Consider the following 72,089-nt stretch of genomic DNA (forward strand, 5'->3'; position numbering starts at 1 on the left):
CTGATAAACACTTTAGGACTGTAAAATCAGAATTTGACATTTTGCAACTCATCCAAAATAACGAATTTCGCTTGTTTTTCGCTTGGATCAGGGTCCTGCGGGGCCCTGTTTTGATGATATGGCTAAACCGAGCCTCAAATGAATTCCAAATCACACCAAATTCGGTATGAAACATCTCTCTATTCTTATAAACAGCCTAGAATGATAAAACTCACGAAATGAGATGGTTTAGATACTAAAATTTAAAGAAAATCCTAAAAAAGGCAAATTTCGTCTGCGGACCCGAACCAAATGTAACACTTAATGCAGTAATACAAGAATTCCACCATAGAAACATCTGAGATTTTGCAGACTGCTAAATGACATGAAAATAAGCAATTTTGTCTTTTACAGCCCCGGGATTTGAACTACGGTGAGTGCGGTAACGAGAATTTGGTTTTGACAGAGGCAAAATCAACCCGATCCGATGTACAATTGCATAAACAAATAGCATCCTACCATAGAATTTTCTGATATTTAACTGAGAAACTAACGACAAACACAGGAACAACTTTCATTTTTATGATTTTGGCATTTGATCAACATGAACAGAGATAAAAATATGACTTTTCAGGCCTAAATCAATAGAGCAGATAAATATCATAAAACAGGAGACTGACAAGCAAAATCTGAAACAGATATTAATACTGTTCTAAAAATCATAATATTTCAGATTCAAACAGAGGACATCCATAAAATGACATTCACTTTTTACAGATTCAGATTTGGAGAAATAGCCAAAGAGAACCCATCGACTTAAGTTGATCCAAAATCTTAGAGACCCAAATCAGGCTCTGACACGTGTCCCGAACTCTCGGATTTTTTTCAGACAACAAAAAAATCATAAAACTGCGAGAAAATCATATTAAATACTAGACATCATTCCGAGTTCAGGACATGTTTAGGATCGAAAATCGGACCTCATATAAGAGAGATCCTGATTTTACAAGTCGGAGATAACTTTTCAAAACATATCCCGGGTAATAAAACTCGACCTACTATTTTGAACGTTTACCACAGTAAACAAATTCAAATCATTCCGAATTTTTTTCATATTGTTAGGGACACCTAAGGGCGCGTACTGTGATTTTTTTGGCATTTGTAAAGAAAAGTAAATACATAAAATGACAAGTGGACTGACTGACAAAAACAGAGAATCACTGAAATAACACAGGATACATGAAACATCAAATAAATTCCTAAACGATGCTATTTTAATGAAATAAGACATAAATCTACCTTATTTTAATGCATGAACGTGATGAAATGCTAAAATTTGAATCAAGAAAGCATGAAAAACTCATTTGCTATATGTCATTTTACGAGAATAGCTCGATCCATCCTTCGGATGAGCTCTTTTCTCAAAACGACAATACGAATTGAATAAAAATATTACTATAATGAAATCAATAGGGATAGAAGTGCACCTTGTGTTTTCCCGCAGATTTGGAACTCCCAAAATGAGTGGGTATGAATGGCTTTTCTCGTCCTTTGATCTGAGCTTCGGAAGGTTCACGAAATTCGATCCACACGCTTAGATCGAGTTGGAATTGATGCAAGCAAGCTTGGTGCTTCAATGCACCCTCTCAACTGAGCCCAAGGGGGGCGTGAACTCAGAAAATCAAAATCGTGTACTAGAGGAAATCTAAGTTGAAATGCAAAATCAAAAGGGGCTCTCCTAGGCTGGGCGTGGGGCATTGTATTTATAGAAATTTTTGGAAAATTTTGAAATTCAAAGAGGCTTAATCTGAGACCTCCATGTGGCGCCATATCAGAGGGTGTTGTCTTGGAGTTTGAAATTCAAATTCTGCTTTATTTTGGAAGGAGAAGAGACTGCCATGTGGCACCATCTTAGAGCATTCACATTGACATGTGTCAGAAGGAAAGGCAGAGGATTCAGATGGTGCCACCTCAGAGAGAGTTTGAAATTTAAATTTTTGCTTTTTCTAGAGGAAAGGAGAGACTGACATGTGGCGCCACCTCAGGGTGGCTCCACATTGACATGTGTCAGGAGGCAGGAGCTGAAGAAGCAGAAGACGCCACCTCAGAGGGGAGTTGTTCCTACTTTTTCTGATGCAGGGAGGTCTGGCCATGTGGCAGTTCAGGATGGCTCTGCTTCTGACAAGTGACAGTTGGCTGAAGGAGTCTTCTCAAATGACGCCACCTCAGAGGGAGATTTGAAATTCAAATGGGGTTGGCTCTAGAGGAATGGAGGGTGGACATGTGGCGCCTCCTCTGGGAGATCCTGCAGTGACATGTGGCGGTTGGGGAGAGAGGAAGAACCATGTGGCGCCACCTCAAAAACAAAATAAAGGTGAGTTTATGCAGGAAAATCAGCATTTGCGTCACCTAGGCCTTGTCTGAAATTTTTTGAATGGTTGCTTTTTCTAAAGAAGGCCAAGAGTGACACGTGTTCTCTACTTTTTCTGAAGGAAGCTAGGAGTGACATGTGTCACTTACTTTTTCTGAGAAAAGTAAGGAGAGACATGTGTCATCCTGCTTTTTCTGAAGGAAGGAGAGAGTGACATGTGTCCTCTGCAGGAGACATAATTCAAATGGCACCACCTTAGGGGAGACAAGCTCTACTTTTTTTGGACAGGGCAGCACATGACACATGGCATCTCAGGGTGACCTTGGAATGACACATGGCACAGGGTGAAGATGATAGACATGTGGCGCCATTTTAAAGAGGCCCCACACTGACACTTGGCAAAGAAATGGAAAGATAGAGAAAATGACATGTGGCGCCACCTCTAGATGAACCCCATGCTAACACATGGCAGGTAAATGGGAGGAGAGAGAGAAAGACAAGTGGAGCCAATCCAGGGACAAGGCTCCTATATTTTTGGGTTTTTCAAAATTCAGGTTTTCAAAAGAAAAGCCTATGTGACACCACTTCAGTGTGGGTCCCATATTGCTTCTTTATTAAAATAAGGACAAGATAGTAAAACCTCTTTTTGGAATTTTCATAAAATCTGGACCAATTGGCAAAACAGAAATTTTAAAAAGAGTTGGCCCCTGTAGGGCGATTTTGTAAAAGGAAGATATTTGAAATTGTTTGACAAAAGGGAAAAATCTAAGATGAAATTTATTGAAAATTATCCATATTGTTTTCCTGATAAAATATTTTGAAATTCAGAATCTTGGGGGTAAAATGGGAAGAATTGATAATTTTGAAGACCCAGGGTTTTGAAATTGATTTTAAAAAGAGTTGAAATTCTAATCTGGATTGAAAATTTTGAAATCAAGAGTTTTGGACCTCGAAATGACATGTTGTGCAGTGCAGTGATATGAAATGTTCTGAATTCAAAATTGGAAATTCTAGCTTCTTGTCAAGAATAGGATTTTGAGATTTTGTAGTTTGAAGATATTTCTGAGTCTAAATAGAGAGATTTTGAGACTCAAGCATCGAATTTAGGACTTTCTGCACGGTCCAATCTCAAAAAATAACCATTTTGCCCTTCGGCAATTTCGAAAGTTGGATGATGATGCTTGGTGAAAATGTCGGGGAGGTGAGTGAAAATTTGGGGTGTTTACAAATGGCAATGGCTGAAATTCCTCAAAGACTATGAATTCACGCTTTCCTATCACCCTAGAAAGGAGAATGTCATAGTGAATGCCCTTACTCGCAAGACTGTTGGCACTCTCGCCAGCCTCGCAAGATAATGGAAGTTGATAAAGGATTTTGTCAACTAGAAGCCATTTCTAACTAATTTAGGTAGAATTTGATTGTTAAGTCTAACAATATAGCCTGAGATCCTCGATCGAATCGTAGCCGAGCAATTCAAGGACCCCCAGTACTTAGAACTGAAAGCTAGGGTCGATACTTTCTTCCACTTAAAAGAAGATAAAAGTATGTGGGAAGAAAGAATATGAGTTCCAAATATCCCTAAGCTAAGAGAAGAAGTACTCTAGGAAGCGCATAATAGCAAGTACACGATCCACCCTAAAGATACAAAAAAGCTTCATGATTTGCAGAGAAAGTACTGGTGGAGGGGTATGAAAAGAGATATGGCTACGTTTGTCTCGAAATGTTTAACCTGCCAGCAAGTCAAGATTGAACATCAGTGACCTGTCGGTAGAATACAACAGATCGAAATTTTATAATGGAAATGGGAGGGTATTATGATGAATTTCATTGTAGGATTACTTCAATTCAAGAAGCAACACGATTCAATATGGGTGATTATGGACAGACTTACCAAGTCTGCTCACTTACTGCCAATCAACACCAGATATTCAACCGAAAGATTGGCAGAACTCTACTTTCAAAAATTGTCAGACCCCATGGAGTGTCGATATTGATCATATCTGATCGTGACAAGAATTTCACCTCTCACTTTTGAGAGCAGATGCAGAGATTCTTGGGGATGAAACTCAAGTTCAGTACCGTATTTTATTCTCAAACTGATGGGCAATCTGAGTGAACCATACAAACTCTTGAAGATATGCTAAGAGCCTGTATGTTGGAATGGAAAGGGGATTGAGAGTCCCACTTAGAGTTGGTTGAATTTGCTTACAATAATAGCCATCATGCTAGCATTGTGATGGCATTATACAAAGCCCTGTACGAAAGACCCTGCCGATCACCAATCCATTGGGGCGAAGTGGGTGAGTGAACCTTGGACTCGCTCATTGTACTATAGCATTACACTGAGCAGGTCCATATGATTAGAAAGAAGCTAGTGACTGCTCAAAGTCAACAGAATAGCTACGCAGATCAACGGTGTAAGGGGCTCACTTTTTTGGTTGGAGACAAGGTTTTCATCAAGGTCTTCCGAACCAAGAGTGTGTTTTGTTTTAGATTGAAGGGGAAGCTCAGCCCCATATTAGTTGGTCCCTTTGAGGTTTTAAACTGGATCGAAAAGACCGCCTATAGAGTAGCATTTCCCCCACAATATGCACAGAGACACAATGTATTTCATATGTCAATACTTAAGAAATACGTTCACGACCCTTCCTACGTCATCCAACATAAAGATATCGATATCCAAGAAGATATGACGGTGAACGAAAGACCTGTAGAAATCATAGACCGACAGGAACAAGTGCTAAGAACTAAGATCATTCCACTTGTTAAAGTGAAATGACAATATCATGGGATCGATGATTACACTTGGGAACCCGAATCTAACATGCAGGATAAGTATCATGAGCTATTCACTTAGTACTCTTAACGAAATTTTGCGAACGAGATTCTTTTGATGAAGTAATGATATAAGACCTATAATTTTTCAGCAAAAGTTAAGAATAAATTCATGAGGCATTTTCATGTGAAAATAGCATATGAACCCGAAACATGAATCAAATCGATTTCTACGAACCAGTTATACTTAGTATATTCGTATCTTTGTGAATATATGCTAAAATAGTTAGAGAGCCATAACTTTCTCTCTGAGTAAAATCAAGAGATTTGTACGAGCCAACTTTCTAAGTTACGTCAATACGAAGAGAATGGTGTACTCAAAACTTTTCATTAAAAAATCATCGAAAACCCAAAATTTTTGTGAGACCCACAGAAATGTTGGTGGGACCCATGAAAATATTTCTCAAAAAATATCTTGTGTGACCCATAAAATATTCTATGGAATATTCCATGTGAGCCCCACACAAAGGAACCTCTTCGAATTTATTTAAAGCCAAGGGCAAAAAGGAGAATGAAAATTTCTTGATTTTTCTAGAAAAATCCAAAGAAGAGGTGGGCTTGGGCTATAAATAGCCCTCCCCACTCTCTCTCTTCTTATAAAAATTGTCCCCCCGTCTCTCACTTGTTCTCTCTCTAGAACCTCCCCTACCTAGCCTACTTGGTCTGAGTCTGCCTGACCTGGTCTGAGTCTGCCTGTCCTAGTTTGAGCCTACCTAACCAGGTCTAAACCTACCTGACCTGGTACAAACCTAGTTGACTTGGCTTGAACCCAGTTAGGTCTAGTCAAATTCAAAGTCTCCTTTGGTCTCAAACTCAGTTTTGATTTACTTGACCCAGCCTACTTGGGCTAAGTCTGAACCTATCTGACCTAGTTGACTTGGACCGAACCCAGATTGGTTCAAACCACTTGGGTTTAGCAGCTTGATCTGCTCTATTTCTTTCTCAACTAGGTCAAACTCATCTGGCCTAGTTTAGCCTTTTGAAAGGAGGTTCAAACCTAATTCGAAGCAGATAGAGCGTACTAGAGTCATTCTTCACCAATCGAAGGGTAAGTTTGATTCATTAATCACTCTCTCTCAAGTATTTATTTGATTTGTGTTATGCTATATATTGTATACATTTTGAAGTAGTATCTGACCCTAGTCCTTGGTTTATGCCCTCTAAGACACTTCGGTGTTCACGCGCATGTCTTGCGGCTATCATTAAATATTTTACGATAAGAGCTTCTGCGTATTGCAGTATATATGAATTTGAGATTGTCATCACGTTGAACGATGCCAAGGCTCTTGCTTTATGTATATTATATATATACGTATTTGCTTATGCTTTTAAGATTGTCGTTGCGTCGAACGATGCCAAGGCTCCTGTTTTCTGCAATTTAAATTACACATTTAAGATTATCATCACGTCGAACGATGCCAAGGCTCCTGCTTTCTATAATTTATATTATATTTTTAAGATTACCGTCGCGTCGAATGATGCCAAGGCTCCTACTTTCTGCAATTTAAATTACGCATTTAAGATTATCATCGCGTCGAACGATCTCAAGGCTCCTGCTTTCTGTAAATATATATGTATTTACTTTCTATAAGTTATTTAGTTTGATTTTTTCTGCCGAACATTAAATATGCACTCATTTACGTCGTCGTGTTATAAAGCATAGACTTCTACTTATATTACATATAGTGCACATGAATGAGCGTTCAAATAGAGATCAAACTTCAAATTTCCAATGTGATTCTATTGTCGCTCCTCGATCATGATTCTGCTTGACGAATAAAGCCTCTATTGGAAAGGCTTTGCTTTTATGCAAAACCACTTTTTCATAAAAACCTAAGTCACTTGCTCATGGTCTGGTTATGGCCCAAGGTTCCCATGAACTTCGATGGATGTGAAGTACGCACAATAGTGTGTATCCATTCTCAAGTTAAGCGTAGTGATTTCTCCATCAAAGAGAAGAAATATTGCTAGAATTTCTGAAAAGATGCTCACTGAGCATATAAGAAACACACGTTTTCTCTGTCAAAGAGAGAAAATACTGCTGAAATTTCTGAAGAAGCTCAACAAAGCTTAGAAAGAGCATAGCATATTCTCTGTCATACAAAGGAGGTGCTGCCCAAATTCTGTCAAGAACTTTCTACAACGTAGAAAGGGTCATCACACTTCTGCCGTCAAAGTAGAGGAAGTGTTGTCAAAATGGTTGGCAAAAAATTTCCTTGAACCAGTTGAATGGCACGAGAATACTCTATTGTCGGGATGCTGTCAGAATGGCTCATTCTCATATTCAACTGTAAGGGCACTTTACTCGTAAAGGTTAAAGAGTCAAACTAGTCGTTGTGCCTTGAATAGGCCAAGTGCTAGTTGTGATGATATACGCCGAGTAGTCGGTCCGTTAAGATTGTGTCATATGCATGCTCATTGAGATACTGTTACACAACTAGATTCGTAATGGCCGAAGAGCCGAATACATTGTCCACCTGAAAGAGGTGAGGTGCTTGTGATGATAGTTGATGCTGAGAGCATAGTCAAGCATGCATATGAATAAGACTTAAGGTCGCAGAACCCTGTGGTTGATGACCGTGTTAGGGGAATACTGAATGGGGTCGGGTATATAATTCCTCAGTGCGGGTTGCACTAGCTTGCTCAAATGACATGTGAATCTCTGACAAGTAACGGTTAGACCGGCAGACCTCTTCAGGACTATTGCTCATCATAGAAGACGATGATGGTACAGCCGTGAGTGACATGTATTTGATTATGAACCTGATAGAGTTCAAGGGACCTCCCGTCACTCAGGAGGTGTGGAGGTTGTGGTTATCCTTAAATATCTAAGGATTGAACCCAACTACTGCAGTAACGGATGCATCTGAACCGGTCTCATAGGGTTATCCCGGTATGAGTTCTACCGCCCTATCATGGATGGGGTCAGGGGTATCTAAAATACATAGAATAATCAACCCCCAGAACATCAAGTTGATGCTTAGACAAAAAAAAATTCGTGTACCAGGGGGTGAACTGTTAATATTGAAACAATGTGTTAGCTCTAGGTTCAGTGATGTATGAATATATGAGTGAATGGATGTTGTTCTGTCAAGTCCTGCATAACCTTGAAAAAGGTGTCATGATCGTTATACTACTAGACCGATAAGACAAAGTCCCATGTTGTATCTGTATGACTAAGCTAAGCTTGAGGAGCTTGTGTTCGGATTCGTGGGATACGGATGTGTCAAGTCATGGTGACTTGGGTTCGATATCCCAAATGAGACCTTAAAGAGGTCTATGCTAAGTCATAGAGACTTGAGCGGGATATTCAAATCACAGCCCTGAAGAGGCTCACTCTAAGTCATGGAGACTTGAGCAAAGTGTTCAACTCGTAGCTCTGAGGAGGCTTTCACGATAAACGCTAAGTCATGGAGACTTGAGCGTCGTTGTTGCGAACTATGATCCAGAGTCGTCTTTGCATGAGTTGTTACTTGATTGAATGTATGGATGAATGCTTACTTACCAGACCAGCAGTGGTTCTAACCCCGTTTAATAGGGATTTTAGGTGTTGAACCTGTGTTGCAATATGCGGAGCAAGGCAACATCAAGTTCAAGGATTTCTCTAGACATTGTTGTACTGCTTTCTTTATTAAAACTAAATATTGCTTTTCCAAGCAATGATGTTTGTAATAAACAAATTGTTTTGATAAATGAACCTGTGTCTCATGACTGAGATTGAATATCTTTTTGAAAGATGGCCTTTTTGAAGGAGATGATTCAGGTTTAACCCTTATCCTGAAAGGGAATGAAAATATCTTGTGAAACGAGGCACATGTATAATCCTTAACCTGAATGGATATAAAAAATACCTCACGAGGTGAGGCACAAGTACAATCCTTAACCTGAATAGATATGAAAATACCTCATAAAATGAGGCATAGGTACAATCATTAACCTGAACGGATATGAAAATACCTCATAAAATGAGGCGCAGGTACAATCCTTAACCTGAACGGATATAAAAATATCTCACGAAACGAGGCTTAGGTACAATCCTTACCTAAATGGATATGAAAATACCTCAAGAGGTGAGGCTCAAGAATAATCCTTAACCTGAATGGATATGAAAATACCTCATGAAGCGAGGCACATATACAATCCTTAACCTGAATGGATATTATAATACCTCATGAAACGAGGTACAGATACAATCCTTAACCTGAATGAATATAAAAATACCTCATGAAATGATGCTTAGGTACAATCCTTACCTGAACGGATATGAAAATACCTCATGAAACAAGGCTCAGGTACAATCCTTACCTGAACGGATATGAAAATACCTCATGAGGTGAAGCTCAGGGACAATCTTTAACCTGAATATATATAAAAATACCTCATGAAATGAGGCATAGGTACGATCCTTAATCTGAATGGATATGGAAATACCTCATGAAACAAGGCACAAGTACATTCTTTAACCTGAACGGATATGAAAATACCTCATGAAATGAGGCTCAGGTACAATCCTTAACCTAAATGGATATAAAAAATATAGAATCCTCGAATGACGAGACCATGATGGGACTTCCAAATTTTGCACAAAGAATCCAAAAGGGGTGGCAAAAGGTAAGGAAATGGGGGTTTTTAAAGCTTTGTAAAAGAGTTGATTGAGGTGTCACATGACTGAGACTAAATAGGTTTTGAAAATAACCTTTTTCAAGAAAAATAAGCTCAACCTTTGGCCTGAAAATGAACTGTCTTTGGTGAGACAATGGGGATAATAGGGAAATGTGCAGATCTGAGAGCCCAGACACTCAGACCAAATCGAAGGGAAGGACCTCAAAAACTCATGTTATCAAGTCCTAACAAGGTATAAAGCAATGCCAGGATATATCAAAATGGTCATCAATTTCTTGCTTCATGTTGGGATAACCATAAAATATTGCCAATGAGATAAAAATTATAGTTGATTAAAAAATGATTGAAACGTGCACATTTGTGCAAAAACATTCCCTTTTCTACCTAGAGTATTAACTCTAATTGGGCTAACTTCGTAGAATCGACAGTCAAATTCAAATCTGTCGTTGTTGAATTTCTTCAAGGAGGTCGTCTGTTTCCTTGATATGAAAAGAGAGGAAATATCCTTAGTTTCGTAAAAGCAAGTGGATGAAATGATATTGATAAAAGAATTTCACATAGATAAAGATGATTCCTGGTAGTTTCGGTAGCTTGATATATGGGGTTTACCCTTGATGATACTTTTGCGCTCTTTTGAGACAGAGAATGAGCTTTCTTGGGGTTTGGTGAGAATTTCATCGCATCAACCTTCATCTTGGCTATGTTCTAATTTTCCCTGGAAGGGCACGCCACACACTCCTTCAACTTAGAGATGATCCGCGTCTTCTTTGGTCCCAAGAATTATATTAAGGATGTCTCTTTAATTGAAATCGCTTTATGATGACGTAAATCAAATATATTTTAGGGATTGTCGGGAGGTTTATCACATCAACTTTCAACTTGGCGATGATTTAAACTTTTCCTGGAAGGGCACGTCACATACTTCTTCAACTTGGAGATGATCTGAGTCTCTTTTGGCTATGGGGGTCTAACTCGTTCATCAGTATTCAACTTGACGATAGCCGAGAGATCCCTTTTGCAGATAGTTAATGGCAGCTTGAATGACTAAAGATATATTGAGATTGAGTGGATTCTTTTTATCACCCAGGATAATTTTGTTGCCTTATTGCTAGACAGATCATCTTTAAAGATGTGTCATAGATATGATCAATATCAATTCACTTATGGCTTTTCAACATCGTTGAATTTTCCTTTACTGGTCATATCGAGGTTTTTCCTTCATCTCTTTGATCGACCAACAGAAAGAGTTTTTCAATTCAGTTCTTTTCTTCACAAAAGTTTCACCTTTTTAGAGGGAATATTGAGGTAAAAATTTTTGAGATCAACACTGGTCTTGATAACAAATTGGCAAAATAATCTTGAAATCCTTGGTAAAAGAGATTGCTTGACATCGAATTGATATATCCGTGACTAAATTTTCCTCTTTTTTCCCCCAAAAGAAAGGATCAAGATTGATCCTTGACCTGAACGGGTAGAAAAATACTCCTCTCTTCCCTGAAGATGAGGTGTTTGCAAAATAAAACTTTCGAAGAAAAATTAAGCTTTCATCAAAACTCCCTAATCTTAGGCTTCTCTTATGGAAAGGCGGTCGGTGGGTAAGATTGATGAATATCAAAGAGGAACGAGTCCATCACACTCTCCATGGAAAAAGGGGTCCTCTGTGATGGGGTGGCCAAAATGAGAAATTGGGGGTCACAAAAGAAATGAGCTTCCGTCGAAACTCTCCCTGGAAAAAGGGTTTTTTATGTAAAAATTGATTGTTGTTTTGCAAATAGTCCGCAAAGAAATGAGTCCCTTTAAACTCTCACTGGAAAACGGGTTCTTGCAAACAAAAAATGATTGCATGAGAAAGGAACGAGCTTCCTTGAACTCTCCCTAGGAAAGAAGGCCCTTCGCAAGAGAAAATTGATTTGGTTTTTGAAATGTTTGGCCAATTGGAAACAAGTTCGATATGAGGGTTGAACCTCGAAATACTTAATTGGCGAAAAATGCAACCCAAAGGTTGGAAAATGATTGAGATTGAAAAAAAAAATTACAACCCGCAAGTTGAAAAATGATTGAAATTGATAAAATTGCAACCCGAAGGTTGGAAAATGATTGAATTGCAACCCGAAGGTTGAGAAATGATCGAAATTGATAGAATTGGTTGACCTGAAGGTCTAAATGTAAAAAGATGGCATTAAGCATGAAGTTGAATTTGGAAGTTTGACCTGCTCGAAGGTTGGATTTTGAAAGAAAGTCCAACTCGGAAGTTGGATTTTCGAAAAAGAAAGTCTTAGTCGAAACTCAGTTTTGAAAGCAAAGTTTGAGTCGGAACTCGGTTTTGAAAGAAATCGTCTGAGTCAAAACTCATTTTCAAAAGAGATCATCTAAGTCGAAACTCATTTTTACAAATAGGTCATCTGAGTCAGAACTCATTTTTGAAAAAGATCATTCAAGTCGAAACTCATTTTTGAAAAGAGATCGTTCGAGTCAGAACTCATTTTTGAAAGAGATTGTCTAAGTCAGAATTCGTTTTTGAAAGAAATGGTCTGAGTCGGAACTCAGTTTTAAAAGAGAAAGTCTGAGTTGGAACTCATTTTTGAAAGAAATGGTCCGAGTCAGAACCCGGTTATAAAAGAGAAAGTCTGAGTCAGAACTCATTTTTTGAAAAATATCATCTGAGTCAGAACTCATTTTTGAAAGAAATTGTTCGAGTCAACACTCATTTTTAAAGAGATTATCCGAGTTGGAACTCATTTTTGAAAAGATTGCCCATGTCAGAACTCATTTTTTTAAAGAGATCATCTGAGCTGGAACTCATTTTTGAAAGAGATCGTCCGAGTTGGAACTCATTTTTAAAAGAAATTGTTCGAGTCGGAACTCATTTTTAAAAGAAATTGTTCGAGTCGAAACTCATTTTTGAGAGAGATTTTCTAAGTCAGAACTCATTTTTTTTTTTTGAAAAAAAAGATCGTCTGAGTCAAAACTCTTTTTTTGAAAAGAGATCGTCCGAGTCAAAACTCATTTTAAAAGAGAGCCCGAGTTGGAACTCAGATTTTCAAAGGAAAATTTGATCAACTTGAAAGAAGGTCTGAGTCATAACTTGGATCTTCAAGGAGAATTAGATTAACTTAAAAGAAGGTCCCAGTCGAAACTCAGATCTTCAAGGAGAATTTGATTAACTTGAAAGAAGGTTTGAGTCAGAACCCGGATCTTCAAGGAGAATTTAATTAACTTGAAAGAAGGTCCGAGTTAGAACTCGGATCTTCAAGGAGAATTTGTCGAACTCAAAAGTTGGCTGACTTTGGAAATCGAATTTGAAAAATAACCAGCGCGAGAACTGGGTTTAGGAAATGATTCGATTGAAAATCTTGAATAAGACCAGTACGAACACTGCGCTTTGAAAAAGGATTTGATCCGAGATTGAAATTTGGGAAAGATAGGTAAACATTGTAAACTGAATATGAATATTACCAATTTTTTTGAAGATTCCATGATGATTAAGATGAAAGATTCGAACAGAGTTGCATTGTTCAGGATTATCCCTTATCCTGAATGGAAAATAAAAGGAGATTGATGAAAAATTGTTAGAAATTGATAAAAGTTGTTGGAAATTGAAGAAAATTGATGAAAGATTTTGATCCTGCCTGCATATGGAATCTTTGACGTAAAATGAAAAGGTTGAATTTGCAATGACCGGTTTGAAAACCCAATCTTGAAAGAAACATTCAACCCCAAGGTTGAGTTTGAAATGACCGATTTGAAGATGTTAGAAACGTTCAACCCCAAGGTTTCCTAAAGTTGAGTTAGAAAAGATCGATTAAAAAAATGATTTTAAAAATGCTCAACTGGAAAAAATAGTTTTTGAGAGGATCAACCCAGGGGCTGATTTGAAAAAGGCTGATAAAATTTGAATTTTGAAAAGAAGATCAATCAGAGGCTGATTTTGAAAAAAGATGGATAAAAATTGAAATGAAATAAGGATCAACTTTGGGGTTGATTTTGGAAAAGACCGGTAAAAATTGAATTTCGAAATGGGGATCAACATTGAAGATTGATTTTGAAAGATGATCAATACGAGGGTTGATTTTTTAAAATGTTTGGTGAAATCTAGTTTTTGAAACAAGAGCTCAATATGAAGGTTGCTCTTAAAAAATCTGGAAAATTAGTTTTGATAAAAGACTCAACCAAAAACCAGTTTTTGAAAAAGCCTCAACCAGAGGGTTGATTTCGAAAAGACTGGTTCGAAACCAAAAAAAAAAAAAGAGAGAGACTCAACTTGAGGGTTGATTTGAAAAGACCGGTTTGAAACCAGTTTTCGTAAAAGACTCAACTTGAAGGTGGATTTGAAAAGGCTGGTCTGAAACCAGTTTTTATAAGACTCAACCCGAGGGTTAATTTAAAAGGCCGATTTGAAACCAGTTTTTATAAAAGACTCAACTTCGGGTTGATTTTGAAAATGCCGATTCGAAACCAGTTTTTATAAAAGACTAAACCCGAGGGTTTATTTTGAAAATGACTGGTTCAAAACCAGTTTTTATAAAAGGCACAACCCGAGGGTTGAGAAAGGTCGATTGGACACTAGTTTTTATAGAAGACTCAACCCGAGGGTTGATTTGGAAAGGCCGGTTCAAAACCAGTTTTTATAAAAGACTCAACCCAAGGATTGATTTTGAAAATGCCAATTCAAAACCTGTTTTTATAAAAGACGCAACTCGAGGGTTGATTTTGAAAATATCAGTTCGAAACCAATTTTTATAAAAGACTTAACCCGAGGGTTGATTTTGAAAATGACCAGCTCGAAACCAGTTTTTAAAGACTCAACCCAAGGGTTGATTTTGAAAGACCGATTTGAAACTAGTTTTCGTAAAAGACTTAACCCGAGGGTTGATTTGAAAAAAGGCCAGTATGAAACCAGTTTTTATAAAAGACTTGACCCAAAGGTTGATTTTGAAAATGCCAGTTCAAAACCAGTTTTTATAAAAGACTCAACCCGAGGGTTGATTTTGAAAATGACCAGTTCAAAACCAGTTTTTATAAAAGACTCAACCCGAGGGTTGATTTGGAAAGGCCAGTTTGACACCAGTTTTTATAAAAGACTCAACCTGAGGGTTGATTTAGAAAGACCGGTTCGAAACCAATTTTTATAAAAGACTCAACCCAAGGGTTGATTTTGAAAATGCCGGTTCGAAACCAGTTTCTATAAAAGACTCAACTCGAGGGTGGATTTTGAAAAGGCTAGTTTGAAATTAGTTTTTGTAAAAGACTCAACCCGAGGGTTGATTTTGAAAAGACCATCTCTTTGAAAGCCCTTGGTGATCATGATGGAGTTTTTGCAAAATAAAATTTTGAAAAGGTTTACGATTTTGGACATATCCCTCTAGATAGTCCTATCGCTCTTGTGAAATGGTCTCAGGCTTTTCCTTTATCCTAAACGGGTATGAATAATAGGAAATTGATGAAAAGTTAATAGAAATTGATAAAAAAAGATAAAAAGATTTTGGTTTTGTCCTGTATACAAGATGTTTGAAAGTGACAATAAAGTTTCAAAATAAAAGATGGCCCAATATATCAAAAGAAAGAGATATTGAATATCCACGATATGAAGAAAATTGATACTTCATTGATGAAATATTAACAAGTGATTGGGGATTGAAATGACATCCTAAGGAGGGTGTAACAAAAGGAATTGGGACTATACTGTCTCTTCAAAATGACAAAAGCAAAATGAAAGGAATGAGGGAGCATTGGCATCATCATCCTCTTGAGTGGCCAGGGGAGGTGTCGATAGGATAGTCGGCTGATCCTCCTCCTCATCTTTTGCAAGAAGCTTTCTGTCAATGCAATCCTACACAATATTCTTGAAGACGAAGCAATGTTCAGTATCGTGCCCGATTGCTTGGTGAAACTTGCAAAATCAATCCTTTCATTTTCCCTTGGTGACAGGAGGATCAACAACCTTTCGGAGTTTAACCATTCCCTTGACCAACATATATTCAAGAACCTTCTCAAGGGGCTAATCTAGAGGAGTGAATTTGCGATCATAACCCTAACCATCATGTTTTGGTTTCTATCGAGTACTTGCCTTCTATTGGAAGTTAGATTGGGACGACTTGGTTTGGACGGTCGGTTGGTCCTCTTCTTTGTCTTCGACAAGGAAATTATTGTCGATGCAGTCTTGAATAATATTTTTGAAGATGAAGCAGTGTTCAGTGCCATGACCCATTGTCCGATGGAATTTACAGAACTGATCCTTAAATCTTCCCATGATCACTGGAGGATCGGTCTTCTTTGGTAGTTTAATCATCCCCTTAGTTGGCATATATTCAAGAACTTGTTTGAGCGGCTGCTCTAAGGGAGTAAATTTATGGTCATATCCCCAACCATCATGTTTTGGTTTTCCTTGTGGCTTTAACTCGTGTTGGACATTTGAGAGAGATTTGTCATTCTGCTTGTCCATTTTGTCCTTTTGACTTGTGTGGTTGTCTTTGTCAGGATTTGGGTTTCTTGAGCTGCCAGTGTGATTCTTTCTACCACCCCTTTTGTTGTTGCCATTGTTGTTGCTAGTGGTATTTGCAGAGAATGTAACAGGTGTCTTTTCTTTGACTGATGTCTTGATATTTGTGCATTCCGCAAAGCCCTTATAAAAATCCTTGCCTGTGCATATGTAAACACCCCAAATTTTCCTCATCCATTCTCAAACACTCCACCTAAATGCAGATGCCAACCCTAGTAAGTCAGTGTAGGAGTCCAACCCCGTGTCTGTCTCAGTTTAGGTGCCATTTTACCTCTTTTACTAGAAAATTACCATTTTACCCCTAGATCATCCTAGACCCATGTTAGTCAGAGTCAACCAAGCTCATTCTTAAGCTCAGAACAGTTAGAATGTCAGTCATTTATAGCTCACCTGAGCTCACAGTGAGCAAATCATGTTCATTTTTTGTCATTCCTGCCAAAATGGGTTAATTTTCTCAGAAAATAGCTCATTTCTAGTTCAAATCCAAGCCAATTGTCTCTGAGTCAGTTATTCTTAGTCAATCATATTCCTTTGAGTCTAGCTTGAGCTCACTAGGAGTTCAAGTGCTTCAGTTTCAGTTCAAATCCATTTCCCATAATCTAGGAGCCCATTTCAGCTCATTTCAGCTGAAATTGAGCTTAAGTCTAGTCAGTTGAGCTAGTGTTTGAGCTTTAGTTTTAGTTTATCTCAATATTACTGACCTTTGTTCCAGCTCAAACCTAGCTCTTGTTCGTAACTCACTTCACTCCAGTGACCATTTCTCTAAAAATCTTACCATTTCTAGACCATTCAGTCTAGGAGTTCAGTTGAGTCATTGTTTTGTCAGTCCATTTGAGTTTTGAAACCCTAAAACCCAGTTCATTTCAGTTCAAACCAGCTAAAACCCTAATTTGCAGTGTCACTCTTGGCCCCACAGGAACAAAAACCATTTCTTGAACCATTTTGCTCATTTCTGTCAAAATTATCATTGTTTAAACTGGTTCAATATCCAAATTTCTTCATTCAAGGTTAGCATTTCACATGGCATTTTATATCATTTTGCATCATTTCTCAACATTTTCCATCATTTCATATCATTTCATTACATTTCATTTCATTTTCGAGATCTAGAACTCCAATTTTGAAAATTCCAATCTAGATTCAAATTTTAAAGCTTTTCAAAATCAATTTCAAACCCTGGGTTTTCAAAATTGACATTTTTACCCCTAAGACTCTAAATTTGGAAATATTTTCCTGAGTGTAAACACCCCAAATTTTCACTCACCTCCCCGACATTTTCACCAAACATCAGCATCCAGCCTCTGAAATCGCCGGAGGGCAAAATGGTCATTTTTTGAGCTCAGAACTTGAAAAAGTCCAAATTTCATCTGCAACTCTCAAAATTTCTCTATTTTAGCTCAGATGTTCAAAATTTTATTCCTGACAGAAGACATGAATCTCCAAGTCTTGGTTCAAGATTATATTGCATATCATTGCATGAGCATCTCATATCACTGCATTGCACAACATGTCATTTCGAGGTCTAGAACTCTTGATTTCAAAATTTTCAATTCAGATTAGAATTTCAACTATTTTTAAAATCGATTTCAAAACCCTGAGTCTTCAAAATTATCAATTCTTCCCATTTTACCCCCAGGACTCTGAATTTCCAAATATTTTCTCAGGAAAACGATCTGGATAGTTTTTAATATGAATTTCAGCCACCTTATCTCAGATTTTGCCCTTTTGACAATTTCAAATATCTTCCTTTTACAAAATTGCCCTACAGAGGCCAACTCTTTCCAAAAATTTCTGTTTTACCAAATAGCCCAGATTTTATGAAAATTCCAAAAAAAGGTTATTGTCTTGTTCTTATTTCAATAAAGAAGCAATGTGGGACCCACACTGAGATGGTGTCACACAGGCTTTTCTTTTGAAAAACCTGAACTTTGAAAAACCCAAAAATATAGGAGCCTTGTCCCCTGGATTGGCGCCACTTGCCTTTTCTCTCTCCTCCCATTTATCTGCCAAGTGTCAGTGTGGGGCTACCTTAAGAAGCCACCACATGTCATTCCACGCCATGTGTCAGTCTCCACCTTGTGCTGATGTCTTCTTTTAAATCGTTGTAATTTTGAAAAGATTTTTATATGAAAAGCATGTGAAAACCAGACATCAAATAATAAAAACCGGTTCTCACTAGTGGATGAGACCGGGTCGAACTGAGGGAACGGGAATATGTTGTATTCAAACACACAAGTCTAAACTAATCTTTATTACCGAATTATTTGAAATATAAAATGTTCAGAAAAGTAAAAACAACTAACTATTACAACAAATGAATACCCTTCGCAGAGGGCGTAAAGTGCAATATTTACAAACCCACTTAAATTCCTAAATCTAAACAAAAAAGTAAAAAGACTTTATTCTTCGTACTTCGTGTCACGTAATCGCTTCCGCTCCACTCCTATGCTATCCTGCACAATTCAAAGGAACACGAGCAGTACCAGATATAGAAGAAATAACATGTATACTAGACAATGAATTAGAAAATAACTGCTACAAGAATAAAAGCAAACATGAAATGATTTACAAGAAAACAACTAAGATAATAAGAAACTAATGAAAAACAGGAATTTCAGAATGAACAAAAACAAACGAACAAATTGCAGAAGAAAGACAACTAATTGTGTAGAAAACAGGAAAATTAAACTAACAACAGGAAATGTAAAATTCAACAAACAACACTTGAATTGAAAGCAACTAAGAATATGTAAATTGAATAAAAGAAAACAACAAATATGAATTGCAGAACAAAAATTAAAAATCGATCTAACCTAGACTATAGCAGCAACACAAAAATCAAACAGACAATTACATGAAAGAATGTAAAACAGAATATGCCAAACTAAAAAAATCAGAAATTCAATGAAAGTAAACATGATATTAACTAATGCAAAAGAGTAAACTTAATGAATGAAAAACAACAACCGAAAGAAAAAAAAAAAAACATAACAGGAACTCAAATCTAAAAAAAATTAAACAAATCTGTAATTGATAAAAACCAGAACAACTACATAATCTGTATTTTGATCTATTTATTCCCGTTTTTTTTTTTCAGAAGTAAAACAGCACAATCAGAAATGAAATACAAGATGAAGAAAAAGAATTAACGAAGCTGAAGAAGAAGAAGAAAAAGAATTAACGAAGCTGAAGAAGAAGAAGAAGAAGAATATCAGATGAAGAAGAAGCTAAAGATGAAAGAAGAAGAAGAAGCTGCAAAAGAAGAAGAAGATGCAGAGGTCGGAAGAAGAAGTGGAAAAAGAAAAAGCTGCAGAAGAAGAAACGGATGAAGAAATAGAAATGAAAAAGAAGAGGAAGTTCTGAAGAAGAAGAAGAAGAAGAAGTAGAAGAAGAAGAAGAGAAAGACTCAGCACTCACCGCACTGTGAACCTGAGGGAAGAAGCTGGCGACCTCCACCACCGCCGCCGTCGCCGGAAGGAAGTTCCACCACCGCCGGTTGCCGGATTTGACAGAGAAAGAAGGAGAAAGGGAAGGTAGGGAAGGGAATAGCCACCGGTGTTAGTGGAAGATGGTGAGAAAAGAGGGAAAGAGAGGGAAAGAGGAAGGTTTGGGCGTGAATGGAGGAGGCGCCCGATTTTTCCTGTGTTTGGGGTTTTTAAAAACAACAAACCGGTTGGAACCGGTTTGAAACAAATGCAAACCGGTTCAAGCCGGTTTGTTTATTTATTCTTGAAAAGCAAACCGGGTGAACCGGTTTGTGTTTATTTTTGCAATTTTCAAAAATCAAAAACTAAATACCAGTTTATTATAAAATTTTCAAAGATTTAAAAACAAAACTTATTTATGAAGAACTAAAAAAAACTATTCTAAATTTTTTCTTTTTTTTAAAAAAAACAAACACTTAAAATGAAAAAATATTTTTCTATATTATTATTTTTTTTATTTCATTTTTAATTGCAAACTAAAACTAAACTACTTATAACGAAAACTAAAATATGTATAAAAATGTAAAAATAAAACTATTTTTCATGCATTTTCTATTTTTAAATCATTTTAGCACATTTACTCAAAAACTAACATAAAATTGGGTTTTTGAAACATTATTTCATAAAATCATGCATATTTAAATGTTAATAAACCCTGAATTATATGCATGATCAAATACCCCCATGCTTATGTTTTGCTAGTCCTCGAGCAAACTAGAAAAATGCAAGAAATCAAACTATCACCTAACTCACTTTCGTAGGAATCACGGTTGCATTTAGCTCATGCAACAAGCCCTTTCAACCCCTGGGTTACCCCAGTGGACGAGTAAGGTCTCGTGAGGGTTTGCAGTGATGCTACCCACAAACATCTCTGTCATGTATGCATAATATTACACATTCTCACAAGCAGTAGATAATCAAAGATTTTATTTTCACAAATATTTCCTGTTATTTCAAAATCGAAATATAATTAGAGTCTTTTATGCACCACCACAGAAAAGAATTTCTTTCACTTTTCTAAAATATCACAATTATTTATGTTTTATTCTTAGAAAATCCAATAAAAACATATTATTATTTACTTATCCTCACTCATATGTTTTCTGCACAGGTTTTCTCAATCACACTTCTAAGCATTGAACTTTTCTTTCTTTTTAAGCTCTTTTCTCTCTTTTTTTTCTTTTCACGCTTTTTCTTTTTGCGCACTTATTCTTCTCTTATAGCTTGCGTGTGGTCTGCTTTTATGCCTTGTGCAATGTCAATATCTTCTATACTTTTTCAATACATACCAAAAGATATCAACTAAGACATAAAAGTGACTTCCTTCATTCACCTTTATAATATGAGAGTCAAATATTTCAACTTGTATCTGTTCTCAGTTACTTAGGATCACAAAGTTTTCCACTCTCCTTTTCGAAATGGAATTAAAAGTTTCAACTTACATCTAAGTTCCTTCTACTAAAAATTGTGGAATTATCCAAACAACCTAACACATGCTATATTTTTTTTCTTTTGAGCTCATTTTTTCATTTGCTTAGTTTTTCAAAAATAGAACTGTGCATATTCATATTTATGATTCAAAATAAATTCTAACATGTATCTATCATCATTTCTTTGAAATCCACATAAACAACCATAATTTTTAGATCTATGTCAGAAAAAATTTTCGTGGGGCTTAAAAATCCTCTAAAAACATTAGATTTGAAATAACATTCATATAAGTTCAAACTCTTTCTTTAAAAATCTACTTTTCATGAGAGATGTGTAAACATGTGCAAGAACGTAAACAGAAATATCAAGGTGTGCATTCTACACCCTCCCCCATGCTTGAATGACACTGTCCCAGTGGCACTCCCCCATGCTTATATGAAACTAAGTGAATGCACATGAGAGAAATAAATGAGGGAAAAGAGTAGAATGACCTGAGATGAATTAAAAATACATGTTCTATGAATGTAATAAATGCAATGTATACATGACAAAACACAAAACTCATGAATGAAACAAAAAGAACCAGAAAAACTCATGAAAAAGTACAAGCAAAATAAAATCTATAAATTCTAAGCAAATCTAATAATATACAAGATATGGGTTGCCTCCCATAAAGCGCTAAGTTTCACGTCCCCAGCTAGACGGATCCCTAGAAAAATCCTTCATCGTCCATGAGATCAATGGACATGAAGTCAGACTCAACCGGGCTCTATGAAGAAAAGAGTGTCATCTGTGACACTACGCACTGTGTTTCCATCCCTTCTACCTCCAAATGTAGCACCATGACTCTCTTGACATGAAGAACGGAGATTAGTGTCATCTGAGAGACTGGTCAAGAATCGAGAGTCTAGGACCGACCGAGTACCAATGAATGCAACTTCAGACAAGTGGTGAATATGATCAGGCTTGACTTGATCAAGCACCTTCTGCATCTGTACCTCTTGCTTACTAAAAATTGGTGATCCTAAAGGCTGAGAAAATGGGGCTTTATATGATGAAAATGTATGTTGTGAGTAAGGCCCCTTCTGTTGAGGTATCATGGAGATCGACTCGTCAGTAGAAATGATATGGGGTTCATGAGTCGATTCCTGAGTAGGGTGACACGCCTTCCCATACTGAAGAGATGTAACAGATTTGACTTGCTCATGATGTGAAGTAGTGGGTTGCAAGTCAAATAACATGGAATCCTCTCCCTTGGATGTGACAACGGACTGACTATGAAGGTTTTCCTGACTTTGTCTACTCAATGTCTGAGCTAACTGTCCCATTTGAGTTTCTAGCTTGGCTATTGACTGCGTATGGGAACAAAGAGTGGCCTTGATATCAGAAAAGGCTTCTAACATCTTCTCTTGAAATGATGAACTTGGAATGGGCTCCTGAGGAGAAGGTAGACAATACTGGGAATGAACCTGTGGAAATATAGGATGTGAGTAACCTTGTGAAGGGTTACTGGGTCTATACTGTGTCTGGGAAGGCTGATGGGATGGGGAAATGAACTGGTTTCGCCAACCTGAGTTATATGAGGATGTAAATGAATCGGGCATGGGTTTAGCGAAACCTTGGGCAACATTCACCTGCTCCTGAACGAATTCAGGATATAATGGTGCTGCCGGACAATCCACAACACAGTGTGCAGGGCTAGCACATATCTCGCACACTCTTTCTATTGGATTTCTCGAAGAATTGGCTAGGAATTGATCTAACTTCCTAGTCAATTGGTCAACCTTGGTACGCAATTCTAATTCGGACCCAAATTCAGAAATCCCAACTTTCCTAGGACCACTAGACAGAGATGTAGTCATGTCGAGCCGTGAAGACAAGGTATGATGCATCGTGTTTTCACTCAAGGTCTCAAATAGAGACCACGCCTCGTCCTCACTTTTGAGCATAAAAGTGCCCCCACAAGACGAATCAACCATTTGACGATGCTTTTCAGTAAGCCCGTCATAAAAATACTGCACCAACTGCCAACGAGGCACCTGGTGATGGGGACACTTGCAGAGAAGATCTTTCAATCTCTCCTAAGACTCGTGAAATTGTTCTCCCTCAATTTGAGAAAAACTGGTTATAGCTTTACGAAACTGATTCGTTTTACCAATTGGGAAATATTTTTTTAAAAATTCTTTTTGCATTCCTTCCCAAGTAGTAATACGAACCGTTTCAAGAGATTTTAACCAGTGCTTGGCTTTATCTTTGAGAGAGAACGGAAACAAAGTTAACCTCATAGCGTCGTCTCCAAAATTATTGATTCGCACAGTCGAGCAAATCTCAAGGAATTCGTCGAGATGACGATATGGGTCTTCATTGCTAAGGCCATAAAACGAGGGTAACATTTGAATCACACTGGCCTTAATCTCAAAATGGCTCGCTCCTACATCAGGTCTCGTGATGCAGAAGGTGGGAGTATACGTATTTGGCATGAAGTACTCCCTCAAAGGACGGATCAATTGATGATCGTCAGCCATTGCGTACACCTTAGAGTAGACCGGTGTAGCACATGTCCTAACTTTGGGTTTTCTACCTAACTAACGCACTAAGCAGTCAAACCACGCAAACCACAAAGCGAGTGAACTAAAAACAACAAAAACTAAACAAACACCACGCAGTTACACATAAAAGAGATTATGCAAAGAAATATAAAATCTATGTGTACGGTACCAATCGTACACAGTCACCTCTAAGGGAATCCTAATAGGTGGGCTGTGCAGAAAAGTAAGCTCGTCTCTAAGATATGCACATACGTGGTTCTAAACCTAAATGCAACACAAACACTAGACAATAAAGTAAATACTAATATTACGCCGTTCTCCGACAACGGCGCCAAAAATTTGATGTCTTCTTTTAAATCGTTGTAATTTTGAAAAGATTTTTATATGAAAAGCATGTGAAAACTAGACATCAAATAATAAAAACCGGTTCTCACTAGTAGATGAGACCGGGTCGAACTCAGGGAACGGGAATATGTTGTATTCAAACACACAAGTCTAAACTAATCTTTATTACCAAATTATTTGAAATGTAAAATGTTCAGAAAAGTAAAAACAACTAACTATTACAACAAATGAATACCCTTCGCAGAGGGCGTAAAGTGCAATATTTACAAACCCACTTAAATTCCTAAATCTAAACTAAAAAGTAAAAAGACTTTATTCTTCGTACTTCGTGTCACGTAATCGCTTTCGCTCCACTCCTATGCTATCCTGCACAATTCAAAGGAACACGAGCAGTACCAGATATAGAAGAAATAACATGTATACTAGACAATGAATTAGAAAATAACTGCTACAAGAATAAAAGCAAACATGAAATGATTTACAAGAAAACAACTAAGATAATAAGAAACTAATGAAAAACAGGAATTTCAGAATGAACAAAAACAAATGAACAAATTACAGAAGAAAGGCAACTAATTGTGTAGAAAACAGGAAAATTAAACTAACAACAGGAAATGTAAAATTCAAAAAACAGCAATTGAATTGAAAGCAACTAAGAATATGTAAATTGAATAAAAGAAAACAACAAATATGAATTGCAGAACAAAAATTAAAAATCGATCTAACCTAGACTATAGCAGCAACACAAAAATCAAACAGACAATTACATGAAAGAATGTAAAACAGAATATGCCAAACTAAAAAAATCAGAAATTCAATGAAAGTAAACATGATATTAACTAATGCAAAAGAGTAAACTTAATGAATGAAAAACAACAACCGAAAGAAAAAAAAAAAAAACATAACAGGAACTCAAATCTAAAAAAAATTAAACAAATTTGTAATTGATAAAAACCAGAACAACTACATAATCTGTATTTTGATCTATTTATTCCCGTTTTTTTTTTCAGAAGTAAAACAGCACAATCAGAAATGAAATACAAGATGAAGAAAAAGAATTAACGAAGCTGAAGAAGAAGAAGAATATCAGATGAAGAAGAAGAAGCAAAAGATGAAAGAAGAAGAAGAAGCTGCAAAAGAAGAAGAGGATGCAGAGGTCGGAAGAAGAAGTGGAAAAAGAAAAAGCTGCAGAAGAAGAAACGGATGAAGAAATAGAAATGAAAAAGAAGAGGAAGTTCTGAAGAAGAAGAAGAAGAAGAAGAAGTAGAAGAAGAAGAAGAAGAAGAGAAAGACTCAGCACTCACCGCACCGTGAACCTGAGGGAAGAAGCTGGCGACCTCCACCACCGCCGCCGTCGCCGGAAGGAAGTTCCACCACCGCTGGTTGCCGGATTTGACAGAGAAAGAAGGAGAAAGGGAAGGTAGGGAAGGGAATAGCCACCGGTGTTAGTGGAAGATGGTGAGAAAAGAGGGAAAGAAAGGGAAAGAGGGGAAAGAGGAAGGTTTGGGCGTGAATGGAGGAGGCGTCCGATTTTTCCTGTGTTTGGGGTTTTTTAAAACAACAAACCGGCTGGAACCGGTTTAAACAAATGCAAACCGGTTCAAGCCAGTTTGTTTATTTATTCTTGAAAAGCAAACCGGGTGAACCGGTTTGTGTTTATTTTTGCAATTTTCAAAAATCAAAAACTAAATACCAGTTTATTATAAAATTTTCAAAGATTTAAAAACAAAACTTATTTATGAAGAACTAAAAAAAACTATTCTAAATTTTTTCTTTTTTTTAAAAAAAAACAAACACTTAAAATGAAAAAATATTTTTCTATATTATTATTATTTTTATTTCATTTTTAATTGCAAACTAAAACTAAACTACTTATAACGAAAACTAAAATATGTATAAAAATGTAAAAATAAAACTATTTTTCATGCATTTTCTATTTTTAAATCATTTTAGCACATTTACTCAAAAACTAACATAAAATTAGGTTTTTGAAACATTATTTCATAAAATCATGCATATTTAAATGTTAATAAACCCTGAATTATATGCATGATCATGTGCCATGTGTCATTAAAAGTCACCATGAGATTCCAAGTGTCATGTGTTGCCCTGTCCAGAAAAAGTAAAGCTTGTCTTCTCTGAGGTGGCGCCATTTGAAGTGTGTCTCCTACAGAGGACATATGTCAACTTCTTCCTCCTTCAGAAAAGTAGCCTGACATATGTCTCTCCCTACTTTTCTCAGAAAAGTAGGAGACACGTGTCACTCTTAGCTTCCTCCAGAAAAAGTAGAGTTGCCTCCTTCTGAGGTGGCGCCATCTGATGTATTCTCTCCTGCAGCAGGTGACACGTGTCATTCTTTGCTCTTCTTAGAAAAAGCAAATGACACATGTCATTCTTTGCTCTTCTTAGAAAAAGCAAATGACACATGTCATTCTCTGCTCTTCTCAGAAAAAGCAGACTGACACATGTCATTCTTTGCTCTTCTCAGAAAAAGCAAATGACACATGTCATTTCCTGCTCTCTTCAGAAAAAGCTAGAATTCAAACATTCAAATCCTTCCAGAGGTGGCGCAAATCCTGAACTTCACCTTTTCTATTCTGTCTGAGATGGTGCCACATGGCTTGGACCTCCTTCTCTTCCCTCTGCCACGTGTCAATCTCTGCTCCTTTCAGAAAAAGCAGGATGACACATGTCCTCCCCTACTTTTTCTCAGAAAAGTAGATGACACATGTCATTTCTAGTTTCCTTCAGAAAAAGTAGAAGACACATGTCACTCTTGGCCTTCTTCAGAAAAAGCAACCATTCAAAGATCTTCAGACAAGACCTAGGTGGCGCAAATCCTGAATTCTGCTTTTCCTACCTAGTCCATGAGGGCGTCACATGTTCTTTGCTCCTCCCAACTGCCACATGGCATTGTAGGAGCCACCCTGAGGTGGTGCCACTTGTCCACCCTCCATTCCTTCAGGGCCAACCTCCATTTGAATTTCAAATCTCCCTCTGAGGTAGCGCCATTTGAGAAGGCTCCTCCAGACAGCTGACACTTGTCAAAACCAAGGATCATCCTAAACCGCCACATGTCAGCCTCTTCGTTCCTGCAGAAAAGTAGAAATGTGAACTCCTCTGAGGTGGCACAGTCTGCTTCTTCCATTCCTGTACTTTGGACATGTGTCAAGAGCTTCCAGAGGTGGCACCACATGGCATGCTCCTACTGTTTCCAACTTTACACCTCAAAATCTCTTTTGAGGTGGCGCCATTCCAGAACCCCACTTGGCTCTATTTTGATATTTATTTTATATTTTTTAATAAAAGTAGCCCCTGAGGTGGCACCATTTGAGAAGCTTCAGAAAAGCAAAGTTTGAATTTCAAACTCCAAGAGAGCACCCCCTGAGGTGGCACAATTTGGGAGCCTCCTGCAGAGAAAATCCAGTAAACCCCAAGTTTGAAAATTTTCAAATTCTGCTGAGGTGTCTCACCCACAAAATTCCCATTTTATTTTCTCAAAAAAATCAAAATAGCACCCCTGAGATGGTGCCACATGGAGGGCTTAGATTGAGTCTGTTTGAAATTCAAAATTTTCAGAAAATTTCTATAAAAACAAGGCTCCACGCCCAGCCTAGGAGAAGCTTCTTTTGGACTTTGAAATTCAACCTAGATTTTCTTCAGAACACGATTTTGAACTTTGGAATTCACGCCCCCCTTGGGCCCAGTGGAGAAGGTGCAGTGAAGTACCTACATTTCTCGTGCAGTGGCCAATTCGATTCAAGCGTGGGTTGATCTTGGTGAATCATCTGAAGCCCGGATCGAAGGACAAACGAATCCATTGGTAGCCGCCCCTTTCAAGAGTTTTAAAGTTGCATAACAAAGCAAGGTTCACCCCTTTTCCTCTTGATTTCATAATATCATGATTTGATTCATGTGCCGTTTGAAGAAAGAGCTCATCCGAGGAATGGATTGAGATATTCTCATAAAACGACAAATATAAAAATATATAATTATACTTCCTTGATGATTTTTAGCATTCATGCATTTAGCTAAATTTAATTTGCATTTTATTTCGTTAATTTAGCATGTTTCATGAGTTAATTAGGTTTAATTTAGCATTTATTTCAATTCTGCTCAGTTTCAGTAACTCTCTGTTTTTGTCAGTCAGTCCACATGTCATTTCATGCGTTTAATTTTTGTTAAAAAATCCAAATAAATCATGGAATGCGCGCTTAGATGTCCCTAAAAATGTGCCAAAAATTCGGAATCATTTGAATTTGTTTACTGCAGTAAATATTCAAAATGGTAAGTCGAGTTTTGTTACCAGGGATGCGTTTTAAAAACTCATTTTCGAATTGTAAAATCGAGATCTATCTCGTGTGAGGTCTGATTTTTTATCCAAAACATGTTCTTAACGCATAAGGATGTCTAGTGTTTAACATGATTTTCTCATATTTTTATGATGTTTTTAATGTCTAACAAAAATCCAATAGTGCGTGACACGTGTCAGAGCCTGATTTGGGCCTCTGAGACTTTGGATCGACTTAGGTCGATGGGTTATCTTTGGTTATTGATCCAAATCCAAATCTGTAAAAAGTGAATGTTATTTACGAGATGTCTTCTATTTGCATCTGAAAATTGGTGATGTTTAAAACAGTTTTGATATCTGTTTCGTATTTTTCTTGTCAGTCTTTTGTTTTATCACATTTGTATGTTCTGTTGATTTAGGCATGAAATGTTATATTTTTATCTGTGTTTTTGTTGATCAAATGCTAAAGTCATGAACATGAAAGTTGTCCCTGTAGGTGTCTTGAGTATCTCTGTTAAATATCACAAATTTCCATGGCCTTTGTCTATTTTGTTTTGCATTTTATATTAGATTAGGTCGATTTTGCCTCCATCAGAACCGAATCCCCGTTACCGAACTCATCATAGTTCAAATCCCGAGGTTGTAAAAACAAAAAGTGTTTCATTTCGGGTCCTTTAGCAGTCTGCAAAATATCATAAGTTTTTATGGTGTAAATTTTGCATTATCATATTAAGCATTGCATTTGGTTTGGGTCCATAGGCGAAATCCACCCTTTTTAGGACTTTCTTTAAAGTTTAGCATTCAAATCATATCATTTCATAATTTTTAGCATTCTAAGCTGTTTATCAAAGTAGGTAGATGTTTCATACCGAATTTGGTGTAATTTGGAATTCATTTGAGGCTTGATTTAGCCATATCATCAAAACAGGGCCCCGCGGGACTCGGATCCAAGCGAAATTCATTATTTTGGATAAATTGCAAAGTTTTAAATTCTGATTTTACAGTCCTAATGTGTTTAGCAGCATGTCATCATGACTCATACTACATTTCATCATCATTTGATTCAATTTGAATTTCGAAATATCAATTTTACCAAATTTTTCTTCAAAAAAACCATAATTTTAAAGGTATAACTTTATAATTAGGGGTATTTTGGTAATTTTGACAACCATTTCGAATTTCAAACTATTTTCTACTGAATTTCTTGCATTTTCACCATTTTAAATATCAAGGAAGCATGGGAATAGGGTTTATATCCAATTAAGTTCAATAAATTCGTAATATTATTGGGAAAACTTGGAAAAACCCACATATTTGAGCTAACCTTATTTCAAGTTTGGCAGAGATATTCAAAAAAAGGATCTGAAGTCTGCCATTTCTTTTATTTTATTTATTTAGTGATGTAATAATGTAAATTTTGGAATAAGAGATTTAAATTTCTGCTTAGACTAGGATGCATATCATATAGTTTGAATTTATGCAATATCCTGTTTATCTGATTCATGCACATTATTTCAAAAGCACCATGGATGTACACGAATGGCACGTGCACCAACTCTTAGGGAGTTGATGAACTCGATGGAATCCATATTTACGGCCCTAGTCGGAATATGGACGAGACCCAGATCCATCATCTTTCTACTAGTCACAAGTCAAGTTTTTCCAAAATCGGTTTTCCCAAGTCAAGTTTTTCCACAGTTTTCTATGGAAAAGGGTTATTTTCTCAAGATTTTCAAAAGAAGTCTCTCATCTTTCTCAAGAATCAAAGTTGATTTTCAGATGTTTCAAAAACAAGATTCTCAAGATTTCAATTTCCTAAGTTTTGAATTTCCTTCTTCAATGAGTTTTCTTATAAAATTTCCATCATTTTCCTAAGAAAATTCTCAAAGTCCAAGTTTTCCTGAGAAGTGTTTCCCTTCAAATGTTTACCCTTTTTTTAAGAATTCTTTCCATTTTCTCAGGATTTTCATCCATTCATGATTTTCCCACATCTTTATGAACTTTCTCGTGATTTCAAAAACCCTTGTTCATCTGAGTTTCCTGAGAAATTGACCTTTTCCCTGAGAAATATCTTTCAACTCCAAAGGTTTTTCTGAGCATACATCATACTTTCCAACTTACATTTTCCAAAATCTCATAGCACATGCCTGAATTCTCTGTGCATTTAGGATAGAACACAATTTCGATGATTTAACTAAGTCAAGCACAATTTTGGTCCTTGGTTCGATTACCCTTGTTAAAGGCGGCAGGAACGGTCGAACCTCGTACCGACAGGTCGAGCCCCATCCCATGGATTTTCTCGCAATTTTTAAAACGGAGGCGAGTATTTCAAAACAATTTCCAAAATCCGGTCAAGTTTGAATCGCGAAAGCATTCCCCTCTCTCTTCCGCAAGGAAGGGAAGACAGGGAAAAATTTCGCGATGAAAACAGGTTTGGCGACCGTGATGGGACCTGTCCCTGTCTGATTAGAATTATGCTTGACTTAGTTCAATTGTTGAAATTATGTTCACAAAATGTCAGCTCTTTTACTTTGATATCATGCGAACCTAGGAGCCTAGATTCTGACCTAGCTGACATTGACTGCATGTAGACTAGGCATGGTTTGGTAGGACCAGATTGAGGAGATATTTTTATGTTCACATAGACTTAGGTCTAAATACAACTCTCCTCAATTTAGGATCTGAATGCAAACAATGTATGCTTCTTCAAAATTTTCAAAATCTATCTCTTTAGGATTTAGAGCCCTCTATTTCTTGCATGTGATCATTTTTTTTCAAACCTCCATTACCTATCATTACCCGGTCTTCACGTTGTTGGACTCTCTTCCAGAACCCTAGTTCGGAACAGAGCCTCACAACTGGGCCACTTATTTGGGTTAACGCCCCCCTACCACGTACCACGGGCCACAGTCCGAAGTATATCGGTAGGCGCTCAAGGATGTTGGAAAACCTTACCTTAGAACCAAAGTTGAATATATATGCCACGTACCTCGAATTTCGATTCGGGTATATCGGCGTAACTGGATTGGACAAAGATGATCTGAACCTAGAGTTAAGATTAGGGTCCTACAGCTGTTTTCAAAATGATGCATCTAGAGTCAGCCTTTTAGGGAATGTTGAATGTGCATAAATGTTTGTGCAGGATGTGACTCCAGGTGATTTTTTATTCTTCCCTCTCTACTGGATCTCGAAGTTCCAGCTACATTTTATATTCTGCCTGCAAAATTTTTCAAAATTTCTCACATTTTCCTAAGTCTCATTCTGAGTCTTTCTCTATTTTCAGTTTGATGGCATCCATTCAAGTCAATCCTATCTTTCCTGAAGGTCACATCTCCTACGAGGTGCGACAAGGTCATCCTGAACATCGAGCCCTTAGCACCGGAACTTTCATTCCCCGGTTGTACTATTCCTGGCTAAAAAGCTTTTCTTGAATGTTCCCAGACCATTTGAGCGAGTGCGGATTAGAGCTGGTGGCAGCAGTCGGAAAGCAGACCATCAACGGCAACCTGATCCACGCGATGGCAGAGCGATGGAATCCACGGACGTGCACCTTCTGGTTCTCATGGGGAGAAATGACCGTTTTAATGGATGAATTTTCAGAAATCATGGGGTTACCAGAACCAGCCGGTCAACCAGGCGATCCATTAGAACATCAATTCCTTATCAATGTCAAGGGTTTGGACCCCCGAGATTCATTAGCTCGTATGACAGGCCGCCGATCTTGGCCCCTGATCCAGTTGGACGGAAATGAATATGTTGACATGCTCGAGTTGTACCGCCAGTATGGGACCTTCGTTGAAGTCAGTTCGCTATCCAGGACAGCTAAAGAAAGGATTCAGAATGCAATGGTTCTGTGCACTGTAGGATTATCCCTCTTTCCAGATGGACAAAACTACATGGACATCAGAATAATCCAGCTTATAAGAAGATGGGGAAGTCGGCAAACAAATCGCCTTTCCATAGCCATGGCAGCACTCGCCTTCCTATATCGAGGTCTGACTCGATTCTCACTTAGAGAATCCATTTTAGTTGAAGGTTGCATCTACGCGCTTCAGTCCTGGTTCTTCCAGCATGTTCCAGCCCGAGCAAGCTCTTTCAGATACAATGGTCAAGAACTTTTCCCAGTAGCACAGTACCGATCCATGATCAACAGCATTCAAGAAGATGACATAGTTTGGGACTATTTTGATCGGCAATTATCCCCTCCCAGATATACGTACGCTAATGGCAAGTGGTTCAAGTTGTTGGGACCATTCTTCTGCACTTATTACCAACCAGAGAGATGTGTTCAACAGTTCTCCCAGAGGCAACAGTACGTCGAAGCCCGACTGTTATCAGGAGCTATGGCAGAGTTTGATCTCACCTCCGCACAATGGTCTGGGGCATATCATTCTGCCTGCTATGGCTGGGACTCCTTTGTCTCTCTTAAAATCTTTCCAGGTCCTAGAGTGTCTGCCGACTATCATGAATGGTGGCAAATTGTTTGTCCTCCACCTCTTTGTCAAGATCAATAAAATCATGTTTTCTCATTTCAATAAAATTCTCTCTTTTTCCATTGTGGTTTGACGACCTCGCCTAGGTAACAAGGCATATCTTCGTTGTTTATTTCTCTTGCAAAAAGAGTGACAACACAATTGTCGTGATTCTTGCGACGACTCAGTCCCTAGTAATGGGATATCTTTTTCAAATTGTCTATCATATTTTCAGCAGATATTTCTTCCATAAACCAATTCCTGCAGAGAGCATCTACAATATTTGATGGTGCAAACAAGATCAGGCAAAAGGACAGTGGCACCGCAGTACTCGTCAGCCTCAGAAGAAGAGATGGGTTCCCCCTGGTCTGAGAGGAGTCAAGAGCAGCAACAAGAAGATGATGGCATAGACCCTCAAATGTATGCCATGTTTCGAAAGATGATGAACAAAATGATGAATGAGCAGCCTGGGACCAGCTCAGAAAGAAATCCATTCAGAGAAAGGTTCCATGGTCACAGGGGTAAGAAGGCTCCCAAAAAGCAGATCTAGCTAGAGGAGATTTCAGATGAATCAGACTCAACTGAAAATACCGATGAAGAATATGAGGTGCCTCCGGTATTTCAAAAACGTGGCCAAAGTAGGAGCCACAAATCAAAGAGCCGAGATGCAGAAGAACCTTTGCAAGCGCAATTCAAAGAAATGGCTAGAGTGGTAAAGGATCTGCAAGCCCGCGACAAGGGCAAGAAAGTCTTCACTAGTGAGGACTTCTATGACGGCTCAGAAGGGGATGATGATCTGGAGAATCTCCCCCGTAAATTTATCAAGTTCGACGGTTCTGGCGACCCAAAAGCTCTTCTCGCCACATTCTTTGCTGAATGCTCGAGGTTCAAGAGGGACAACCGAGCACTGTTCTTATGCTTCCCCCGCAGCTTGGAAGGAGTTGCAGCTAAGTGGTATGCTGAGCATATCAACCCAATCGAACTCAAGGAGTTCGACAAAGTAGTAAACCTATTCATCGAATGCTTCTTGTTCAACACAGAAGCGCTTCCTACATTGAGTCATCTCTGCAATTTAAGACAAACTGAGAATGAAAAGGCGCGGGACTTCATTCACAGATGGAGGTCACTCTGCAACAAAATGAGAGATCCTATCTCAGAAAGGCACGCACTGTCCCTAATCCTCAACAACTTTTCGCAGCCTTTAAGAGGATTAATCTCCACAGCACCATCCAGGACCTTCATTGAGTTGATTGAACGAGCCGAATGGCTCGAACTGAGTCTGGAAAATGGAGTCTATGAAGGCTTTACCTTTTCCAAGAACAACCCTCAAGGTGAGCAGAAGAAGAAAGCTCACTTTACTTATTCTGCCAACAACAACAACAAAAGCCGAAATCAGCACAAAGGGCAGAAGAGGGATTACTGCTATGGCACAAGAAGTTCGAACCACAAAGGAGATCAGAAAGCAAAGCTTGCTCCACAATATAGCAAGCCTCCTCAGCAGGATCAAGGGCCGAAACTGTGAGAGAAGACCAAACATGAAGGATGGAGTTACGATAGAAAATTTACTCCTTTAGACCAAACACTCGAGGATGTGCTCAAGTATATGTTGTCAAAAGAGATGGTCAAGTTGCCCAGATTGGCCGATCCCCCTGTGCCTATGGGGAAGTGGAAGGATCAATTTTGCAAATTCCACAGGACAGTGGGACACAACACTGAGAACTGTTTTGTTCTCAAAAACATCGTGCAAGATCTAATTGAAAAAAATCTTCTAGTGGAAGGAGACGAAGAAGAGAAGATGGATGTTCTCAATCACCCTTTTCCTTCGCACACCACGGCAGTAGTGTCCGCACAGCCATTCCTGCCTCACGAATACATCAAGCCGTGTTCTGCACAAGATCTACAAGTTCAACATCAGGTGTTAGTGCTACGACAAGCAACTCCTGATTCCAAGAAGATGGACCTAATCTCGGCATTCGGCAAGATGAAAGTTTCTGAAGCACCTGTAAAGTCAGCCCCCAAGTCAAAGGGAACTCCTGACCTCTTCAAGCAAATCATCAAACCTAGGCTGGAAACTTCAACTCAGAAGCCTCTGATTTCTCTATCTAATGTTTCCATCTTTGACTTGGTCAAGAATTCTAGCAAGCACCAACGAGTCCTGGATGATTTACTTAGGAAAATCAAAGTTAAGCCCAGTACCACTCCTGAAGACATGGCACAAATAGTGAATTCGACCATGACCAATGCGCCAATCACCTTCTCGAATGAGGACCTTCCAAAGCCTCATTCATTTCATAATAATGCCTTGTACATTGTTGTTCGAGTCAGGGGAATGACAGTACCGCATGTGCTGGTCGATGGAGGCAATAGCCTCAATATTTGTCCCGAGATGATAGCGAAGGCATTAGGGATCAAGGACGAAGAATATATTCCAGATTCCTTCACCATCTACGGGTTTGACAACCATGGTCAAATGGCAAAAGGCAAAATATTTCTGGAGGTATTCATCAACTATTCGGTACACTCCGTCCTCTTTCACGTGGTTAATGTACCACCTACCTACAATCTACTGCTTGGAAGAACGTGGATTCATAATGCTAATGCAGTGCCTTCCACCCTGCATCAATGCGTGAAATGGTCAAAAGGTGGAATGATTACGACAATAATGGGAGAAGACCCAGAAGAAAGGCTCCCACAGCCCATGATTCCCCGACCGTCATTCACTACGGATATCCCCAGCATCAGGGAAAGTGAAGAGATCAATCTCGAAGAGAATCGAGAAATACTCCAGGCATCATCAGAACTATCTATGCACACGATAGCCATGACCCGATGGAGAGGCCCTCAATTCTTCAAGGTTGGAGGCCAAATCAACTACAGTACCATTAAGGATCACCCATTGTTTCCACAATTCATGAAGTCAAGAAAGGGATTTGAGTTACTCCTGAAGCACGATTATCAACCCTTCAAAGGACTCGACAAGAACGAAGATGGCTGCATTGAGCCAGTGATCCAGAAGCATCGTCCCCATAGGGTAGGACTGGGGTTCTCCGGAGGAAGCTCGTCAAAGAAGACTATTTTTTTCAAAGGGGCACATTAAATACCATTTGTTATTTTCTATTCTTTCAAAATAAATGTCTCATTTTATCAATGCCTTTGATCAATCAATAAAATTCCAAATTTCTTTGTCTATCCGGATGCCATATATCTTCCTTCTCTATCTCCTTATTTTATAATTCAATGCCATTTTATGCATAGTTCTCTTCAAATGATTGCTTGTCTCGCGATAGGCCGATTTATCTGAACCAAATTTCTTATCCAAAATTTCAGAATGACTTCTCGGACAATCAAGAAGCTCGTTCTCAATCCCAAGGCTTTTCAGAAGTCGACAGCAATTCACAGAGTCAAGGCAAGCATCGAAGAGGGCAAGAGTGTAAAGCAGTCAGATGATTATGCAGAATATGATGAGTCTCTTCAAGAGTTACCAGAGTTCGCTGCAGTTCAGAAGCAGGATGAACCATCTCCTCTAGTACAAGATCCGACTGAAGATGTCAATATCGGTTCAGAGGAAAATCCCAAAATTCTCCAGATCGGAACCAGTTTGAATCCCGGAGAAAAGGAAAGGCTCATTAAATTTCTCAAGCAACATGAGAAAGTGTTCGCATGGACATATGAAGATATGCCGGGCTTAGACCCAAAATTAGTCGAACACCGTCTCGTCTTGAAGCCGGATGCTAAACCAGTTAAGCAAAAGCTGAGAAAAATGGATCCCAGAATAGAACAACAAGTCAAAGAAGGACTTGAAGATCTGCTCAAAGCAGGATTTATTCGAGCTATTGACTACCCAGATTGGTTAGCCAATATCGTCGTTGTCCCAAAGAAAAGTGGCAAAGTCAGAATCTGCATAGACTTCAGAGACCTCAATAAGGCAACTCTGAAGGATGACTATCCACTTCCAAGCATCGACCTTCTAGTCGACAGCACGGCAGGACATGCTATGTTCTCTTTTATGGACGGATATTCTGGCTACAATCACATTCAGTTGGCTGCCCGCGACCAATCCAAAACTTCCTTCACTACGCCTTGGGGCACTTTCTGCTATACAGTTATGCCTTTTGGGCTCAAGAATGCCGGAGCAACATATCAACGAGCAATGGCTGTTATCTTTCACGATCAGATGCGCAAAATCATGGATGCGTATGTTGATGATATCCTCGTGAAATCTAAAGAGGAAGAAGATCACCTCAAAGCTTTTGATCAAGTCTTTAAGCGACTCATCCTTTATAAGTTAAGGCTTAACCCGCAAAAGTGTGTCTTTGGAGTCAAATCAGGCAAACTGTTGGGTTTTCTGGTCAGCAAAAAGAGAATTGAAGTCGACCCCGCCAAAGCAAAGGCTATCATCGATATGCCACCCCCAAAAAATCTCAAAGAATTGAGTAGCCTTCAAGGACGTATGCAATCAATCCGGCAATTTATTTCCAACTTGGCGATGAGATGCGAACCTTTCAATCATTTGCTCAGAAAAGGAGTGAAGTTCGAATGGGGACCAGAATGTCAGCAATCGTTCGATCGAATCAAGAAATATCTTCTCAATCCTCCCATCCTGAAGCCGCTAGAATTGGGAAAACCTCTTTTATTATACATCTCAGTCAATCAAGTCGCATGCGGCGGATTCTTGGCGCAATACAAAGAAGGCAGCTTGATAGAACATGCCATTTATTATGTGAGTAAGACTTTCATAGATTATGAAAAGAAATACTCTCAAATAGAGAAGACCTGCCTAGCTCTGGTATGGATGTGCCAGAAGCTAAGATACTACCTGCTGGCATCCGAAGTCAAAATTTTGTCCAAGCTCAATCCTCTCAAGTACATCTTGGAGCAACCTTTTCTAAGCGGACGGGTCGCAAAATGGCAAGTCTTACTGATACAGTATGACTTAGAATATTTCTCGCAGCAGTCAATCAAAGGCCAAGCAATTGCAGATCAATTGGCAGATTTTCCTCTAGCAGAAGAGGTGAAAGCCGAAGATGCCTTCTCTGATGAGCAAATTTGCAATATCCAGCAATCTCCAGTCTGGAATTTATTTTTCGATGGTTTCAAGAACATGGCCGGAATAGGCATCAGAATCTTATTAATCACTCCAGAGAAGGAGATGATTTCATTTTCTCTTAAGTTAGACTTTCAATGCACTCACAATATGGCTGAATATGAAGCCCTGATTCAAGGTCTAAAGATTCTACTAGATTTCAATGTTAAGAGAGTGAATGCTTACGGCGACTCATTACTCATTGTCAATCAAGTCCGAGCCGAATGGCAAGTCAAAGATCAAAAGTTATTTCCTTACCAGAAAATTGTTTCATCTCTTGTCAGCAAGTTTGAAGAATTTCAGCTCTTCCATATCAAGAGAGATTTTAATCAAGTGGCTGATAGCCTAGCCAGTTTAGGCTCCATTATGGCATTCAAAAATGGAGAATCTTGTCGCTCTTTTGAAATTGGCAGACTTGACCAACCTGCTTTCCTTCCAACAGAACAAGTAAACCAGGTTGAGCAAAAGAAGAAACCTTGGTATTACAATATCAAAACTTTCATAGAAATCGGTGAATTTCCTCCAGAACTCTCAAAGAAAGAGCAGCGAGCAATCCAGCATATGTCTACCCGATATTTCATTCTGGCCAATGTCCTCTATCGTCGTGGATTCAATTCAGAATATTCCAGATGTTTAGATGAAGACGAAGCCAAAGAAGTCGTGCGAGAAGCACACGAAGGCATTTGTGGTGGCCACGTCGGTTACCAAACCCTTGTCAAGCAGATCATCAGAGCAGGTTACTACTGGAAGACTATGCAGCAAGACTGTTATCATTATGTGAAAAAGTGTGTTCAATGCCAAATACACGCGCCTTCTATTCATGCTCCGGCGACTTATTTGCAATCCGTTGTTTCTCCATGGCCGTTCTCTATGTGGGCCTTCGATGTCGTAGGTCTCATCACTCCCTCAGCTTCAAATAGCCACAAATACTTCCTTGCCGCAACAGAATATTTCACCAAGTGGGTAGAAGCTATCACTCTTCACACAGTAGAAGGTCGACACGTGGTCTCTTTTATTCACAAGAACATCCTTTGTCGTTTCGGCATCTCACATGACATCGTGTCAGACAATGGCAGTCATTTCAAGAATGAAAAGATAAAGACATTCTGCTCAAAGTTCAAGATCTATCATCATTTTTCTGCTCCCTACTATCCTCAAGGGAATGGTCAGGCAGAGGCCACCAACAAAATTTTAATTCGTATCTTGGAGCGAACTGTGGAAACAGGCCGTGACTGGCATGAGAAGATCCATGATGCATTATGGGCCTACTGGACCAACATTCGCACTCCAACGAATGTTACTCCATCCGAATTGGTCTATGAAACAGAAGTAGTATTGCCGCTACATATCCAAAAGCCCGCTTTGAAATTTGCATCGCTTCTAGAATTACCTCTTGATCAATACCAATAGCAGCGACTAGTACAGCTAGACTTACTCGACGAGAGAAGGCTAAAAGCAGCAGAGCATGCTCAATCCTATCGCCAGAGAGTAGCCAGGCAATATGCGAAGTCTATCATCGAAAGAAGATTCAAAGTCAATGATTTAGTACTTTGATCCACAGCTTATCTCAAGCATCATCCCGACGGCAAATGGTCGCCAAATTGGGAAGGTCCCTATGTTGTCAAAGAAGCATTACCCCGCAACTCATATGGGCTCATCAATGCCAATGGGGTAGAATTACCAGATCCCATTAATGCTCGACACTTGAAAAAGTTTTATACTTGAAACATTTATTCTCCTCTTGTAATCCCTCCTAATTTTTCTTTCAAATAATGATCAAACTTTCTTTTCCTAGTTACACTGGGGCATTTTAAAATTTTATTCTATATGCAGGCAGGATAAACAAATTCCTCATTTCACGCAGTTGTGTATTCATGTGCATCAATTCACATTCATTTGCATTCAACTGCATTAACAACAATCCGGTCAGTATTGGGATTTCAACAAACAGTCCCATGAGAATTCCTAATGATTCAAATTTGAAAGGTAATCACCAGTACTGAACCAAAACCCAGCACTCGAACTGGTATTATTTCAAAATCCAGTGTTCAAACTGGCACATTTTCAAAATCCCAACTTTTTGGAAAACCGAGTTCCGACTCAGATTTTTATTCAAATCATTTTCATTTGTTGATCCGGGTTCCGACTCGAGTTCTTTATTTTCATTTGTTGATCCGGGTTCCGACTCGTGATCTCTTTACATCATTCGAGCTCAGATTCGAGCTCTTTATTTTCTTTTGTTGATCCAGGTTCCAACTCGTGATCTCTGTTTTTTTTATTCGAGCTCTGACTCGAACTCATTATTCTCCTTTGTCGATCCAAGTTATTTCGATCCTCAGGGTCTGTCAATTGCTCAAATTTGATATTTTGCCCACCAATCTCCAATTTAAATCTTTGGACCATGCAATTCTCCAATTCCGGCCTCTGGGTCACCCAATTTCCAATTTCCAATTTCAATTCCAATTCTCAATTCTCAATTCCAAATTCTCAATTTTGACCTCTAGGTCATTTAATTTCCAATTTTCGACCTTCGGGTCACTCAATTCTCAATTTCGACCTTCGGGCCAAACAATTTTGACCTTTTGGTCAACCAATTCTCAATTTCGACCGTCAGGTCATCCAATTTCGACCTCCGGGTCATTCAAACAATCAATTTTCCAATTTCCAATTTCGACCTTTGGGTCAATCAATCTCAATATCCAATTTCAATCATTTTCTCTTGCGAGAGACCCTTTTTAGGGAGAGTTCAAGGGAGCTCGTTCTTTTCGCATGCTATCTAATTCGTTCACTTAGCCCCTTTTCAGGGAGAGTTTGAAGGGACTCGCGTCTTTGTGAACTGTTTGCAAAACAATTTCCAATTTCACACAAGGAACCCTTTTAAAGGGAGAGGATCGACGGAGACTCGCTTTTCTTGTGGTCCCCCCCCCCCAATTTTCATACTATGCCAATTTTGTCATGAAGGACCCTCTTTTCAGGGAGAGTGTGATGGACTCGTTCCTTTCATGATCCAATTTTCAGAGCTCACTATTATCGGCCCCATTTCCATAAGAGAAGCCTAATCTTAGGGAGTTTGACGAAAGCTTAATTTCTCTTCGAAAGTCCGTTTTGCAAACACCTCCTCTTCAGGGAAGAGATGAGTATTTCCCATTTCCCATTCAGGTAAGGGCTAAGCCTGAGTCTCTCTTTTTGGGGAAAAAGAGAGGAGAATTTTCGTCACGGATGTGTTGAGCCGGACCCCAAGTGCTCTCCTTCACCAAGGATTTCGAGAAAATTTTGTCAGTCTGTCAATCAAATTACTTGTTGATTTCAGAATCTTTATTGCACTAATCTTTATCTCAATTTACCTTCAGCATTACTTCCAAAAGAGTGAAGCTTTTGCGAAAAGAGATTCAAAACTCAAAGTCTTTCTATTGGCCAACCAAAAGAATGAAGAATAAGTCCTCGATATGGCCAGAAAAGAAGATTCAATGTTATTGAAAAGTCATAGATGATCGATATTGATCGCAGTCAATGACGCATCTTTAAAGGCTATTCTTGTAAAGACGAGGCAGTGAAAATATCCCGAGTGCTAGGAAAAGAGAGAATTCACCCAAGCCCTGTCTCCTCAAAATCACCTAAGCTGCAATTAAATATCCGCAAAAGGGATCTCTTACTTGTCGTCAAGATGAAGGCGAACTAAGCGAGTAGACCCCCGGGCCAAAGAAGATTTGAAACATCTCCAAGATGACGGAGTTTGTGACGGATCCTTCCAGAGAAAGTCCAAAGCACTGTCAAGATGAAGGCAGATGCGATGAACCTCTCGACAATCCCTAAAAGATATTTAACTTCAGCTATCTTCCAAAGATTTCTAACCCATGAGCCAATATCGTCCAAGAAGGATCGAAACATCTCCAAGTTGAAGGAGTTTGTGGCGTACCCTTCCAAAAAAGAGAAAGAGAGGAAAAAGAAAGAGAAAAAAAAAAGTCAGAACATCTCCAAAATGAAGAAGAATGTAGCCAAAACACCAGAGAATCAAAAGAGTGCAGAAAGATTATCATGAGAGAATCTCCCAGGATATCAAACTGCCACATTTATCAAGAATCCTCTTTAAATTTGTAAAATTCTATTATCAGTATTCTTTCATCAATTGCTCTCATAATATCAAATTCTCTTTCCTGTTCATATCAAGGAAATTGATAGTATCCTTGAAGAAGGGCAATTGCAAGTAATTTGGGTTTTCAATCTCGATTCTACGAAGTGAACCTTGTTTGAAGGTAATGCTTTGGGTAGAAAAGAAAGAATATCTTTGCAAACATGTGTAACATTTTCAAAAATTTTAAATCAACAACAAAATTTCCAACATTTTGACAATATTTTCTAGCTATCCTGACGTGAAGTGAGAGCTTGATGTTCGTTTTGTATACATCCTTGTGAACACCTCAAATTTTTCAAAAATTTGCAAAATGACCCTTTTGCCCCTGACCTCATTTTCTGAGAAAATCAAAGCGATTTCAAAGCTAAATTTCAGTCATTCTTTCAGATTTTCTGAATTAAATTTCATAAAGCTATATTCAAAATCAACTCCGGATCCGAATCCAGTATTTTAAATCCATATTTCCTCAAAATCCGGATCAAAACCCATTTCTAAAGAAATTTCCTCAAAATAGCTTTTAAATTCTCAGAAAAACTCCCTTTTGTAAATATTTTACAAAAACACAAAAATTAGTTTTGACCTTTTGGTTTTTCGTAAAAATCTAGGATTTTACCCTAAAAAAATACAAAAAATTTGAAAAATAACGCAAAAAACAAAAAAAAATGGAAAATTTACGAGAAAAACAAATGAGTTTAAGCTTTTTAAATCAATTTTGCTAAAAAGATCAATTTAAAACCGTTTTTTTGAAAAATCTTTTACAAGGAGCCTCTTTTTGAAAAAACCAGTTTTTTTTACAAAAGAACCCTCTTTAGGGTTTCTCTTCGAGAGACCTTGGGAAGAGGATGGATGGTCGCCCCCCTCCATTTGGCTCTTCACTCTCTCTCTCTTCCGATTCTCTCCATGGGGAAACTCTTCACCATCGAAATCCCCCTCCTTCGTTCATCTTCAACTGTCGGCCCATTCCCGAACCTTCTTCTCCTCTTTAAAAAGAGCTCGCAGGACACCCCATTCGGGCACCGTCTTCTACCCTACCATCTTCTTCTCCTTCGACGATGACCTTCACCCCTCCACCCTTCTGACTCTATCTTCTTCCTCTCTTCTTCGATTCCCCTTTCTCTTCTTCCATTTTATTTTATTCTTCTTATTAATCTCTTCTTCAGATTTCTCCCAACCAGTTGAAAGAAGCTGGACCTTCCTGCAGCAATAGGTAGGAGCGTTACATCTTCCCTCTCGATCAAAGCCGAGTCATGGAACCTGATCTATCTTCAAGTTTCCAGAAGAAGCAACGCCATCTGATCAACCACGACTTCCTCCTTTAGAATTTCTGCCATTACAGGTAAATGAATATCCATTTTTCTTTATGATTCCTGTTTTGCCTTTCTCTCACAGCATCCCTTTGTTGTATAATTTCGTTCTTCTATATATATATATATATATATATTTTTTTTTTGGGGGGGGGGGGGGCAAAAGGGTGGGATTGGTCTGCTCATAGAAGGACCGACCCACCTGCGTGCGATATCAAAGGAACTCTCTAGTTCCAACAATTTTTATTTCTTCTCTTATTTTTTCTTTTCCCATTACCGAATTTTAGCAGTTTACGCATATTGATGCCCTCATCATCTTGCAATCTCGATATATATTCTGTTTTATTTTCCATCCTCATTTTATAGTTAATTCTCCAATATTACTTTGGATGGTCGACTGATATTTCGCTTCGTCTCTGTATCTCATTGGCGTCTAGTTTTGTTCTTCCTTTTTTTTTTATCCATTTACATCTCAATTTTATTCCTGATTTTTAGTCGTTCAGTATTTTTTTATTTCTGTTTGCATTTTCAATTTCCCATACCCATCCTGATCCCTTGGTTGCTTGCAAGTTTCATTTATGTTTTGATAAATCCATCTCATTTTGGTTCCTTACCTTATTGTGAATAGTTCATTTTTTTTACTTTGATGAGCCATTCCTGCAAACGCCACACATGCGTATCTCATTTTCACAGCATCTATTTACAAGAATATGACTGATATATGGTTTTGCGCATGAGGATGACCATGATTCATCCTTTCTTAATGATCTCCTTTGAAGACCAAAGCTCTATCGGCTGGTGTAAGTTTCTACAATGTGCTAGGCTCTGTTGGACTTGTTCACGATTCATGCACTTTGGCATAAGGCATCATAAAGGGTAAGGTGTCGGGTCGAGTCTGTGGCTGTGCCATGAGAGTTTCTGCGTCCACTATTATAATTCACCTGAAGCCTCGCTACTACAAAAGAGGAGTCTTCTGTGACTTAGACAATTTGAGGAATTTTATTTCCTGTACATAGTTTGTTACAAGTTAGATCCATCCTCTGCTTCAGTTTTTATAAGTTTTAATTTCAGCATTATTTCTCATCTTTTTAAGTTGGGTTTGTTGTTTCGTTTTACTGAAATTTTTCTTTACTCGTTCTTTTCCCCTTTGCAATATAACTATGTTTTGATTTCAGTAATCAATTGAAAAATCACTGTCATATTCTGACCATCATGATCATAGTTTTCTATCTTTTAGATAAATGCTTGTTGATTGAGCCTGATTGATTGCAGAAAACTCTGAACAATGAGTATCTCGATCTGATCGATACTGCCACCATTTTTTGGTGATAGATCATTCGAAATCCAGCTATTGTTTGAAATTTTAGCTGATGTTGCCGCTGTTTGTAAATATTTGAAGTCTATTTGTTGTTTCTGATCAACAATCAGAATAGTAAAAAAAAAAAATTCTCTGAAGCTGTTATTGTTTTACGATGGAAGATACCTATTGTTTGAAATTCCATCGGATTTTCGACCTGTGGTTTACTGTTTTTGGTGAATACTGATTCAATCAGATATCTAAAATCTGAGAATCCCACGATGCTCTGATCATCGGATTTATATATTTTTGTTTTAAGTTGTCGGATCGTCGTGATCATCCAAATGCTGGGGTTTCCTGAATGAATCTCAGATTTTTCTAAGTTCTGATGGCCGACCAATGTCCCCTTTACTACAAGTCTCGTTGTTTGAATCCGGGGATGCTTACAAATTGAGAATCTGGTGTGTGTTTGATTGGCGCCTGCTGTCTAATCTCCGATGAATTGTGACTGAGTAGATTATTACATTTTCCGGTGGATTGATTACCGCACCTTCCTGTGAGAATTAAGTCCAAAATTGCTTGTACCTGATTTTCAGCAGTCGACTGATGCAGTTTCCAGCAAAATTGGATGTTGGTAATTTGAGAGTCTAAAGCTCATTGCGCCTTGGCAACAGGGCCAGATCTGGATGCTTGAAATTCATTATGATCTTCACTGCATTTTTTTTACTGTTATTAACCATTGATTTTTTTTTTAGAATTGATGTTGTGGAGTTTCACTGCAATTCTTACTGATTGCAATTGTCAAATTAATTGAGTTTCCCTACTGTATGCTAATTGCAATTTCTGCTATTTGTTTTGCAGAAGTTTCATTATAATTCTAACTGAAATTTATTGAGTCTCATTGGATTTTCACTAAGTTCTGATGAGTTTAGGAGGCTGATGATCTTCAAACCTTGTGGAAATTGAGGTAAATAGGATTCAATCAGGTCTGTGTTACCTGTTGTGATGATGTGCTTACAGCTTCTAAGACTGCATATCAGTGGGTGATTTTGCCTTGTTGAAGAGATCATTTTGTAGCAAGCCAATAGCCTACCGTTCCACTGTACCTGGTAAGTTCTTTTGATCTTTCTGTTTTATATGTTCAACTTATATTTTAAATACATATTTGATGCTTGGTTTTTAGCACAATGCTCTATTTACTCTGAAATAAATCAAGAGATTGTTGAAAATTGTTGGGGTTTGCTGACATTCATGATGAGATTCACTCAGACCCCTCCTATCTGGAAAGTCTCTTCATACAGATTTGTAAAAAAAAAGAAATAACGAGACTCAATGTTTTGATGCTCTAAAGAGCCTGTACAATACTGCTGAAGAGAAAGGATAATTGTGGCTTTCCTGGCCAAAGTGTTAGCTGACTACTTAAGTGAGATGAAGAGCCTGATTGCACCAGAGGAATAGATGAAATCTCATCTACCCAAGGTAAACATTGCTAAACTAACTGAGTCAGGGGTCTTGGTTATACAGTTCAACATTTCTTGATTGATTTATCATAGTGCAGGAAGTCCATAACCTCTGATTATGATCCAACAGTGTAACAAACTTCCTTTTATTAGTTCTTTTTCTTTGCTATGTTTCTGCACTTCTGCATTTCGAGTTCTTATGCTGATAGAAAATTTTTCTTTCTTTCTATGGATTTTACATTTAGTTTCCTTTTGTTTTGCTTTCTATATTGAAACCCTTTTCCAATCATAACCATATCATAAATTTCCTTTGTGATTTTTTTTAGTTCATGGTTAGTGAGTTGCATGGCAGCGATTCAGCTCTTTGCGACGTTTCATTGTTATGTGTTATCATGTTGCTGAATAATATTGGATTTTATTTACTATTTTCACAGATATATTTTCATTTATTTCTTCCCATCCACAACCTCTGCCACATTAGTTTCATAACCTGCACCACCTCTCCATTTGCTTTGTTATAAGAATTTGCTTCAATATCTCTTTCACATTTCACATGTCATTTATTCACTATCACACTCCAACAGTTGCCTTCACTTGGCAAACAAACACCCCTCATCTTCACTATGCATAACATTGTCTCACTCCAGTTTACAGTATTCCATCTCCAATTCACTGTATATACCTACCTGTCATCTTCACTTCATACCAGCTGTCACATTTCCCGTTACACCCTGCTAACAGTTCATACGCAGCCATTTTCATTACTGTAAACTAACCCCATCATCCACCTACCATCCGCTGGATACCCCCATTTAGCCTTTTATCTCATTAGCATTACAACATCATCTTGTAATAATAATACTTTCACAGCCACCTATTTTTGTTCACTTATTGTAAATGCAAAACACATTTGTTTTTTTTGCTGGCCTCCACCATATCTCAGCTTCTGTGTTCATGATCCTAATATCTGTTGTGGAGTCGCTTGCACAAGAATTCCCCTCTATAACATCCTTTTATACTAGCCCTACCGCACTTCATCCCCAACATTTACTATATGTCATCACTTCCAAGCATGTTAAACACTTCAATTCGACTGAGTTTTCTGCTGTCCACATTCCATATTCTCCATTCTTTGGCACCTTGTATCTCTATTTGCCTTAACACGCTTGTTGTTGTGTTTCATACAGCTGCAAGTATCATGCCCTGCTCCTCTGTAAACATTACCATCATATTACATTATAGGCATTACCTGTAATACATTTCACTTATCCCAACACATTTTTCTTGATGTTATTAGTACATTGGCATTCTTTACTTAAATTAAGAAAGTATATATACATACTAATCTCTCAATACGACATTTTCTTGAATGGTTTATACTAACTCTATTTTGCAGGAAATATGTAGAAGATATCATTACTTGGGGTTGTAAATTTGATTTTATATGTTGTGATAGCTAGATTTGAATGAAAATTTACATTTCCTGCTTTAGGTAGAATGAATGAGCATCGTAAATACCATTGAATTACTTGTTTTCATGCATTTTTTCTTTATTTCTCAAATTCTCACAATGGTGAAACACGAATGACACGTGCACCATTTCGTAAGAGGTAATTGATACTAAGTTGATGATCCACATCAATTGCCATAGTCAGGGTATGGACAAAACTTAGCATTTTTATCTTTTACAAAATAACACTGGGTCCACACTGGATCCATTTTTCAAAATTCATCATATTTTCCTAAAATATTTTCTTCTTTTATCAGAATTTAACTTAAAATTAACTCAAAATATATACCAATGGCCATAGTCAGGGTATATTGAGGGTTAATTTCATTTTAAATTCTATAAAAGCACCAAAAAAGTATTTTATCTTTCATTTGAATTTAGATATGACTATTATATAATACATCCAATGACCATAGTCAGGAGTGTATTATATCATTAATCTTATTTAAATTCATTTGAGGAATGAAATATAATTTTCAAATCCAATTTCAACTTATTCGAATTCATTCATCATATAGGATAAAATTGCATCATATTTTCAAATTTTCCTTTTCAAAATTCCAAGTGATTCTGTTTCTTCCTTTCTCAGATCAAATCTTATTCAAATCCAATTCTATCTCATTTCAAGATTCAAAAATTCAATTTCAAAGTCCAATTTGACTTTTGAAATTCCAAAATCATTTTATATTCAAACTCCAAAATTCCAACCCAAATTCAAAATTCAATTTCAAAGTCCAATTTAACTTTGAAGTTATCTTCTGATCCTCTTATCTTCAATCAAGGTTTGGATTTGAATCTCAAAACTTGAAATTTTAAATTCAATCTGGGTTTTCAAAACCCAGATCCGTCATTAAAGGTCCCACTTTGGGCTTTCAGAATACAAATCTAAAATTAGATCCTAAATCTCAACTTGGATCCAGACTTCCAAATAGGAATCCAACTTCACTTTGGATTTCAGATTCATATCCAAAATCCATTCTAGGACCCAAAATCCAATTCTACTTTGGATCTCAGACTTCAGATCCAGAATCCAATTCTACTTTGGATCTCAGACTTCAGATCCAATTCTATCTTAGGATCCAGAATCCAATTCTACTTTGGATCTCAGACTTCAGAACCAATTCGATCTTAGGATCCAGAGTCCAACCCTATCTTGGATCTCAGATTTCAGATCCAAATACCATCTTGGATTCCAAATCTTGAATCCAATTCCATTCAAAATTTCAAATCCAAATTTCACTTTAATTCCAATTCTTAAAACCAATTCCATTTTATTTCAGATTTCAAATCAAGTTCCCATTTCAGATCCTAAATTCAAAATTCAACTTTGAACTCTATTCAGAAACCAGATCTTGGATTCGGATTTCATCTTGAAATTCCAACTTTTAAATCAATTCCATTTCTCAATTTTATTCAGATTTCCCAATTCTATCTTTCCTTCTGATTTCGAACTTCAAAGTTAGAATTCAATTCCATTTTCATTTCTATTCTGATTCAAAGTCCATTTATGACTTTGAAAATTCCTTTCTTCTTCTTTTATCTCAAAACTTCAAAATCATTTTCCAAAATCTAGATTTATTTTCCCAAGCTCTTGATTATTTCCAAAAACTTAGAACTTTTTTTAATCTTAAGTTCTAAATTAAAAACCATTTCTTCATTCTATCAACAGATTTATCTCAGAAACACTTGGGAATTCTTCAAAACATTTTCAAAAAAGAGCATACATCTTTTCATTTGCACAAGCATGATTCTTTGTGCATTTAGACCTAGGATAAATTCTTAGATAATTTTTTAGCAAAGCAAAAGGCATAAATTCGACCCTTGGTTCGATTACCCCTGGTAAAGGCGCCAGGAACGGTCGAACCTCGTACCGACGAGCGAATCCCGTCTCCCGATTTTCCCGCAAATATTTCAAAACGGAGGCGAGTTATTTCAAATATTTTCAAAATTAAGGTCAAGTGAGACCCGCAAAAGAGTTCATCTTCTTCTTTTCTCTTCTTTTCTCTTCTCTCTTTCTTTTCCTATCTTTTATTCTTCTCCTTTCAAAAAGGAGGAAAATAAGAGGTTGGAAAGGAAAAGAGAAGGAAGAGAGAGAATATTATGAGAGAAAAAAAATTTGCGATGATCACAATCCTGACACCAATTTTAAATCCCTCTTAAGGACTTGATTCCTTCCTTTCTTTGAGAGCGTGAGCTCTCAGATCCGCACACTTCCTTGTGTCCCCACTGTCCCACCATAGACAGTCCCATTTCGGTTCGAGGTCGAACCATCAATCATTTTCCCGCAAAAGGCAATTTCAAAAGCTATTTAGTCTCAGCAATGACACGCCCAAAATCAATCCCTTTTCAAGCTTTAGGGACCCCATTTTCCTTCCTTTTGCAAAAACCCTGTCGGATTTATCGTGCAAGATCTGAAGGTTCCATCATTGTCTCTTCCTTCGAGGATACTATTCCATTTTCCGCCCAATCAGGATAAGGGTACAAACCTGAGCCTCAATCAAAGAGGTATTTCATTTTCCGCCCGATCAGGATAAGGGTATAAACATGAGCCTCAATCAAAGAGGTATTTCATCTTCCACCCGATCAGGTTAAGGGTACAAACCTGAGTCTCATTTCTATGAGATATTTCAATCCCCAATCAGGTTAAGGGTCAAAACCTGAGCTTCGTTCCATACGAAGCATTTTCTGTCCCATCCAGGTTAAGGGCATAAAACCTGAATTTCACTCTCACAGAGTGAGTCTTTTCTCTTCATTTTTTGCTTCATATCTACCATCTTCCTCGGGCTAATTTCTTCATACCCAGTCAGATCCTTCTAACTGGGGAATTTTTTTTATATAGCCCAAATTTGGTGTGTTTTTCTTTGCCACTAAGCTCAGCCACAAGCCGGCTTAATAGCAAAGAGGGGCATCTGTAAACACCCCAAATTTTCACTCACCTCCCCGACATTTTCACCAAACATCAGCATCCAGCCTCTGAAATCGCCAGAGGGCAAAATAGTCATTTTCTGAGCTCAAAACTTGAAAAAGTCCAAATTTCATCTGCAACTCTCAAAATTTCTCTATTTTAGCTCAGATGTTCAAAATTTTATTCCTGACAGAAGGCAGGAATCTCCAAGTCTTGGTTCAAGATTATATTGCATAAGACATGACATTGCATATCATTGTATGAGCATCTCATATCACTGCACTGCACAACATGTCATTTCGAGGTCCAGAACTCTTGATTTCAAAATTTTCAATCCAGATTAGAATTTCAACTATTTTTAAAATCGATTTCAAAACCCTGGGTCTTCAAAATTATCAATTCTTCCCATTTTACCCCCAGGACTCTGAATTTCCAAATATTTTCTCAGGAAAACGATCTGGATAGTTTTTAATATGGATTTTAGCCACCTTATCTTAGATTTTGCCCTTTTGACAATTTCAAATATCTTCCTTTTACAAAATTGCCCTACAGGGGCCAACTCTTTCCAAAAATTCCTGTTTTACCAATTAGCCCAGATTTTATGAAAATTCCAAAAAGAGGTTGTTGTCTTGTTCTTATTTCAATAAAGAAGCAATGTGGGACCCACACTGAGATGGCGTCACACAGGCTTTTCTTTTGAAAAACCTGAACTTTGAAAAACCCAAAAATATAGGAGCCTTGTCCCCTGGATTGACGCCACTTGTCTTTTCTCTCTCCTCCCATTTATCTGCCAAGTGTCAGTGTGGGGCTACCTTAAGAAGTCGCCATATGTCATTCCACGCCATGTGTCAGTCTCCACCCTGTGCCATGTGTCATTCAAAGTCATCATGAGATGCCAAGTGTCATGTGTTGTCCTCTCCAGAAAAAGTAAAGCTTGTCTCCTCTGAGGTGGCGCCATTTGAAGTGTGTCTCCTGCAGAGGACACATGTCAACTTCTTCCTCCTTCAGAAAAGTAGCCTGACACATGTCTCTCCCTACTTTTCTCAGAAAAGTAGGAGACACGTGTCACTCTTAGCTTCCTCCAGAAAAAGTAGAGTTGCCTCCTTCTGAGGTGGCGCCATCTGAGGTATTCTCTCCTGCAGCAGGTGACACGTGTCATTCTCTACTCTTCTTAGAAAAAGCAAATGACACATGTCATTCTCTGCTCTTCTTAGAAAAAGCAAATGACACATGTCATTCTCTGCTCTTCTCAGAAAAAGCAGACTGGCACATGTCATTCGCTGCTCTTCTCAGAAAAAGCAAATGACACATGTCATTTCCTGCTCTCTTCAGAAAAAGCTAGAATTCAAACATTCAAATCCTTCCAGAGGTGGCGCAAATCCTGAACTTCACCTTTTCTATTCTGTCTGAGATGGCGCCACATGGCTTGGACCTCCTTCTCTTCCCTCTGCCACGTGTCAATCTCTGCTCCTTTCAGAAAAAGCAGGATGACACATGTCTTCCCCTACTTTTTCTCAGAAAAGTAGATGACATATGTCATTTCTAGTTTCCTTTAGAAAAAGTAGAAGACACATGTCACTCTTGGCCTTCTTCAGAAAAAGCAACCATTCAAAGATCTTCAGACAAGACCTAGGTGGCGCAAATCCTGAATTTTGCTTTTCCTACCTTGTCCATGAGGGCGCCACATGTTCTTTGCTCCTCCCAACTGCCACATGGCATTGTAGGAGCCACCCTGAGGTGGTGCCACATGTCCACCCTCTATTCCTTCAGGGCCAACCTCCATTTGAATTTCAAATCTCCCTCTGAGGTGGCGCCATTTGAGAAGGCTCCTCCAGACTGCTGACACTTGTCAAAACCAAGGATCATCCTGAACCGCCACATGCCAGCCTCTCCTTTCCTGCAGAAAAGTAGAAATTTGAACTCCTCTGAGGTGGCACAGTCTGCTTCTTCCATTCTTGTACTTCTGACATGTGTCAAGAGCTTCCAGAGGTGGCGCCACATGGCATGCTCCTACTGTTTCCAACTTTACACCTCAGAATCTCTTTTAAGGTGGCGCCATTCCAGAACCCCACTTGGCTCTATTTTGATATTTATTTTATATTTTTTAATAAAAGTAGCCCCTGAGGTGGCGCCATTTGAGAAGCTTCAGAAAAGCAAAGTTTGAATTTCAAACTCCAAGAGAGCACCCCCTGAGGTGGCACAATTTGGGAGCCTCCTGCAGAGAAAATCAAGCAAACCCCAATTTTGAAATTTTTTAAATTCTGCTGAGGTGTCTCACCCACAAAATTCCCATTTTATTTTCTCAAAAAAATCAAAATAGCACCCCTGAGATGGCGCCACATGGAGGGCTCAGATTGAGTCTGTTTGAAATTCAAAATTTTCAGAAAAAATCTATAAAAACAAGGCTCCACGCCCAGCCTAGAAGGAGCTTCTTTTGGACTTTGAAATTCAACCTAGATTTTTTTCAGAACACGATTTTGAACTTTGGAATTCACGCCCCCCTTGGGCCCAGTGGAGAAGGTGCAGTGAAGTACCTACATTGCTCGTGCAGTGGCCAATTCGATTCAAGCGTGGGTTGATCTTGGTGAATCATCTGAAGCCCGGATCGAAGGACGAACGAAGCCATTGGTAGCCGCCCCTTTCAAGAGTTTTAAAGATGCATAACAAAGCAAGGTGCACCCTTTTTCCTCTTGATTTTATAATATCATGATTTGATTCATGTGCCGTTTGAAGAAAGAGCTCATCCGAGGAATGGATTGAGCTATTCTCATAAAACGACAAATATAAAAATATATAATTATACTTCCTTGATGATTTTTAGCATTCATGCATTTAAATAAATTTAATTCACATTTTATTTCGTTAATTTAGCATGTTTCATGAGTTAATTAGGTTTAATTTAGCATTTATTTCAATTCTGCTCAGTTTCAGTAACTCTCTGTTTTTGTCAGTCAGTCCACACGTCATTTCATGCATTTATTTTTGTTAAAAACTCCAAATAAATCATGGAATGCGCCTTTAGATGTCCCTAAATATGTGCCAAAAATTCAGAAGCATTTGAATTTGTTTACTATGGTAAATATTCAAAATGGTAAGTTGGGTTTTGTTACCCGGGATGCATTTTAAAAACTCATTTCCGACTTGTAAAATCGAGATCTCTCTTGTGTGAAGTTCGATTTTCAATCTGAAACATGTTCTGAACGCGAGAGAATGTCTAGTGTTTAACCTGATTTTCTCCGATTTTTATGATGTTTTTAATGTCTGACAAAAATCTGATATTTCGGTACACATGTCAGAGCCTGATTTGGGCTTCTGAGACTTTGGATCGACTTAGGTTGATGGGTTATCTTTGGGTATTGATCCAAATCCAAATCTATAAAAATTGAATGTTATGTACGAGATGTCCTCTGTTTGCATCTGAAAGCTGGTGATTTTTAGAACAGTTGTGATATCTGTTTCGGATTTTTCTTGTCAGTCTTCTGTTTTATTACATTTGTATGTTCTGTTGATTTAGGCATGAAAAGTTATATTTTTATCTGTGTTTCTGTTGATCAAATGCAGAAGTCATGAACATGAAAGTTGTTCCTGTAGGTGTCTTGAGTAGCTATGTTAAATATCAGAAATTTTCATGGCTTTTGTTTATTTTGTTTAGCATTTTATATTGGATTAGGTCGATTTTGCCTCCATCAGAACCGAATCCCCGTTACCGAACTCATCATAGTTCAAATACCGAGACTGTAAAAACCAAAAGTGTTCCATTTCAGGTCCTTTAGCAGTCTGCAAAATATCAGAAGTTTTTATGGTGTAAAATTTGCATTATCATATTAAGCATTGCATTTGTTTCGGGTCCATAAGCGAAATCAACCCTTTTTAGGACTTTCTTTAAAGTTTAACATTCAAATCATATCATTTCATGCTTTTCAGCATTCTAGGCTGTTTATCAGAGTAGGTAGATGCTTCATACCGAATTTGGTGTAATTTGAAATTCATTTGAGGCTTGATTTAGCCATATCATCAAAACAGGGCCCCGCGGGACCCAGATACAAGCGAAAAACAAGCGAAATTCGTTATTTTGGATAAATTGCAAAGTGTCAAATTCTGATTTTATAGTCCTAATGTGTTTAGCAGCATGTCATCATGCCTCATACTGCATTTCATCATCATTTGATTCAATTTGAATTTCGAAATTTCAATTTTACCAAATTTTCCTTCAAAAAACCCTGATTTTAAAGGTATAACTTTATAATTAGGGGTATTTTGGTAATTTTGAGTACCATTTCGAATTTCAAACTATTTTCTACTGAATTTCTTGCATTTTCACCATTTCAAATATCAAGGAAGCATGAGAATAGGGTTTATATCCAATTAAGTCCAATAAATTCGTAATATTATTGGAAAAACTTGGAAAACCCCACATATTTGATCTAACCTTATTTCAAGTTTGGCAGGGATATTCAAAAGAAGGATATGAAGTCTGCCATTTCTTTTATTTCATTTATTTAGTGATGTAATAATGTAAATTTTGGAATAAGAGATTTAATTTTCTGCTTAGACTAGGATGCATATCATATAGTTTGAATTTATGCAATATCCTGTTTATGTGATTCATGCACATTATTTCAAAAGCACCATGGATGTACACGAATGGCATGTGCACCAACTCTTAGAGAGTTGATGAACTCGATGGAATCCATATTTACGGCCCTAGTCGGAATATGGACGAGACCCATATCCATCATCTTTCTACTAGTCACATTGAGCCTACACTCTTAGGCTATCTTAAAATGTACATCATATTTCTAATATTTTCAAAGTATTGTGCATTAAATCAATTAAACTCTGAACATATTCATGGCCACAGTCAAAATATGTGAAGGATTTATTTTGACTTAATACACATTTTTCCAACAAATTTCTTAGAAAATCTTTCAAAGTGCATTCATTCACTCATATCATTTGCATCATGAAATCATTGTTTTTCTCGTGATTTTCTTAAGAAAAATTCATTCTTAAGAAATCAATTTCTCAAGAAACTTTGGGGATTTTCCAAAATCGGTTTTCCCAAGTCAAGTTTTTCCACAGTTTTTCATGGAAAAGGGTTATTTTCTCAAGATTTTCAAAAGAAGTCTCTCATCTTTCTCAAGAATCAAAGTTGATTTTCAGATGTTTCAAAAACAAGATTTTCAAGATTTCAATTTCCTAAGTTTTGAATTTCCTTCTCCAATGAGTTTTCTTATAAAATTTCCATCATTTTCCTAAGAAAATTCTCAAAGTCCAAGTTTTCCTGAGAAGTGTTTCCCTTCAAATGTTTACCCTTTTTTTAAGAATTCTTTCCATTTTCTCAGGATTTTCATCCATTCATGATTTTCCCACATCTTTATGAACTTTCTCATGATTTCAAAAACCCTTGTTCATCTGAGTTTCCTGAGAAATTGACCTTTTCCCTGAGAAATATCTTTCAACTCCAAAGGTTTTTCTGAGCATACATCATACTTTCCAACTTACATTTTCCAAAATCTCATAGCACATGCCTGAATTCTCTGTGCATTTAGGATAGAACACAATTTCAATGATTTAACTAAGTCAATGTAAACACCCCAAATTTTCACTCACCTTTTTGACATTGCCTTTAATCGGCACATTTCAGTTCTCTAGAAGCAATGAAGGGCAAAATAGTCATTTTTAAAGATTGAACCTGGCAAAAAGTCCTAAATTTCACTCTTGAGCCTCAAAATTTCTATATTTAGGTTCAGAGACATCTTCAAATTGCAAAATTTCAAAATCCTTTTCTGGGCAAAAAGATAGAATTTCCAAGTCCTGGCTCAGAGTAGAATTTCTTGAAACGGGTCTCTGCATAGCATTGCATGAACACTTTGCATCATTTCACTGCACAGCATGTCATTTTGAGATCCAGAACTCCTGATTTTCAAAATTGTCAATCCAGATTTGATTTTAAACTTTTTCAAATCGATCTTTAAAACCCTGGGGTTTCAAAAAACTTTCCCATTTTACCCCCAGGACCCCGAATTATGAAAAGTTTTCTCAAGAAAACAATCTGGATGGTTTTAATATTTCCAAATTTCACCAGTTGAAGAGAGGGGGGACACAATTCAAAATTCATAAAATCTTATTTCAAACTTTCACAAAAGAGCTCCGAATTTCCCTACTTCTTTTAAAATTTCGCCCTGAAGAACCATTTTCTTCCAAGTTTTGAAATCAAGCCAAATTTTGCTTTATGTTTTTCCAAAACTAGCCTACTATTATGAAATTTCCAAAAATTCCATTTGGCTCTTATTTCAAATAAGTGACGTGGGACCCGCCTCAATGTGGTGTCACACTAGAATTTTCAAATATTTCTTTTATTTTCAAAACAGTGCCCATCTGGAAGTGGAATTCTTTTATTTGATTTAATTTTTAATAAAATACTTAGTGGGCCCACGTAGGTGGCACCCCACTAAGACTCTTTGCCAAAAGAAAGATTTTTTTATTTGAGGTGGCACTACCAAAACAAAATCCATTTTTACTCATTTTATTTTATATATTTTTTTAATTTTATTACTTTTCAGTCCCCAAAGGGAACCACCGTGAAACCCTACCGAGATTTTCGTTCTTTACCTAAGTTTTTTTTTTTTTTTAAAGGTACACCTGGAAAAAAAGGAGCCGCCCACCCTTTTCAAATGGCGATATTTTTTTTTGAATTTTTTTTCAAAAATCAGTTTTAAAGCTTATCAAAATCTTTCACGAGGAAGGCCCGAGCTTTTGGCTGAAAGGGCAGAATCTCTTTTTAAAAGAGGGCTTAAGCCACCTGAAAGGGGGGACTTAAAAATTTTTCTTTCCCCTAACTCTGCAGACTCCTCCTTCACGCTCACTTGCTGGTACCCTCCCATTCACGAGTTCTCATCCCTTCCTTCCTTCCAGCAGGAGTAGAACCGACGGCTTCTTCTCCCCTCAATCAGCAGGAGGCTAACCCCAATCGGCTATTTCCTTGACATCAGTTCCCCAACCCCCCTTTTTATCGTCTCCTTTTGTTGTTACAGGGGAAGAGGGTTCATAATCTGCAAGCTTTTAGGAGGGAGACTCAAACTTTCTGCGGATCGGCTGGAATCTCCTGGTGGAGACATCATCTTCCTCCTTTACAAAAGGCGAGTCCCCAACAGCTGACATTCAGGAGTTGTCTCATCCATCGCTGGAGGCTCAACTCACCCTGTAAGGAGTGCCCTTTTCAGCCTTTGCCGAATCAAGGTAAGGATCCTCTTCATCCCTGCATTTGTATGAATTAGGATTCACATTTGTGCCATTCACAAGGCAAACCCGTTGCAGCAGTCGATGTGGCTTGCTTTCTGGGTTATACAATAAGTCAAGAACCGATGATGCCGTTCAATGGCATCATTGATTCAATTTAGATATCAAAGTTCATGTGATCATTATCCTCCTTTTAAAGTTTTTTTTTTTTTTTTGGTTTTTGTTCATTCCAATGTCCCAAGTATTTCAAATAACAATTTCAAATCAAATTTCGTTTCACAGGGACACTGTTTTCATCCTCTTATATACCCATGATTCACTATTTTGAAAAGATTCTGTTACAAAACATTTCGGTTTTCAATCTTCTTTAAGTACTGTGTTTAAGGTTTTAGAAATCATCTCTGTTAATTTCCCCGTCTTCATATGTTTTTCCTGTTTAGACTCATGTCTTTCCAACCATTCATACACCACTGGTCTTTGTAAGTATGCACGGTTTTGATAAAAAAAAAAAAAATTCTTTTTGCACAGCACAAGTAAAATGATGGCTAGAGAAGCCTATCATACAGAAAAAGTAGTGCTCGACCCAGGCGTTACATATGAATTCACTCTCCATTCTGTTTTTTTTCTTTTCTTTTTTTTCTTCTTTTCTCACAATCTCATAACATCACCCATGCTCACTTTCAGTTTCCTGTATATCAATATGCATGTCCTATTGTTGTTTTCTTTTTCTTTTTTTTTAGTCATTTAAGTTGATTCCACTATCTGCAGCATCTTCCAAAAAAAAAATTTTTTTTTTCTTCTCACATTCTTACACAACTTAGAGGTTGCTTGTATCTGTGAAATCCTTCTTGCCTGTGCCGTTACTAAGCCCTGTGTATCGTACCATTATGTAAACCTTTTGCACAAATGACATTCACTGATCATTTGATTTACTTACTGTGGAAAATTACTCTGCTGATATACTGTTTTCCCCTTTTCCATTGTTGTATCAAATAGTATATGCATAATGTCATTTCTTTTTTTTGTGCTGTGTATGGGTATCGCGTTGTCACAGCCATGGTTGCTGGATCCCGCGTGCATTAACTCTTTTTGATATCACAGACTTGTTCCTAGCATCTACTGAATGTTCATTTTGTTTTGATATAGAAGTGTTTCTCTATTTTTTTAGACCACATACTATCCATCGACCCTTTCATTTGGCTTCTGCTAAACGCCCTGTCATGGCTTCATTTGTGGTAGCCAGAGATTAATTACCTTAAGAGATTAGCACCAGCCTTGTTATTTTTCTAGTAACAATTCAATTTTCTTCTTTGCATCTATTACACCACTGTTGTTGTACCAGATTTGCATATGTAACTGCAAAATGCACCTCCTCACCACGTGCCTCTGACCCATTACCGACATACTGCCATCTTATACATATGCGGATATTTCATTAAATCTGTATATCATAAAAAAAAAAATTTTATTTGTCACAGGTTATAGCATTTCATAACACACTTGCATATTTCCAACCCCCTATATTCATGTATGTCATTATATATCACCTTCGGGTAAACTTGATTATTATGTATACTTTCAATTATGGGAATATGTCTATGTCTGTATATGCATATAGATATACATATGTAGGTAAAAATATGTCTTCACACACATTATTTTTTTTTTTTACATTTAGGTATAGGCGCTATCCTACACATTGAGGTAGTTACTTTCTCCTGTATATTCAAGTAGATATATGTCTATAGGTATAAACTTTGGTCATTGTATATACATTTCGTCATTAGCACAGGTTCAACCATGAGTAGTCTGGCATAAATATGATGTTTTCAATCCCTCCGCCTACTTTGCACTCCTATTTCTTATACTAACCCATTTTGCAGGAAAGCCTTGAGGATGCTGACTCTTTTAAGCCTTGTAATTTTCCTTTTATGTCGGGGATGTAATAATCAATCTGGAATAATATTTACCTTTTCTGCTTAGACTAGGATGCATATCATATAGTTTGAGTTTATGCAATATCCTGTTTATATGATTCATGTATTTTATTCCAAAAGCACTATGGATGTTCACAAATGGCACGTGCACCAACTCTTAGGGGGTTGATGGACTCGGTGGAATCCATATTTACGGCCCTAGTCGGAATATGGACGAGACCCAGATCCATCATCTTTCTACTAGTCACATCGAGCCTACACTCTTAGGCTATCTTAAAATGCACATCATATTTCTAATACTTTCAAAGCATTGTGCATTAAATCAATTAAACTCTGAACATATTCATGGCCACAGTCAGGATATGTGAAGAATTTATTTTGACTCAATGCACATTTTCCAACAAACTTCTTAGAAAACCTTTCAAAGTGCATTAATGCATTCATGACATTTGCATCATGAACTCATTGATTTTCCCATGATTTTCTTAAGAAAATTTCATTCTCAAGAAAATTGATTTCTCAAGAAACTCTGAGAATTTTTCAAAATCAGTTTTCTCAAGTCAAGTTTTACAGTTTTCCATGGAAACCAGTCTCTCAAGAAACTTCTAAGTTGGATTTCCAAAATCAAAGTTTTCCCTCGATTTTCCCTGGAAAATGTTATTTTCTTAAGATTTTCAAAAGGAATTTTCCAATCTTTCTCAAGATTCAAAGATCAATTTTCAAGTATTTCAAGGGTTTTAAGGTTATGATTCTCAGGATTTCAATTTCCCAAGTTTCAATTTTCCTTTTCCATAAGAGTTTTCCTATAAATTTTCCATCATTTTCCTAAGAAAATTCTCAACGTCCGAGTTTTCCTAAGAAGTGTTTCCCTTTTCAAATGTTCACCTTTTTCTCAAGAATTACTTCCATTTTCCCAGGATTTTCAACCATTCATGATTTTCCTACATCTTTATGAACTTTCCCGTGATTTCAAAAACCCTTTTCTTCTGAGTTTCCTGAGAAATTGACTTTCATCTTTTTCCTGAGAGATTCTTTTCAACTCCAAATATTTTCCAAGCATACATCATGTTTTTCCAAGCTGCATTTTACAAAATTCTCATAGCACATGCCTGAATTCTTTGTGCATTTAGAATAGAACATAATTTTGATGATTTTACTAAGTCAAGCATAATTTTGGTCCTTGGTTCGATTACCCCTGTTAAAGGCGGCAGGAACGGTCGAACCTCGTACCGACAGGTCGAGCCCCATCCTATAGATTTTCCCGCAATTTTTAAAATGGAGGCCAGTATTTCAAAACAATTTCCAAAATCCGGTCAAGTTTGAATCGCGAAAGCATTTTTCTTTCTCTTCCGCAAGGAAGGGAAGACGGGAAAAATTTCGCGACGATAACAGTCAAGCACAATTTTGGTCCTTGGTTTGATTACCTCTGTTAAAGGCGGCAGGAACGGTCGAACCTCGTACCAACAGGTCGAGCCCCATCCCATGGATTTTCCCGCAAATTTCAAAATGGAGGTGAGTATTTCAAAACAATTTCCAAAATCCGGTCAAGTTTGAATCATGAAAGCATTCCCCTCTCTCTTCCGCAAGGAAGGGAAGACGGGGAAAATTTTCGTGATGATAACACCGAGAATACAATCTGGATTCCTTTTTAAACTCGATTTTCAAATTTTAAACTGGATTTACTCTGCAAAGAGGTATAGAATTTCAAATTTCAAGTTTTATTTCAAAGTTGCCAAAAATAGCTCATTTCATCTGAAAATTTTTCTAAGAAACCATTTCACCCCTTTAGTTTTCAAATTGGATTTCAAAATAATGTGTGGGCTCACTTCCAAGGTGGTGCCACACTTTGAGTTTTCAAAAAAAAAAAAAATAAAAGCCTCTCTTTTTTCTTATCTTTTTTTTATTTTATTTTACTCCACCTAAGGAGAAGTGGGGTCCACCAAGGTGGTTGACTCCCTCTTCCTTTTCTTTCCATTCTTCCTCCCATTTTTCCTTCCTTTCCTCTTCTCTTCCTTATCTTTTTCTTTCCCCTTTTTTTCTTTTCCTTTCCTTTCTTTCTTTTCCTTCTTCTTCTTTCTTTCCTTTTCTTTCTTTCTTCCCTTTCCTTTCTTCCTTCTCCTTCCTCCCTCTTCCTCCTTGGCCAACAACCCCCTTTTTCCCTCTCTTCTTCTTTTCTTCTTTCCTTCCTTCTCTTCCTTCTTTCTTCTTTCTTCCCTTTCTTTCTTCTTTCCTTTTTCTTTCTTCCTTTTCTTTCCTTCTTTCTTTCCCTCCTTCTTTCCTTTCCCTCCTTGGTCCAGCCCACACCATAAGGCTTCTTCCCCTTTCTATTTCCCCTAAGATCACACGGCTAGCATTGGTCTCTCTCGCAATTCACACCCATCCCCCTTAGCATCTCTCTCTCCCTCTCTCTATCACACGGTTACCTTGGTTGCAGCTCACCTTCATTAAGGCAGCACCATCTCCAGGACCTTCAAAAACGGCAGCAGCTGCAGCACCTCTACCTTCAAACCTTCTTCCATCAGTTTAGCATCTCCAGCAACCACATCAATCTACACCTCAACCTTCTTCCAACCTCCAACCTCCGGCCGGTTCAGCACCACCCTTTGCTCCAGCCTCATCCTTGCCGCCTTTTCCAACAGTGACCTTCAACCATTACAACTGAAGGTGCAGCACATCCAACCTTGTTGCAACATCTCCACAACCAGTGCCACCCTTTGATTCAGTCACCACTCCAATAAAGCAAGCAAGCCTCTTGTGATCATTGCAAAAAATTTCCTCTCGTAATATTCTCTCTCTTCCTTCTCTTTTCCTTTCTAACCTCTATTTTCCTCCTTTTTGAAGGGAGAAAGATAAAAGGCAGAAAGAAAGAGAGAAGAGAAAAGAAGAGAAAAGAAGGAGAGGAATTCTTTTGCGGGTCTCACTTGACCTTAATTTTGAAGAATTTTTGAAATAACTCGCCTCCGTTTTGAAATATTTGCGGGAAAACTGAGAGACGGGATTCGCTCGTCGGTACGAGGTTCGACCGTTCCTGGCGCCTTTACCAGGGGTAATCGAACCAAGGGTCGAATTAATGCCTTTTGCTTTGCTAAGAAATTATCTAAGTATTTATCCTAAATCTAGATGCACAAAGAATCATGCTTGTGCAAATGCAAAGATGTATACTCTTTTTGAAATATTTTGAAGAATTCCCAAGTGTTTCTGAGATGAATCTGATAAAGTGAAGAAATGATTTTAACTTAGAACTTAAAGTTTAAAGTTCTAAGTTTTAGAATAATCAAGAGCTTGGGAATATGAATCTGGATTTTAGAAAGAGATGATTTTGAAATTTTAAGATAAAAGAGAAGAAAGGAAATTTTCAAAGTCGTAAATAGACCTTGAATCAGAATAGAAATGAAGATAGAATTGGGAAATCTGAATAAAATTGAGAAATGGAATTGATTTAAAAGTTGGAATTTCAAGATGAAATCCGAATCTAATATCTGGATTCTGCATAAAGTTTCAAAGTTGAATTCCGAATTTAGGATCTGAAATGGAAACTTGATTTGAAATCTGGAATGAAATGGAATTGGTTTTAAGAATTGGATTTAAAGTGGAATTTGGTTTTAGAATTTTGAATGGAATCAGATTCAAGATTTGGAATCCAAGAAGGTATTTAGATCTGAAATCTGAGATCCAAGATAGAGTTTGGACTCTGAATCCTAAGATAGAATTGGATCTGAAGTCTGAGATCCAAAGTAAAGTTAGATTCTGGATCCTAAATGGATTTCGGATCTTCAATTTGAGATCCAAGATTAGATTGGATTTTTGGATCCTAAAATGGAATTAGATCTGAAGTCTGAGATCCAAAGTAGAATGGGGATCTAGATCCTAAGTGGAATTTGGATCTGTAATCTGAGATCCAATGTAGAATTGGGTTCTGGATCCTAGAATAGATTTGGATCTGTAATCTGAGATACGAGGTGAGTTGGATTCTGGATCCTAGAATGAATTTTTGGATATGTAATCTGAGATCCAAAGTGAAGTTGGATTCATACTTGGAAATCTGGATCCAAGCTGAGATTAACTTTGGATTTTGGGTTTTGAAAGTCCAAATGGGACTTTTGAAGACGGATCTGGTTTTTGAACAACCAGATTGAATTTAAAATTTAAGAAAAAAGTCAAGATTCAAAATCAATCTCAAACTTGTGAGTTTTAAATTTGAAGATAAGAAGATGAACTTGTTTTTTTGAATTTGAAGATGAATCAGAAACTTCAAAGTTAAATTGAACTTTGAAATTGAATTTTGAATTGAGTTGGAAATTTGAAGTTTTGAATATAAAATGATTTTGGAATTTCAAAGTCAAATTGGACTTTGAAATTGAATTTTTTTTTTAATCTTGAAATGAAATAGAATTGGATTTGAATAAGATCTGATCTGAGAAATGAAGAAGAAGAATCACTTGGAATTTTTGAAAAAGTAAATTTTGAAAATATGATGCAATTTTATCCCATATGATGAAGGAATTTGAATACGTTTGAAATTGGATTTAAAAATCATATTTCATTCTTCAAATGAATTTAAACAAGACTAATGATATAATACACTCCTGACTATGGTCATTGAATGTATTATATAATAGTCATATCTAAATTCAAATGAAGGATAAAATACCCTTTTGGTGCTTTTATAGAATTTAAAATGAAATTAACCCTCAATATACCCTGACTATGGCCATTGGTATATATTTTGAGTTAATTTTAAGTTAAATTTTGATAAAAGAAAAAAATATTTTAGTAAAATATGATGAATTTTGAAAATGGATCCAGTGGGGATCCAGTGTTATTTTGTAAAAGATAAAAATGCTAAGTTTTGTCCAGACCCTGACTATGGCCATTGATGTGGATCATCAACTTAGTATCAATTACCTCTTACGAAATGGTGCATGTGCCATTCGTGTTGCCATTTGTGAGAATTTGAAAAATAAAGACAAAAATGCATGAAGAAAAAAAAGTAATGATATTTTACAATGCTCATTCATTCTAATCTAAAACTGGAAATGTAAATTCTCATTAGTATCTAACTATTACAAATTTTGAATGAAATTTCTTAATCTCAAAAAAGGGGGGGGGGGATACCCTTTACACATTTCTTGCAAAAATCAAGTGTTAATATACAGTAGAAGACACACAGGAAAAGGAAAAGATAATACTTTGTACATAAGATGAAGAATGTGATAAAATATATAGGACCATGCATATACATGAAAGAGTGGATCTGTCGAGATGTGCATGAAAATGTGTATGAAGAGATATGCCTAAAGACACGGATGCATATATATACATATATATATATGTATACATATATTCATACATGTATTGATATATATATATATATATATATATACTTATATACATGTATTCATAAGAAGAGAAGAGGGGACTTTCACAGTTGTATAAGATCAGTGAATTGGATTCATAGGTTTTAGTGAGATGTTGGACCTACATACTACTGAACTTACACAGATTTAGTAAAAATATGGCAGGTACAGGGTTTTGGCAAGTCTAACTTGCAATTGGCATACAAGGGGTAATGCATGAATCGGGTACAGGAGATAGACAGACATGAACAGTGCCATTTGCAGGTGGTGACTGCAAATGGCTGTAGTAGATGCAGCTAATGACATGACTATGCAAGTGGAATGCTATAATGATGATCATGAAGGTGTAGGATGCAGAAAAGAAAATGTAAATACATAAGTAGGTGCAATATGGGATGAGAACCAGAATAAGGTGGTGCTACAAGGGTGCAGTTGGGGTAAATGCTAAAGGGGCCCTACTAATGAATTTCTGGATTGGAGAGGTAACCTACAGTAGTGCATAATAGATGGGTTGCAGCAAGTCTATAAGTGAACACACAAGGTGTGTATGCTGTGGGAAAAGTGGAACGTTTAACCTCGACATATTCTGAATCGGGGATAATGGTTGGAGACATATTTGTGCTGTATTGACACAACACACTAATAAAAGCATGGGTATCGAAAGATATGGGTTATGATGATGAAAATAAGGACAGAATCAAAAGAATACACTCAATAATGAATTGCACATGAGAATGAGGTGTTGCTGCAATAATGTCACTGTGGTGACAGTAGTGTGAAAGGGGTTGTAGAGTACTAGTCTGGGGTGGTAACAGGTAGATATGTAAGAGCTGGAAGCACCATGGGCATGAACGGAACATTTTGCAGGAGGTGCTAGGAGTAACTAGCTCTGGGGATGCTGATATCTATACGCCAATGGAGGTTATCCATACGTCTAAGGCTAGCAATATAAAAGGGGTGCAAGAGATGTTATATGTAAAATACAGGTCTGCCAATAAATCGGACACATCTTCTGCAAATTCATGCTCGAAGCAGAAAAAATTATTGTCAGTAACGGGGCTTTCGACCCGATTCTGCTTGTAATGACATCAGAACCTTCTTCATATTCATGCTTCTCGGCAATGGTTTCCCTTGGCAACCTGTTACCAAAAAAAAAAAAAAACTACAAAAGGCAGAACTGGAACATCCCAATCCTTTATTTGTTTTTGGTTGGCTATACTAAGCTTTCACCTGTAAAAGGGTGTTTTGAACATATGACTTGAATTATACCCAGGAAGCGAACCACATGCCACACGCTGCATCACCATAATTCATCTTTTTCTATAGGCTGCTTCAGCAGGTTAGTTGCATAGCCTTGATTTTTCTTTTCTTTTACATTGAACACAGTACAGAACCATCCAACCGTACCCATCACACCAGCTAGACTTAACCTTCAAGTCACTAAGCAATTGAAGCAACAGATCTAACATTCTTCCCTCTAAAAATCTTCCCATGATTGGATTATACATGCACACAATTGGCACCATCTCTTCTCATCTAAACTAATCAGTGACTGGTATGCTTTCCCTCAAAATCTTTCATCTTGATAGACAAACTTACCACAAGTAAGCTTCAAATCAAAGTGATATATCGATGAATAGATGGAGTGAATCAGATCAAAATCACAGGTCTGATAGCAGAACAGAAAGACGAGTGTACTAAAAAAAAGAACTAAAATGCAGAAGATGTGATACCATGAAGTATGATGGTGAATATTATGATAAACAGCATATGAATAGCAAAAAAAAAATGCAGAACATGTTGATATACAGGTAATGAACTTAAAATAGAAGAGAGAAAAAAAAATGCAGCAATTTCTATAACTACCAGTCATCAGAACTTGGAAAATCTAAGGTAAATTCAGGGAATCTCAGTACTAATGCTTCTTCTGCTTGTAGCACCTGAACATCTAAAAAAAAAAAATCTTCATTATTACGAGTCCCTACCTCATAAATTCTCATCCTTCAAACCCTCAGGATATATTCATGCCGTAGACAGAGGCTTACGAAAGGAGCTACCCACAGATATCTCAGAAGCTTAACAATAAGTATAAATTAACTATACATAGCTAATGCGGATTGAAATATGATGAAATGAGACATGAGGTGACTTAAAAAAAAAAAGAAAAAGAAAAGGAGAAAAAAAAATCAAAGTAAACGTTACTTGCTGAATGATCCCCTGCTTACAATAAAATTAACTATGAAACGAGAAGACATATTAATCCAACAAGATACGAAGAAATACAATATCATAGACCTGAAACTAATGAGTTTGCAGACCTATTGTTTAACCGGATCCTAGTGATGAATGCAGAGGTAAGTGCTGATCTGAGAGGATGAACATCATACGATGTACAGAGAGACGGGAAATACGAGCTATGGTAGGCTGAATGATAAATCGTATATAAGCCGATTATTAGAGCAGAGTCGGAAATCCCGAAGCAAGCAAGGGATTGAGGCAGGAAACCAAATGCATGATCGGCCATGGATTGGAGTCAATATAACTGAAATCGTAAAATGGAAGACATATTGGAATTTACCATTCCATTACTATCGCACATCTGTAAATCGATTTTTGCTATCTGCAAATCGATGTTACAGGAGTGCTTTTACCCCAAATACAAAACGAAAATCAAAACCATAAAATCTATAAGAGAGCGAACTTGAAAGGAAGATAAGAAAGGAAAAATATAGGGAGGGTTAGAAAGGCTTACCTCGGTGGATCTTCCGCTGTAGCGACTGCCTTCTTAGGTGAAGATGGATGTTGATAACGGGGTCCGTCAGAAAAAGAAAGACTCGATGATCGCGGATTAGAGTGGATCCTCTTTTCGAAGAAGCGTCGATCAGAAGGAGTCTTGATGAAAACTGGACGAAATTCGTGGATGATGTATTGCTTAGAGAAGATCGATAATGCGATCAAAAAAAAAAATGGATCCCCTCGTTCTTCCCCGAGTGCTGCTCTTAAAGGGGAGGAACGAAGGTTCGAGAGGAAGGTCAGTTGAGGATCGAGGGTGAAGAGCGAAGAAGACCGTTTTGAGATCAACAATGGAAAGAGGAGAGGAGGGAGATGCGGGGAGAGTTCGTTAGAACTTTTCCCAAATTTTCAAAAAGGTGGTTTCCCTTTTAAGAATTTTCTAAAAACTGGTTAAGTAATGAGGTTCTTGGTAAAAATGGCTTTGGAAGCTTGAAAATCGTCTTGTTCTTTTTTTGGTTTTTATGTTATTTTCCTATATATATTTTTTTTGTACTTTTAGAATAAAATTCTAAAACCTTACGAGAAATCAAAGATTAAAAACTAATTTTTTTGTGTTTTTGTAAAATATTTACAAAAGAGAATTTTTCTGAGCGTTTTAAAACTATTTTGAGAAAATTTCTTCAGAAATGGGTTTTGATCCGGATTTTGAGGAAATATGGATTTAAAGTGCTGGATTCGGATCCGGAGTTGATTTTGAATATATCAATATGAATTTTTTAATTCAGAGAATCTGAAGAAATGACTTGATTTTCTCAGAAAACGAGGTTAGGGGCAAAAAGGGTCATTTTTTCAAAACTTTGAAAAAATTGGGGTGTTCACAGATGCCCCTCTTTGCTACTAAGTCGGTTGAGAGCCGAGCTTAGTGGCAAAGACAACACTCCAAATTTTGAAAATGCCCCAGTCAGCAGGTCTGAACTGGGTGTGGAAGAATTATTTTGAAAATATGGGTTTTTAGGCTTTGAAACCTTATCCTGAATGGTTTTGGGGAGGCGAAATCCTCGAAGATGATATGATTGGGTAGAAAATGAGGAAATCGTGATGGGACTTTAGATGGAAATTCTGAAATGGTGGGAAATGAAAATTTTGATCAGGTCTCATGGGTGAGACAAGATACTCTTTTTGGAATGATTCAGGTTTAGCCCTTAACCTGGATGGGACGAAAATATATCAAGATGAATTTAAAACGAGGAAAGGAATACACAAGGGTCTTGATGGGACATTTTCGGAAAATGTCTTGTGAAATGAAGCTCAAGTGGAATCCTATCCTGGATGGGTATGCAAAGCATGGGTTCCTTGATGGGAAGAACCATGATGGGACTGAAAGAAAACATCTCGTCAAAACGAGGAATCTTATTGGAATGTGACTCAGGTTTAACCCAAACCTGCAAGGAAGATATCTCGCGAAGCGCGGTTCTGGGTTAACTCTTAATCTGGATAGGAAATCTACCATACGGGTTTCTCCAAAATGGAGAAAGCACGATGGGACCTTCAGAATTTAGACGAACAAATCCGAGAGGGGTTTTTGCGAAAGGAGGAAATATAGGGTTCCCTAAAACTTTTGAAAAGGGGGAAGAAATTGGGCGTCTCTTTGCTGAGACTGAAATAGCTTTTGAAATTAAATGATCTTTTGCAAATGGTTCAGGTTTGACCCTTATCCTGAGTGGGCCGTCCATACAGAATTCTTAAGTGAGAAAACCGTGATGGGACAGGAAGAGATACTTCCTTCAGAGGCAACTCTTTTTGGGAAATATAAACAATGCTAGGTTGCATCAAAATGGATATTGAATGTTTATTTTATTCTTAGAATAGCTAGAAAATTTTGCCAATAAGATAAAATCGTAGTTAAATTCAAACGCTTTTAAATGTGCGCGTATGTGCAAAGATATTCCCTCTTTTACCTAGAGTATTCCCTCCAATGAGGTTAACTCCTCAGTTCTAAGAGTCGAATTCAAATTTTTAGCGCTGATGATTTTCTTCAAGGAAGTTATCCATTTCCCTGATATGAAAATAGAAGAAATGTTCTTAATTTCATAAAAGCAAGTAATGAAGAGATATTGATAAAAGAACTTTGCATGAGAAAAGATGACTTTTGGCAACTTTGGCAGTTTGATATCTGGGTGTTTTCCCATGATGATCTTTTGCACTCTTTTTTAGTCATTGGGCTTTCTCGGTTTTTCACATCATCCTTCATTTGGATGTCCTGACTTTTCTCTCTTTTTCAGGGAAGGGTACGTCACAAACTCCTTCATCTTGGAGATGTTCCGATCCTTCTTTTTCTCAGGGATTATATATGATGACATTGGCTCAAAAGATCTTTAGATGATAGCTGGAATCAAATATCTTTTAGGGTTTGTCGGTAGGTTCATCACACTCGTCTTCATCTTGACGGTGATCTGAACTTTCCCTGGAAGGATCCGTCACAAACTCTATCATCTTGGAGATGTTTCCAATCTTCTTTGGCCCCGGGGATCCACTCGCTTAATTCGCCTTCATCTTGACGACAATTGAGAGATCCATTTTGCGGATATTTGATTGCAACTTTAGAATGAAAAGATATGGATTAAGTGGATTCTTTTGTAGCTCATAATGTTTCCACTGCCTGATTGCCAGAAAGTCATTTTAAAACATGCGTCATAGCCAAGATCAATATCAATTTGCTTCTGGCTTTTCAACATCATTAAAGATTTCTTTCATTGATCATATCGAGGACGTTTCTTACATCCTTTTGGTTGATCAACAGGAAAAGATTTGAATTTTACCTCTTTTTCGCGAAAAGTTTCACCTTTTGGAAGGAAATACAGGAGGTAATCTGAGAAAATTCTTTTGTGGAGTAAGAATATTTAGAATCAACAAATGTTTTTAGCAAATTGGCAAAGTTTTCATGAATTCTTTGTGAAATAATCACTCAATATAGATTTTGATGAGACCTTGAGTTGCAATCTTTTGATTTTGGAAATACATGACCAGCAAAAGCTGGAACTTTTGAAATACATGACCAGCAGCAGCTGGAACGTTTGAAATACATGACCAGTGAAACTGGAACGTTTGAAATACCTGACCAGCAAAACCGGAACGTTTGAAATACATGACCAACGAGTTTTGGATCTTTTGGAAATACCTGAGCAGCAAAAGCTGGAACGTTTGAAATACCTGACCAGCAAAAGGCTGGGATGTTTGAAATACATGCCCAACGAGTGTTGGATCTTTTGGAAATACATGACCAGCGAGATGCTGGATCTTTTGGAAATACACCTGATTTAAGTCAGAACTTGAATTTTGAAAGAGGAAAGAATTTGATCAGAACACTGAATTTAGAAGGTTACCGATGCGAGGACCGGATTTTCTAAATGAGCTCAACATATGATTGAAAATTTTGAGAAATAAGATGAGCTAGGAAAGTAAAATTTGATGAGAGATTCTGAAATGGACTGTCACATCCTAACTGCGTGTGGTCTGTTTTCAGGATTTATCTCCTTATCCTGAACTAAGAAGGAAGGAAAGAAATACCTCGTTAGCAAGAGGTATCAGGTGTATCCCTTAACCTGAAGGGGAAGAAGAAATAATGAATTTCCAATGCGAGGATTGGATTCAAAAGGAAGTCCTGGTCGGAACTCAGAACTTCGACTGAAAATAAAAGAAGAAAAACCCGAGCTGGAACTCGGATTTCCAAAGGAATGAAGAATTTCCAATGCGAGGATTGGATTCAAAACAAAGTCCTGGTCGGAACTCAGAACTTCGACTGAAAATAATAGAAGAAAAACCCGAGCTGGAACTCGGATTTTTAAAGGAATGAAGGATTTTCAATGCGAGGATTGGATTCAAAAGTAAATCCTGGTCGGAACTCAGAACTTCGACTGAAAATAATAAAAGAAAAACTCGAGCTGGAACTCGGATTTTCAAAGAAATGAAGGATTTCCAATGCGAGGATTGGATTCAAAAGGAAATCCTGGTCGGAACTCAGAACTTCGACTGAAAATAATAGAAGAAAAACCCGAGCTGGAACTCGGATTTCCAAATAATTGAAGGATTTCCAATGCGAGGATTGGATTCAAAAGGAAATCCTGGTCGGAACTCAGAACTTTGACTGAAAATAATAGAAGAAAAGCCCGAGTTCTGAAACTCGATTTTCTAAAGAAATGATTGATTTCTAATGTGAGGATTGGATTCAAAAGGAAGTCCTGGTCGGAAC

The sequence above is a fragment of the Nuphar pumila genome, chromosome 14 (assembly GCF_984573655.1).
Source record: "Nuphar pumila chromosome 14, dmNupPumi1.hap1.1, whole genome shotgun sequence".
Taxonomy (NCBI): Eukaryota; Viridiplantae; Streptophyta; class Magnoliopsida; order Nymphaeales; family Nymphaeaceae; genus Nuphar; species Nuphar pumila.